Source organism: Miscanthus floridulus, chromosome 17, assembly GCF_019320115.1.
Source record: "Miscanthus floridulus cultivar M001 chromosome 17, ASM1932011v1, whole genome shotgun sequence".
NCBI lineage: Eukaryota > Viridiplantae > Streptophyta > Magnoliopsida > Poales > Poaceae > Miscanthus > Miscanthus floridulus.
Genome location: NC_089596.1, coordinates 79,425,701 through 79,486,648, shown reverse-complemented (window position 1 = coordinate 79,486,648; position 60,948 = coordinate 79,425,701). Strand labels below are relative to the sequence as shown.

At 46.8% G+C, this 60,948-nt stretch overlaps 4 protein-coding genes across 5 annotated transcripts; 3 read left to right on the top strand and 1 right to left on the bottom strand.

Moving 5' to 3' along the window:
* Nucleotides 1–10,117: 10,117 nt before the first annotated feature.
* On the top strand, nt 10,118–17,078 carry LOC136516282 (protein root UVB sensitive 6-like). Its single transcript, XM_066509645.1, has 14 exons — nt 10,118–10,562; nt 11,472–11,570; nt 11,660–11,773; nt 14,266–14,337; nt 14,426–14,536; nt 14,664–14,783; nt 14,944–15,045; nt 15,138–15,210; nt 15,588–15,668; nt 15,751–15,815; nt 15,907–16,008; nt 16,102–16,284; nt 16,408–16,633; nt 16,720–17,078. Exons 1-13 carry the CDS (start codon nt 10,206–10,208, stop codon nt 16,474–16,476), a joined length of 1,548 nt encoding a protein of 515 aa, XP_066365742.1. The 5' UTR covers nt 10,118–10,205; the 3' UTR covers nt 16,477–16,633; nt 16,720–17,078.
* A 2,378-nt stretch (nt 17,079–19,456) lies between these two features.
* LOC136517650 (PHD finger protein ALFIN-LIKE 5) lies at nt 19,457–26,530 on the bottom strand. 2 transcript variants are annotated; one of them, XM_066511269.1, is made up of 5 exons: nt 25,587–26,515; nt 25,452–25,484; nt 24,466–24,694; nt 19,985–20,114; nt 19,457–19,920 (listed from the first exon to the last, which is right to left on the bottom strand). In XM_066511269.1, exons 1-5 carry the CDS (start codon nt 25,687–25,689, stop codon nt 19,645–19,647), a joined length of 771 nt encoding a protein of 256 aa, XP_066367366.1. In that variant the 5' UTR covers nt 25,690–26,515; the 3' UTR covers nt 19,457–19,644. The 2 variants fall into 2 exon arrangements, with proteins under 2 accessions (XP_066367366.1, XP_066367367.1); XM_066511270.1 differs by lacking the exons at nt 19,457–19,920; nt 19,985–20,114 and adding an exon at nt 22,213–24,385 and having other exon boundaries at nt 25,587–26,530.
* A 178-nt stretch (nt 26,531–26,708) lies between these two features.
* Nucleotides 26,709–29,167, top strand: LOC136517649 (uncharacterized). The gene is made up of 6 exons (XM_066511268.1): nt 26,709–27,481; nt 27,620–27,731; nt 27,861–27,954; nt 28,047–28,224; nt 28,304–28,373; nt 28,675–29,167. Exons 1-6 carry the CDS (start codon nt 27,147–27,149, stop codon nt 29,020–29,022), a joined length of 1,137 nt encoding a protein of 378 aa, XP_066367365.1. The 5' UTR covers nt 26,709–27,146; the 3' UTR covers nt 29,023–29,167.
* Nucleotides 29,168–46,406: 17,239 nt separating this feature from the next.
* On the top strand, nt 46,407–48,262 carry LOC136515837 (uncharacterized). Its single transcript, XM_066509320.1, has 6 exons — nt 46,407–46,489; nt 46,573–46,624; nt 46,667–47,005; nt 47,159–47,245; nt 47,749–47,884; nt 48,189–48,262. The coding sequence occupies exons 1-6, from the start codon at nt 46,407–46,409 to the stop codon at nt 48,260–48,262; spliced, it is 771 nt and encodes a 256-aa protein (XP_066365417.1).
* Nucleotides 48,263–60,948: the final 12,686 nt, after the last annotated feature.

The following is a 60,948-nucleotide window of genomic DNA, read 5'->3' as shown; positions in this document are numbered from 1 at the left end:
CCCCAGCCGATCATGCACTGATGCTCTACCTCTGATCGACTCATTGATAAATAAACCCTGATTGCCAGGTTGAAACCTCCTTTCTGACCGATTGACCCCATAATAACCATTGCACTTAGGGCAATTTTCAACAGTTGGTAATTTAATACCTTCTTCCCAGCAATAGATGAAAAATGGGCACCTCCAATGATTTTTATGCCGATACCATTCTTTCCGATGTCTCTCTTCTTGCTGTTGTCGATATCGGTCCTTATGCTGACGCCAACCCTCCTGCTGCCTTCGATGGGTAATCACAATGCCAGGTCGAGGAGGGTTTTTGGAACTACTGCTTTCTTCCAGCAAACCCTTACTTTTTGCATCATCGATAGTTATCCGATGTTGGGGATCCACTGATGCGTTTTTCTCAGCAGCCTCTGACGTCAATACCTTGGTCTTTCCTTTAGCCTCTAACATATTTGCTGGAAAAGGGTGTTGATCAATTTTCATCGGCTTCTGGGCCTTGGAAGTACCAAACTTAATTCTCCCAGATTCAATAGCCGATTGTAACTGTTGCCTGAACACCTTGCACTCATTTGTACTGTGTGAAGTTGCATTGTGCCATTTGCAGTACAAGATCTTCTTCAACTCTTCTGCCGATGGGATCACATAATTAGGTGATAGCTTAATTTGGCCCTCTTGAAGCAGAAGATCAAATATCTTGTCGGCCTTGGTGATATCAAAGGTAAACTTTTCTAGTTCTTTCTGACCAAAGGGACAAGATATCGGCTTTTTATTCTTAACCCACTCAGCTAAGCCGATAACTGGTTCTTCATCAGAATCAAAATCTCTTTTTTCAACAAATGATACTTTTTTATTCTAATTCTTTTTAGGTTCAAAAACCCTAGTATCTTGATTAGAGATCCTTTGCACAAGATGACTGAGGCTTTCAAACTTCTGAGAAGCATATATGTCTTTAAGATGTGGCAACAACCCTTGAAAAGCCAGATCGGCAAGCTGCCGATCATCCAGCACCAGACTGTAGCACTTATTTTTTACATCTCGTAGCCTTTGCACAAAGCTTTCTACCGATTCATTATTACGCTGTCTCAATTTTACTAAATCGGTAAGCTTCTTTTAATGGATTCCAGCAAAGAAATACTTATGAAATTGTTTTTCTAGATCAACCCAAGTAATAATAGAATTTGGCGGTAATGAAATGAACCATGTAAATGCCGATCCAGGCAAAGATGATGAAAATAATCGAACTCTTAATTCATCTCTGCTAGCTACCTCTCCACATTGAATAATGAAGCGATTGACGTGTTCCATTGTTGATGTATCATCTTGCCCACAGAATTTAGTAAAATCTGGTACCTTGTACCGATTTGGGAGAGGAATTAAATCATATGCAGGAGGGTATGGAGTCCGATAAGAATAAGTATTGACCTTGGGTTTTATCCCAAACCGATCCTTCATAATTTCTGCTATCTTATCGGCCCAAAAAGCATCAGCCTCCTGCTGACGAACTGGCTGAATTTCTACAGGAGGTGCCTGCTGATATCCCTCCACATATCTTTGTGGCCCACGATCTCCAGCAATCGACATATTTGCCGTTACTTGTGGTCCATTAACCTGCTGGAAAGGATTCATCGGCTGAGCTACCGATGCTTGATTCTAGAAACCAGCTTGCATATGACCTTGTTGAATCCCTGCAACCTGCTAATTTTGCTGAACAGGTAACTATCCTGACCAACCATTATTAGAACTCATCGGTACAAAACTTACCGATGACTGGTAATTTGCTGACATTGTTGGATAATTATAACCAGCTTGAGGCATGAACTGAACCCCAGTTTGACTCATAGCAGGGGCTTTCTGCTGCATCGGCAGTAAGCTTGCCGATGGACTTGAATTGGGTGTTTGAACCAAAGGCATCTGGAAACCTTCTGGAGTTGGTTGCACAGTAGTTACTATAGCATATTGAGGCACTTGAGCCATCGGCGAAACAGCCAATGATATAGGAGCTTTTCCTACTGCATCAAACACTTGAAGTAACCTAGGATTGAAAGTAGATGACTCCGGAGGCATACCATATCCCCACCAATTAGTAGGAATCTGGCTATTCTGAGACATAGGGCCTGACATAGCTGATGCCGATAGATCTGTATTAAGCTAAACTCGTTCTCCTGGTAGTACCGGATCTGATCGTATCGGTGTAGATTGAATATTAGGTAAGCCTACCAATACTGGAGGAGAAGTAACTTTTGTACCCACAACGGCCGAGGGAGCCGATGGAGTATTGACAGATGTCGGCTCTGGTTGGTGATAGGCAGGCCCAACGTAATGCGGTGACGCTTGTCCTTCTTTGAGAGTTCGAACCATAGCATTATGAACAGTATTGGACAGCACATTGGAATGATTAATCAAAGCATGATTTACTGCAGAATTAACCATCTCTTGAAGTTTACCAGGATTGGAGTCAAAGGTGACCTGCCGAGGCAACGACAAATCTTGCTTCTGGATGACTTGTCCACTCTTGTTCAGACTAAACGATTTCAGACAAAGCTGCATGTATTCTTCTACAGCATTTTCCATAGCCTGCCTCTGCTCTTCCTTAAGATCTTCTTCTGATACCGCAATAATATTCCCTGAATCGATCTCGGAATTGAACATATTGATCGGATTGATTGGTCCCACCGAGCGTGCCAAAAGATGTATTGATGCAAAAGTGGATCTACAAACACAAAGGACTAATACCCGAATCGATATCCAAAGCGTGCCAGTCGATTTGACCTATTAATCGATAAGGATGAAGATACGAGCACTTTGGTCCTGACAACAGCGATACGCCCGGAAGTCATGGCCAAGAGGTACTCACGCGGAACTCGAGAATTGTCAAAGGTCGCACTGAAGCGATGCAACTCGCCGAATCAATGAGAACTCGTAAAAAGGAAAAATATGCAAATTGACGAAGTCGCCGAAAAGTAAGTAGATGCAAATAGGAGTAAAAATTGGTTTTGATATTGATTCATTATTCATTACATTGCCCCTCAATCTATATTTATACCCTGATCTAAAGAGACATAACCAAATACAACTAGGACACCAAGTCCATATTTAAGGAAACACGTGACTCTTACATGAATCATACTCTAAATATAGAAAAGGAAATCAACTCCTATCTATTTCCCTGTCCGCCTTAATTACGATGGAATTCTCACCGACCTCCTTTCCATCGGCATACTTCATGTTTCATCGGCAGTAGTTTTCAAGCCTTCCTTCATCGGCATCGACAATAACATCTCCAACCTTATCGGCAACGCCCGAGTCTAAATCAACCTTTCCATCGATCACCATCATTCATCGGCAACCATCTTTACAAGCTGATTTTCATCGGCCGTCAGCGTATACAGTAACTTTTCTCCTGCCGATTAGCCCACTCTGATCATTTTGACACGTGCAAAAAACGGTGTCAACAACTTTGCTTCCTTGAGCCAGATCCACTCGCATTGGCGTTGTGTGCGAGCGCGGGACCTCCCGCATGGGTCGTCTCGTTCGACCCGATGTTGGAGGAGCTTGTCGCCTCGTTCGTCGTGAGCCGGCCAATGAGAGTAGCAATACCCGAGTGTCTGCCTGCTACGACAGCCCCTCAGGAGGTTGAAGCATCAGTGGTGGACACATGTTCCCCGACGACGGCTGCTTAGTAGACGACAGACTTGTCTCTGATGTCGCCAGTACAGAGGCCGCCATAGCTCACGCCACCACGACCGAGAGCACCCGACGTCACAGATGGTTGCACCACCCCAGCGACACGATGCCCACACCACATGAAGCTGCCCCGCGTCTCGCACGGGTTCACTGAGGAGGTGCAGCTCAAGCGAAAGTCGCCATTAATCGCTAGCCCACCAAGACAGAAGGTGGCAACCACAAGACAACCCCTGCCAAAACAGAGCAGACGGATTGCCGCTCAGCCGCTGGCGCACATTTCGACCTCCAAGCGGGGTGAGATGCTCCTCATGTAAAGGATGGGCTTTGCACTGTCGTCAGCTCCAATCTCATCCGCGTCCAAACGAGCATACGACGACTATTCAAAAGGAACTTGACGTCGAGCGAAGTCGAAGCCTTGGACGTGCTGTTCCTAGCGACCAATGTTAGGATCGGTAGAAAACTCTTCTCGGATGACGGAGCAGGGTCGCGCGGCCAGTAGCGCAGACGCCCAGCTCTGTAAGTTACTGCACTGCTCTTAGTTCGGTTGTTTACTTTTATGTAATATCGAAGTTCAAAACAGTCTGCTAAGAAGGTCCAGTCACAACTATAAGATCTTCTAGGGTGCTCATTAGAAGCATGTCGTGTATATGGTTAAACTCTTCTTCTTAATTATAACTAGTATATTGCCCGTGCTAACGCTACGGTGGCATCTAGAAAAAATAACATTGGTGTTCTAGCTATCAATATTTTATGTGTTTTTTAATCACTGCTTTAGATCAGGACTACTTAAGGCGAAAAAAGAAACCTAAAACTACAATTGCTGAAGATTTAATAATAAGAAAAAATAACTTATTGATGAAAGGATCACCATAATACTTGGCAGAGCCTCATCTACACCATATAAATTTGCTTCAGACTGACTACCTAAAATCAGAATCATTTATTTAATTAAGTAATTAAAATAATTGCAAGGTACATACAAAAAAGCACTAAAAAGATCACTTATACCTTTTAAATCCATTTACAAACAGTTCGAAAATCTGAAATCCACTTGAAAATTAACGCCGCCAACTCAGCGCGGTATTAACACCTGAGTCCAAAACAATTAGCAAACAGTTAGCAGTAACCAGGCCCCCCATTCGCTTCTCTTATAATCCATACTTTTCAGCTTCTTTTTTTCAGTCGGAACAGTTCCAAAATTTTTTGCTGGCAAGATCATGGATTCAATGAACAAGTCAGAACATGAGTAATCCCTATCTGATCACGTGGTTCATATGTGTCTACTTCTCAACAAGCTTGTGATCCTGGTATTCAGAAGTTCATATATGCATCTACAGGTATCCAAATATTCAGATTAATAGTAAGACAAATATTCAGGTTGTACCCTTTCTCTGCTATGCAAAATATTTGAATCAAGCATGGGAGATAATGGGACTTGGAATTGATGTCAGAAACTGCTAGCAATAGAAGTTCTTCCCAACTGTATGTGTAGTAACAGAATTAAGGAACTGAAGTCCACCAGCAGAAGGCGAGCAATGATGCATTCAAAGCTCGCAGATTCTGGTCACCTACAGTACAAAGTCTCCAACCATGCATCGTCAGTTGCCAAATTCCATTTCAGCGGAAGCAGCGCATCGCCTTTTCATAGCACGGCCACAGTCCGTAATTACAGACAACTAATAATTGTTAAATTCTACAAGTTTGATTCTTCTGAAAAAAAATCAATGCATTGGCCTGTACATGTCGATGCCTGCCTGCTCATGACATTTTCAAGTGCGTATATATCTGATAATCCAGATGCTTTTGCAGGCCAGCAACTCAAACTAAATCCAATGAATAATCATAAGATCGGCATTGCACCGACACAATTCAGATACGAGTTTCGGTTAATAATTAAACTGTCCTAATTAATCAGGAACCATTTTGAATTCAGACCAAACATAATCAGAAGTCGAGACTATGCACATTTGTTTGAATCAGTAATAGACTATTGCAGCTAAATCGTAGGCTCTGTTCCCTACTTCTTCGATGAAGGCAAGGAGGAGAGGATGGACAGCCTGTGGGAGGAACCGAACGACGATATCTCTGCGCGGATCTCTGTTGAGTTGGCGACGTTTTCGAACCCGGTCAGGAAGGCAACATCCGTGTCGTCTGGGTAACTCACGAAACGGAGGACGGCGTCTCCGTAGAGCTCGAAGGCCGGGAGCGCACCGCGTCGATGCTGGCATGGAACGCCTCGGCGGCGGATTCCGCGTCCTCCACGGGCGTGAAGGCGTTGCCCCGCCTCGTCCTCGGCGGGAGTGCCGCAACAGCAGCCATTGCCGCCGGCGACCAGAGCTAGGATTTCAAGCCCGCTCGTGGGGGCCGCGCTGCGCGCCCTCGATGTCGTCTTCGCGTCGCCGCTCGCCCGCCCTCGAGCGCGACGGGGGCGGAGCACTGGCACCGTTGCGCAACCGCCCCGCGCCATCGCGTCGCCGTTCCACGGTCACTGGAGTCGTGTTTTTTTCCGGAAAAAAAACAGAGAGAGAAGCAGGGATCGAACCGTGGCTGCCGAATTGGGGCGTGGAGTGTTGAGCGCCGGCGTGGAGGGCAGACACATTAAACGTGAGCCGTCAGATTTGGACGAGTAATAAGAGAGAATGGCTAAAAGATAATCTAGTGCATCTGTTTTGATGATGTTATATTTTTTGGGTGCATTTATGGGTATGGATGTAGCATAGGTTATGACTGTGGAACAGATATTTGTTGTGTGGCTGTAGATTTATTCTAACTGATGTATTATAGGGTAGGGTAGATGATACGTAAATCTTCTGTGTATTCGAGAAAAAAAAACGTTGAGCGCGCTCACCCTGAAGGATCCGCGCGCCCGGACAGCAACAGCGACAGGCGCAGAACGAACGTGCCCGTCTCGAGCAGTCGTGGTAGTGTGCTGGTACAGGGATCGATTTCCTTTCACGAAGGTTATCACGTGGATCCGCACGAGGTCGTTAGCGGACTGATTACTGTGAGATCACGCTGATTACTGTGAGATCACGCTGAAAAAAGAATCGTTTACTGGCTGCAGCACAGATGACAAAAGGACGGACTCGCGAGTCTCGCGTCGGCCTCGCCGATGGCGATGGGCACCGGGGCGCGCGTCCTCGTGGCCGGTGGTGGACGTCCCGTGGTCCGTGGACGGCGAGCCGACGACGGGGCGTCGGGCCCGGCGGCAAAAAATCTGCGTCCACACGAAAACAAAGGCGTGATTCGGTAGATTCCCCGTCTCGGGCCAGAAAAAATCAAGCGCCGCGCCGCGTTAATCCCGGCCGCGGCCGGCCGAGCGAAGCGAGCGCGAGGTCGTGGTCCGTGGCTGCCTCCCGCGGCGCGCCTGGCTGCTGGCAGGACGGGGCTGTTTGGATGGCAGCGTGGAAAAGCTGCCTGAGCCAGGCATCACTCCCAGGCGTTCGATTTTGAGCGCCTGGGGTCGGATGTGCATGCCTGGCCGGCGCTGCCCAGGCCAGGGCTGCATCCAAACAGGCCCGACATCCGCACATGCGGCGAGTCGGCGGTGGCGCCCACCCGTCCGTTGGATCTGTTCGGCGGGTTTATAAGCTGCTGGAGCTGATTTGTGCAGCTAATTTATTAGAAGAAAAAAATACTATACCCTAATTTATAATGGGAACCGAACAGGGCGGCTGCTTCTCGGCTGCTCGCTGTCATGACCCATGAATGATCGCGCGGAATCTGCACGAAAGGGAGGGGGCCGTCGCTGGGGAATTCCGATTTTTCGTGGTGCCGCGAGCTTTCCATCTCTCGCGTCATTTTTTTTTGTCCAAACAAGAGAGCCATAACATACACACTTCGTTTAAATAATTATTAAATTCATGGGTCGTGACAGTAACCGACGGCAGGGCCGCGCCTGTGGCCGCTCCAAGATTTCGATCTTTGGCTCCATTGCTCATGGTCCATGGCAGGATTCCGCGGGTTCTCGCCTTTGCTGGTGCGAGGGGGATGGATTCGGTCTACGGCGGCGGCGGCGGGCTCATAGCTGCAGGGTCTCGGATACCTGCACATCCTGAAGAATTCTGCTTTTGTTCAGTTCTTCAGCACCGGCAAACTCCATGTTCGAATTCTGCAGTCTATCTAAACCTGTGTTCGTTCTGTTTGATATGTTTGCAGGGTGATCGATTCCAAGAGCACTCAGCCCGTTCGCTCGTATTTGGCTTATAAGGCATGACTTATCAATCCACGAACGGTATTTTTCTCTCACACCAAACCCGCCAACAGTATTTTCAGCCATATCTTATAAGCCAAATCAGTCCAAACGAACAGAGCAATGCCGCTTGAGGCGTGTATTTAAATAGTGAATGTCCTTTTTGGCTGTTCTCTTCTTTGTATATAGTGACTGCCTAGGATCTTGCCACCGATGGTATATTGTGGCATTTATAAAAAAGATATATTGTGGCAATTTTTTTTCTTATTTAGTACCCTTCTGTTCTAAATTATAAGACGTTTTGATTTTTATAGATACATAACTTTTATTATGCACTTAGATATACACCATATCTAGATACATAACAAAATCAATGTATCCAGAAAAGTCAAAACGTCTTATAATTTGGAACAAAGGAAGTACAATAATATTGCTTGTTAAAGGGCTCTAAATTTAAGATTATATTTTGTTTCTGACTGGCATAAGCTGATGATACGTATCTGTACGATATCTATTAATGAGGAACCATTGTCTATGAAAATTAGCATATACTCCATCAATTCTAAATTATAAGACATTTTTGGCTTTGTTAGGTATGTTACTTTTATTATGCATCTAGATATAATGTATATATAAGTGCATAACAAAAGTTATGTATTTAAAAATTCCAAAATATTTTATAATTTGGAATGGAGGTAGTAACATGGAAGAGAGCAAAACAATCAATAAATAAATCAGCTAAATAAAATCAAAAGGGAGCAATAGTTTTGAAAAAAGATAAAGAATCTTGTGCAAGTTTTGTTGAATCCGAAGAAGTTTTTGAAAATCCTAGCATTGAAGAGACTATATCTAAGGAAGGAAATCCTTGTCTAAAAACAAAACAAGAAGTGCAAGACAACACACCTTAAACAAGGCAAGAGAAGATGAATGAAACAAAGTCAAGATAACATAGCATGACGCTCAAAAAACTTGTTATTCACTGTCCAACAATATCAAAATCCAAGAAATGGGAATACAAGTTTTAGGAAATCTTGCTGGATTAAAGGGAAAAACAAGGGAGGGTAAATGAACAAGTTCTTAATGAATTTGTGGGATAAAAATAAAAAGATCAAGGTGGAGTTTGAATAAGATTGGCACGTTTTTAATGTAATGGTGGGGATAAAAGGAATAAATCAAATACTTTGGTTCTATTCTAGAACTTGCTTATATGGAGATGTTCGCTTGAGCTGAATTTACGCTACAGCAGCGGTTTTCACCGCGAAGGACTACAGTAAAAAGCTATAGCCACAACACTTACTTTAGTGGTACCGAACACAACTGTTGTGTTTCAAAAATACAACAATTGCTTTCGATAAACACGTTCATCTCTACTAGTCAACTAAATATATCAAAACATATTTCATGGTATCTAAATCAATCTAGTTTGATGTTGTACATATTTATGCATTTTTAAAAAATGGTTGAAGTATAAGAGTTTCTCTTTGAAAAAAAATAACTACAATTTATCTTTTAACTTAAATAAAAACATAAAATACCTCTTAGGTAATGTACTAGGAGCCTGTTCGGTTGGCTGGTTTGTATCGTTGCTAGTTCGTGAAGAAATACTACTTGCTGGTTTATGTGAGACAAAAATACTGTTCCGGTTGAAAATTTACGATTATTTACGACATGCCACAGCCAAACGAATAGGCAGTAGACCCACGAGTCCATTCAAAAGGAGTCAAACATGACAAGCTCCACTCCAAAATGCTCTCTCCCATTTCTCTTTATTACTAGTAGTAGCCTACAAAGTGGAAACTATACGGTGATACGGTGACAAGGCAAGAGTTAAATAAAAAAAGTGTCAGCCAAATAAACCATCCACCTTTTCCCATGAAATTTTATCAAAGAAAAAACCCCTGTGAAACGTGGGCCCGAAATTCCACCTGGCCCCACCTGGCGGTCAAAGCGGGAGCCCGCTGCAGCGCACGGGAAGTTGGGGACCGTCCTCCAGCTGGCACCAGCAGCCGGCCACACGTCCGTCAACCTGTCAACCACTTCCCCCGCCTCCCAACCCCAGCCCATCACGCCGATACATGGGCCCACAGGATCCAGACCCCACTCTGCCAGTCATCAGAAGTACTAAAAAAATATCGTGTCCAGCCCACACGAGTACTCGTAGCTAGTCGCGCGATCTCTTGGCCGCGAGCCGGAGCCTCGGAGAGGTGAGCCGCGTATAAAAGCCTCGTCCATCTCCCCAAGCGGCCGCGCTGCTTCGCTGTCTTTCGGCAACGCCCTTCACCACATCTGAATCTCACTCACCCACCCCCGCGCCCCACCCCTCCGCATGGCGCCGGCGATGGGGCTGAAGCGGTCTGCGGCGGCGGCGGGAGCGGGGGCGGCGGCAGCAGCGCAGACCGTCACGCTGTCCGCGCCGGCCGTGCGGGACGCGGTGCGCGCCGCCGTGCGGGAGGCCGAGGCCACCGCGGCGAAGGCTACCGCCCCGGCCGCCAGGGTCCCGGCGACGGCGGCAGTGCCGGTGGAGATCGCCAGGGACGGGGTGCTGTGCCTGGAGGAGGTCGACGGCAGGAGGTGGAGCTACGTGGTCGACGCCGCCGGCGCCGCGGTCAAGGCCAAGGGAAGGGCGTCCGTCGGCGGCGCCTTCAAGGCCGTCCCGCTCCAGTCCCCGCTCCCACCCGTCGAGGTGAGGCCACCTCCTCCTACCGCCCTGGACCTGCGCTTTTTTTTTTTCTGTCGAATTGCTCTGTGTTTGTTTATACGGGATACTGTGGGTGATGGTTTGCGCTTTTTTCTGTCGAATTGCACTGTGTTTGTTTATACGGGTGAGATGGCGTGGTTTGACAAGGAGGTGATATGGTGTGATTTGACGAGGTTGAAGGATGATGTGTGGATTTATTGGTGTTTTGGTGGTGTTGTGCTGCTGTTTCCTTTGTCGAGAATTTGAGGTTTCGGCAGCAGCAGCAACGGATCAGAATTTACACTTGGATGTTGGATCCGATATGATGTGGATGGATATGCTTGAAACAATTATTTGGTCGGAATTTGGCTCAAGTTAATTGCACTTGTGTCTGGTTGTTTGAGGCGAAGTGTCGAAACTTCAATTATTTCTGTCCAGATTGGATCCGCAACTGCAGGCCTCGTTTTTTATTTCTCGAAAAGAAAAGTTGGGTCTTTTATTTGTTTTGTTGGTTGTCTCGGAGCAATTAATTCAACTTTTTCAGTAAATGTGGTTTGGTATTGAGTCGCCGGTTGGCTTTGAATTCGATTTCCTCAGTTAGGTTTATCATGCATGGCCTACTATGTGATTCAGGATCAACTTGTTCTGACCTCAGGTTATCTATTTAGGGACTTTGCTGCCTTGCTGGTGGAGCAAAGTTGCAATCTTTAGGCAAAGTGACCCTGGTGTCTCGTTGAAGCTAATTGTTTGTTGGATGCCGCTCAATAGCACACTGTTCCTTGTGATTGTGATCTTTTGGTGTTAATTACCTCCTTTGTTTTCAACTACAGAAATACTAGATAAAATGAATGGTCATGATTTAGGATGATGAACTAATATAATGATTCCAATTTCCACATATTTTTATTGCTGCAGGAAATAATGTCCTTTATAAGGTCATATGTTGTGCCCGAAGGCTTTCCAGAAAGTGTCACACCTTCATATGTTCCATACATGACATGGAGAGCAATGAAGGTATATTTTCATTACATTATATTTAGATTCCACGATCTACTGGATAGATGTATTTATTTAATTTTGCCCTTTCTTTTTTCTCTTGTCAGCATTTCTTTGGTGGAGCAATGGGTGTGTTTACAACAAGAACCTTGCTCAACTCTGTTGGAGTCTCCCAAAGCAGGGCTGCATCTGGTGCTGTGGCTATCAACTGGATACTCAAGGTAAAATACTTTTTTTTTTCTTTCTTTATTGAAAAACTGATCAATACAACAACAACAACAACAACAACAACAACAAAACCTTTAAGTCACAAACAAGTTGGGGTAGGCTAGAGTTGAAACCTAGTAGAAGCAAAAGGTTCAGACACGTGAATAGCTGTTTTCCAAGCACTCCTATCTAAGGCTAAGTCTTTGGGTATATTTCATCCTTCCAAGTTTCCTTTTATTACATCTACCCAAGTCAACTTCGGTCTTCCTCTGCCTCCTTTCAAGTCTCCTTTTATTGCCTCTACCCAAGTCAACTTCGGTCTTCCTCTGCCTCTCTTCACGTTACTATCCTGGCTTAGGATTCCACTACGCACTGGTGCCTCTGGAGGTCTCCGTTGGACCTGTCCAAACCATCTCAACTGGTGTTGGACAGGCTTTTCTTCAATTGGTGCTACCCCTAATCTATCATGTATATCATCGTTCCAAACTCGATCCCTTCGTGTATGACCGCAAATCCAACGCAACATATGCATTTCCGCGACACTTATTTGTTGAACATGTCGTCTTTTCGTAGGCCAACATTCTGCACCATACAACATAGCAGGTCTAATCGCCGTCCTATAAAACTTGCCTTTTAGCTTCTGTGATACCTTTTTGTCACATAGGACACCAGATGCTTGGCGCCACTTCATCCACCCTGCTTTGATTCTATGGCTAACATCTTCATCAATATCCCCGTCTCTCTGTAGCATTGATCCTAAATATCGAAAGGTATCCTTCCTAGGCACTACTTGACCTTTCAAACTAATATCTTCCTCCTCCCGAGTAGTAGTGCCGAAGTCACATCTCATATACTCAGTTTTAGTTCTACTGAGTTTAAAACCTTTGGACTCCAAAGTCTCCATCCATAACTCCAGTTTCTGATTCACTCCTGTCCATCACAAAGGCAAACAGATAAGGGCTCAAAGCTGACCCTTGATGTAGTCCTATCCTAATTGGGAAGTCATCCGTGTCTCCATCACTTGTTTGAACACTAATCACAACATTGTTGTATATGTCCTTAATGAGCCCAACGTACTTCGTTGGTACTTCATATTTGTTCAAAGCCCACCATATAACATTCCTTGGTATTTTATCATAAGTCTTTTCCAAGTCAATAAAAACCATGTGTAGGCCCTTCTTCTCCCTATACAGCTGTATAACTTGTCTTATTAAGAAAATGGCTTCTATGTTTGACCTTCCGGGTATGAAACCAAATTGGTTCATTGAGACCCGCGTTATTGCTCTCTCCATAGCTTCATAGTATGGCTCATCAACTTAATTCCCCGGTAATTAGTACAACTTTGAATATCCCCTTCATTCTTGTAGATCGGTACCAATATACTTCGTCTCCACTCGTCAGCCATCTTGTTCGATCGAAAAATATGGCTAAACAGCTTGGTTAGCCATACTATAGCTATGTCCCCGAGGCATCTCCACACCTTGATTGGGATACCATCCGGTCCCATCGCCTTACCTTCTTTCATCGTTTTCAACGTCTCTCTGACCTCAGATTCTTGGATTCTCCACATAAAGCGCCTATTGGTGTCATCAAAAGAGTCATCCAACTGAAAGGTTGTGTCCGTATTCTCACAATTGAACAATTTGTCAAAATACTCTTGCCATCGATGTCGGATCTCATCCTCCTTCATCAAGAGATGCTCTTTTTCATCCTTAATGCACTTAACTTGGTTGGAGTCACTTGTCTTTCTCTCACGAACCCTAGCCATCTTATAAATGTACTTATCTCCTTCCTTCGTACTCAAATGTTGGTAAAGATCCTCGTACGCTCTACCCTTTGCCACACTTACAACTCGCTTTGCAGTCTTCTTTGCCACCTTGTACTTCTCTATGTTGTCCACACTCCTGTCATGGTACAAGCGTCTATAACATTCTTTCTTCTCTTCTCCTTAATAGCCCTTTGGACTTCCTCGTTCCACCACCAAGTATCTTTAGCCTCGCCTCCACTTCCTTTGGCTACTCCACACACCTCTGAGGCCACCTTCCGAATGTTGGTTGCCATCTTCTCCCACATGTTGTTTATGTCCTCTTCTTCCTTTCAAGAGCCTTCTTTGATAACCCTTTCCCTGAATACCTCTGACATCTCCCCTTTTAGTTTCCACCACTTTATTCTTTCAATCTTAGCTTGTTTATCCCTACGGGCACACACCTGAAAACGAAAGTCTGCCACCAAAAGCTTATGTTGAGAAAAAAACTGATCAATAGAGTTTTCTTTTTGTGATATTTATCGAAGTCATGTTCAAAGAGAACAACAAAGCTTGCAATATAGTACCCAAAATAAAGAACACAATGTCTTTAAGATCTATCCAACTATATCTCTAGTACTGTTGATGTCCTTCTTACAGAAAATAGCACTTGTGAACGGTGACTTATTTTAACTAGATTCACCATGTGCAGTTAGCAAAAAAGTACTACTGTCTGATATCTGTATTGTTTTGCTACTACAGGATGGGGCTGGGCGTGTTGGAAAGATGCTTTTTGCCCGCCAAGGGAAGAAATTTGATTATGACCTGAAGCAGGTGCATTTATTAGGTTCAATGTGTGCCCTTCTGCAGTACTTAATTTTCTTTCATGCTAATGACTAGTTGAAATGAAAATTTCCTATAGCTTCGCTTTTCTGGTGATCTCTTGATGGAGTTAGGAGCTGGGATAGAATTAGCTACTGCAGCTTTCCCACAACTTTTCCTACCAATGGCATGCATAGCAAATGTTGTTAAGGTTTGTCCTAGTAATTTGTTGCAACAGGTTCTTGCTATAGTATGTTACTGATATTTTTAACTTGCCTTTACTTGCAAAATGAGTGATGAAATGTACTCTACTTGTTTGATGCATTTGCTCCAATCAGAATGTTGCTGCTGTCACTTCCACCTCTACTCGAACACCAATCTACAAGGCATATGCAAAAGGAGAAAATATCGGTGATGTCACTGCTAAAGGAGAAAGTGTTGGAAACATTGCTGATCTGGTAAGTGTTCATGTTTTTCATTGAACTTACAGCTTTCTTTGCTGCTGCCATTGTGTTATTATCATATTATTATATTATGCTTTCTCAATCGTTCTCATTTTTTTCCTTCTCCGATTTAGTTTTTAAGATTTCTTTTGTTTGTTATTTTTTGTTTGTGAAGTTGGGAACTGGAATGAGCATTCTAATCTCTAAAAGCAATCCATCACTGGTAACTTCATTTGCCGTCTTGTCGTGCGGATATCTTCTCAGTTCATATCATGAGGTACACTTGTAAATCCCTTTAGTGTGTTGCTCTTGTATTTTTTTTTTCTGATAAACTTCCAGGTAACAGCACTAATATTATTTTATAACCAGGTGAGATCTGTTGTACTGAATACCCTGAATAGAGCAAGGTTCACTGTGGCTGTGGATTCTTTCATCAGGACTGGTATGTCAACATATCTTTTTTAGTCTGCGCAAATCAAAATTTTGTACTAGTTCTGCAAAGAGAGATTTTTTTTGTGTGCAAATGCAAGTGTGTTTCAAAGCCAACATAGTAACTAATAAATCTTTAGCGACATTATTCTAAATACACCAGATGTGTTTATGAGAAGGAACTGAAATTGTATCCGTAAATAGTTTGTTAGTTTATGCAATTAAATTTAGAAGATTAGAATTTTAATAGTGAAATTAGCTGAATAATAACAAAGCCTAAAGACTAGTATCTGAAGTATGGAGTTTAAATGAAGGCTAAGTCTTCAGTCGCCAGTTTGCTATTTGCATGTCACCCAGTGCGATATTTATGTCTCCTGTTTTACTGTGCAGGCTATGTACCCTCACTGAAGGATGGAAACTCACAAGAGACAATATTTAATCCACCTTGGCGACATGAGCCAGTCGCAATAGGTTTGCACTCTTAATAATCTTATGCATTCCTGTATGCAGGTACAATGTAGAACCTCTACTAATCAGTTTTGTTCCCTTACAGGATCAAGATTTGGGGAGGCGTTTCAAGAACCTGCTTCGTTTATTGCTATAAAACCTTTGTTCGAGGTACCATCTTATTTTCTCCATCCAGTATGTTTTCCTTCCTTTGGTGTAATCAAAGATCAGTCTGTGAAGTTGCAATGTGGTTTGATTGCAGGATGAGAGGTATATTGTTACATATAACCCGACAAAGGACAAGGTATATGCTTTGCTCAAGGACCAAGCAAAGCCAGATGACATTCTCAAAGCTGCTTTTCATGTAAGTTTTGATTGTATTCTATTCTTTTGTAGGACTCCACTGCTAAAGTTCTTTGCATTTTCTTATCCTCTTCAATTATGTTTTGATTAACAGGCACACGTGTTACTGCATTTTATCAATGCTTCACATGCTAACCTGAATGCACAGAAGCGCATTAACTCCAATCGGTCATACCAGTATAACCCACTGAACATGGACTTCGTACCACACATCGAAGAGTCGTGCAAGATCGTCATGTCATCTTATGGAGTTTTCAAGAAGAAAGCAAGAGAACAGGTAAATATCACTTTGTATGATCACAACCCACCCCTGCACTCTGGCAAACAAAATAACAAATAACATGACAAGACACATGATTTATTCTTTTGTTGTTGTTAATAACCCCTTTTATCCTCACAGGGATGGATAATGTCTGAATCACTTCTTAACCCGGGACGAGCAAGATTGTGTGGAGTAGTACCACAATGATCCAAGTCTTTTTCGTTTTTCACGATGAAGAGGATGAGTTTTCATACAATTGGAGTCCAGCCTTATGTGAGTCAGTGAAACTAACTTAAATCAACAATCAGCTCAAGGACATAAAATGCACCAAATCGTCATGAGCCCAGAAGGAAACTTGAAGCTGGTTAGTTCTCCCACTAGAACACAACGTTTCTACTATTTTACTAAAAATGTGCAGTCACTCTTACCCGCATGATTTTCCATATGCAGGAGCATTAGAATTACTACAGACACCATGAACATGCACTGGGAGGGGGGCGCTGACTCATGAAGGACCAGTGTAGGGACTCCAAATTAATTGCGGAAGACTAACAAACTTTTTGTATATTCTTGCGGAAGACCAACTAACAAACTTTTGTATATTCTTTCGGTATTGTATAATGGAGACGGCTATCCTTCCTAATGTGACCGGACTAAGTGGCCATCGGCTGATTTGTTTTGACTATCAGACAACAATTTCCCTGCTAACCTTGCTGTATCGTGGTTCTCATTTCCCTAATTTGAGGGGCTGTACATGCCAGTTTTCGTAAAGAATAGCTGTGTTTTATGCACATTAAGTTGTTTATTTATGATTTGAGGGCCTGTTTGGAACAAGGGAAATGTTTTCTATTTATGTGTTTTTCTTGTGAAATTAAACTGTTTTTTACGAAATTTTTGCACTATTTCTGTGAAATTCTTGTGTTCCAATCAGGTCCTCAATGTGTAGGGCTAGTGCTCTGCTTTGTTCACGTGTCGTCCATGGTGCTTAGTTACCACGGCTGTTCATATTCAGCTACTTACGGATAGTTTGGCAAGGCTCTGGCTTTGTCTTATCTGAAAACGGCTTTGGCTTTGGCTCCAGTTTAGAAAACAGTTTTGGCTTTCGCTCCAGTGTAGCTGTAGCCCTGTGGCAAAGCGTTTCTTCTGTATTTCGAGAAAAAATAGTAGATATAAAATGTCCGTTGTGTCCCTACTTATCTGACTTGTGTATACGTAAGAGAAATTAAAATGTGTTGTGCTATAAAGGCTCAATTGACGGTGTTGTGTGGCCTGTAACTGGGCTGCCCATTTTTGTCAAACTATTGGCGTGTACATCTTGTTGTATGTTGGTTCTTTTCTCATCCCCTTGAGCAGAGCTTCAGGACAGTACACAATAAAAAAATGCAAGCATATCATAAGCAACACCACAGACCTTCATGAGCCGCACTAGCCATCTCCTCTCAGTCCGGCCACACACATGCAGCTCTTCTCCATGGCGTGCGGGCGTCAGTTCTTGACATTGACCTGCAGGAGAGAAGCTAACCTGGCTGCGGGGCTGTGCGCCCGCGCCGGCCACATCCTGGCCGCCGGGCTGCACGCCTGCGCCAGTCGCGTCCTGGACGCGGCTGCCTACCCGCACCGTCCATGTCCTCCGCGTCCTGCCTAACCGTTGTGCTCGCTCCCAGCGTCGCGCACTCGCGCGTGCAGCCGTGTACCAGCAAAGCATCGAGTTGAAAAGGGCTCTAGCTCCGGGAGCTGTTCTCTCGTTCGCCGTTTGTCTGGCTTCTGCAGAGGCCGGAGCTGAAGCACCGCCAAATGTGCCCTTAGAAATTCTAAGCTTTGATATTTTTTTGTTTGCAGAGCCTTGGAGAGCATACAGTGAGAAACCATAAATAGTGAACGGCTTCAACAACTTTAGTAAGAAACTAGAGATAGAGAACGGCTTCAGTACTCTGAAGAGCTAGCTCCGCTCCCTGTATCCTTTGAGAACATAGAGAGTGAGAAACCATAAACAGAGAATAGGGAATATTTAGATATCACTCCCTCCATTCTCTCTTTTATCATATCAAGATTTAAAATTTAAAATCTTTGCCAAATGATTTAACTAACAATTTTTAATTATTATAATATAAACTTAACACGATTAGATTTGCCATTAAACGGGTTATCTGATTTAAACATCGTGTCATGTTACAATGTGCCTCGTAAAAGAGATTAAAGAGAGGACTTGAAAGAAATTGCTAAAGGAGAGATATAATGTGCTTTGATGCCTAAGAAAGATACATTCCGTTATCTAGGATCAATGCTACAGAATGATGGAGATATCAATGCAGACGTTTGTCATAGGATCAAAGTAGGGTGGATGGAGTGGCGCCAAGCATCTGGCATTCTCTGTGACACGAGGGTACCATAAAAGCTTAAAGGCAAGTTTTATAGAACGGCGATTAGGCCTGCTATGTTGTATGGAGCAGAATGTTGGTCTACGAAAAGACGACGTCTAACAACTGAGTATCACGGAAATGCGTATGTTGCGTTGGATTTGTAGTTATACAAGGATGGACTGAGCTCGGAACGATGATATACGTGACCGTCTAGGAGCAGCACCAATTGAAAAAAAGCTTGTCCAACATCGATTGAGGTGGTTTGGCCATGTCCAAAGGAGACATTCAGAGACATCAGTGCATTGTAGAGTCATAAGTCGAGATATCAATGTGAGTAGAGGTATGAAGACCGGAACTGACATGGGGAGAACCAATAAAAAGAGATTTAAAAGATTGGGATATATCTAGAGATCTTTGTTTGGATAGAAGTGCTTGAAAAACAACTATCGACGTGCCTGAACCGTGACTAGGGGCTCATATTACACCAACTTGTTTGGGACTAAAATGCTTTATCGTTGTTGCAGAGATATAATGTGCTTTAAGAGAGATCGAAGAGAGTACTCTTATTCTTAGCTCAAATTCTTGAACATCCTGTCCTGTGAGTAAACAAAATTGCACAAGTATAATTTTGACATATATTGGTTTGGAACGAAGCAATCGATCATAGGTTCGAGGATCAGAACCAAACCATGGTCAGTCAAAATTTGAAACACCTAGCCCATTGCGAAAACTCGAGTTCAACTGGAACTAGACTAGCGATGTAGAAACGGTCAGTTAAGTCCTTAGTCCAAAAACGTCCATCACACGTCTGCAAGACTGCCTGGTACTACAACAACAACCGCTTATAAAACATTAAACACAATTAAGCCCGAGCAACAAGTGCTGCCAAGGGCAACCGAGTGAATCAACAGCGTTCATTCGAAATGAAAAGCAATTCTACAAGCTAGACAGCGGCATATATCTGTAGACATCAATGATTTGGTGCTTCACTCCAGGGTCACACCAGGGCTTGACGCTAGGCTCTTGCCCTCTTGTTGCTGCAATCTGGGCATTTGTAGTGCTTGATGTGCTCGGCACGTGCAGGCGTGATCTTGACACACTTCCCATGGTACCACCGCTCACAACTATCACAACAGATCCAGAATTCGTCCTTGCCGTCATTTGTTCCACAGGATCCACATAAGGTGTTATCACGCTCTTCCTCTTCTTCATATTCTTCACCACTCTCATCATCATCCTTGGGGGGCGCTGCCACTTTTGTCGCCTTCAAATGAGACTCAGGTCTTGATGTCTGAAACAGAAAACCATCAGTGATGAAAATACTGAAGGGCAGCACGATAAGTGTCTAAACTTACCATTTTTGAAATTGGTTTGTTGCTTTTGCTGGTACTATTGGGGCCCTTCTCCTTGTTTTGTTTCTTGGCAACCCCAGTCACTACTTCAAATATCGTGGGCAAGTTATTTATCATGTTGAAGAGTCGCCGCCTGTTAAAAGAGAACAGCAAACCACACATTTTCAAATATCCATAGAAGCATAAACCTGTTTATTCTATGCAAAAGTAATAATCTGAATACTCCGAACTGGTGAAGATAGCAGTATCAGAATCCACTAAACATAATGTTTTTGTTGTTCACTGAAGCCTTAGCTTGACCAAATCCTTGTAAGGCACCCCCGTAAGGAAAAACCTATCAGATCCCTTTTTCTATCAGTTGGTTACTTCTACCCCTTGTCCCTAGTGTATGTCCGCATCCATGTATTTTCCTGAAGTCATGTAATCACCAACACATACTCCATTGTAGTAGGGCAAAAAGGGAGACGTTCATTCTGGTCAGCCTACCAATCCACCCAGTTGATAACAACTAGCTACAGTTGTTCAAGTGGTCAATTATTAGCTTCTCTAACAAAAACAGATTTGTAGAATGAATGCCCTCACCGAATATACTCCATAACTAAAGCAAAGGGTTCATAAAAAGAATGGTCTAAGGTTATGACCAAAACCATAATACTTGGAGTTGAGCAGGGAACTTAAAAAATAATCAATAGTGAAAATGCATTGCATGAACAATGTAACAAGCATAACGAAGAATATTCCAATCATCTTTACATTTATTCTGTCTGTTTTCTATAGATGCGTAAAGTTTAAGTTACTTTCAGTCACTTGCTACTGAGTCTTCATCAAGATCTTGGCAAAAGCTGAAAATATGTGATGTTTAGTGTTTTCCGTCCAAATGAGACTCATCAAATATTCATCAAGCAGTTTGAGATACTTTCATTTTTCCAACTAGCATGTTGCTCAATTATAAAACCATCTGCAATAGTTCACAACCAAGTGAAGCTAAAGAACCAAGATGTTAAGGAGACATCACAAATATGATTCTAAAGTACAGCAACAACCAAAGAGCTGCAAACCTGGAAATACACACTTTCCACAGTACTTGTTACTTGTGAGATGTCAGAAAGGGAATAGCTTCATTTCAACCAAGAGTCTCCTCCTTTTCTTTACAAATGATAATTTTTAAATAAAATAAAGTCCGCTAGCAACAAACTTTTAGCTACAAGTTTTATGTCATTAAAGTGTCATGAAGAGTGTGCAGTGCCGCTATGAGTTATGCTAGACAATGAGTCAAACCCAGAACTCAATCCTTGTCTACATTGAGCTCCAACGGTGGAACTAATTTAGTGAGTCATTTCATCCCCCAGAATGCCACAAAATCAGTACCTTACCTCTCTGTATCAATTTAATAGCTAACTTAGAACTTTCCAATATGCAACTTTGAGTGTCAGATGTGCTTGATATATCCATCCCATATCCATATCAATTATCTAACTTTGAGTATTCGGATTCAGATACGGAATGGATATTGAATGTCTCGATTCAGATACAGATTAGCATCTGAACCCCTTTGGTCCGACGGTTCCATTTGCACCCCTACCTATGCCTACCACCTAAATGGTGATCAGGGCCTACGAACGCTAAATGGTTAGGCGGTATGGTGGTTACGCAAGTTTGATCAACTTTGGCTACTATTTGGTTGCCACCACAAAGTGTGGCAATATTCTCTTCTAGTAAATAGGTCCCACGCGTCCATGACCCAAAAAAATGTGACAAGATTCTCTAAGGCTTAAGGTGTGGCAATATTTTGAGCACCTAACATTGGGCAAGTGTGGCAACCTGTGGCAGGGAACCAAACATGCCCCTAGTAGGATTTAGGCAGGCTAGGTGGCTAAAAGGAAGAAATAAAAAATGGACTACATAGGAATATAATGAACTAATAATGGATGTAACCACAGAACTGTGGCAATCAAATGTATTCCTCCAGTCCCTGCCTTATTCTCTCCCCAAGTATGAGATCAGAACAGGCGTCCAACGTTCTTCCGATTTCAAAGAACAAAACCACATAAACATACATAAGGCTAAGTTTTGAAATTTATAAGAACTCGCAGCATTAGCAGATAACATGAAGTGATTCCACAAGAAGAGGATTGAAAGAGCTCCACCTTTTAGCCAAAGTGTGAGGCCTCCTGACCATCATGCTCCCGAGCCTCTGTGCCACTGCAGGTCAGTCGCTGCCCCACCTGCAATGTGGGCAGCAGCACTCAACTATCGTGGTTCCTAGCTCCAGAGACTTATGTGACACCATGTGCATTCGCCTAACCCGGCAGCCTGCTGGTGTGACTCTAGGAACTAATCCAAAGCCAGATCTACCATGCCTGTTTTTAGATGTACACGACTGGATTTAGGAAGAGGAAAAGGGGTCAGATTGATTCTAGGCTTTGGCTTGACTGCTTGAGTGAAGGTGACTTCAGGAAGAGTGAAAGTTTGCGAGGGGAAGACAGTGACGCTTTGTTCTAGAGCGCTTCAACCGATTTGATGGGTCCAGCCCGTCTTGACGCATTCCATGTAAAAATATTTCTAGTGGTTTGGCTAGGCTGGGCCTAGGATGGATGGACTGAGTGGGTTGCATGGCCCTACCAAGACTCCAGTACAAGATATTTTAAGCAAAAGAGATGTGTTGGGAGACTAAGGAGAGGCCACTGAAACAAGGAGATCACTTAAGGCGGTCTACTAAGAGCATCTCCAAGAGTACCCAAGATTTTCTTCCCAAAAACATGGAGTTTTGCAACTCCCAAAAAGGTATTGGGAGGAATAAAGAAGCCCATCTCCAAGAGTACCCCTCGGAGATTCCCTTTCGTCATGATCAGACCCCTCGGGGGTATAGCCGTGAGATTTGATGGGTCGGAAAAGGTCTTTTCCTGATTTCAACCCCTACGGGGGTCTGTCGTTCTGCGACCGTGCGTTCGGTCTCCGTGCGAGTCCAACTTTCCTCGAGCCCTCACCCGTGGCAGGGGTCCGGTCGAGGGTCGGCTCGTCTTTGTGATCGTCTTCCCTCAAGCGTTTTTTCTGATAAAAACGGAGGGGCTGAGCCGTGCCATGATTTTCCTCTATGGACGAATCATGGTGCTTGGTGAGCTGTTAACGGGCTGGTCCGAGTGGGGCCCCGACATCCTGTTCGCGGGGATCCGGCTTGGGTCAGCTGGTGACCGACTCCAGATTCTCAGCGGTCAATCCATATAGTTCTCGGGTCTGTTCGACCGGCCCCGAGGGCTCTCTACCTTTCTTCGAGAAAAAACCATGGATTGTATCCGGCCGAGACTCGAATGTGGGCCAGGATGCCCGCAGCGCTCGTGCGCCTAGGTACTGGCCGCTAGCGAGCCTATCCCTTTCCACCCCTCACTCTAAAAGTGTCCGGGGCGGTTGTCGAACCCATCGGTGGGCCAACCTTCGAACTCCCTTAAGTCTAGATGGGCCGTAGGAGTGTTTTCAGTTCCGTATCCCTCTTACCTGTGATGGGTCGTGGCCCGTTTGGGGAGGCGAAACGTCCGGCGAGTTTTCCGAGGGGACGGCCATGGGTTGCGTGCGTGCGCCCCGCGGTCAGACGTGGTGACAGGTCGTGGCAGGCGCGGAGATCTAGACGGGCAGTTGATTTCCTCTCACCCGTCGCCCCTATAAAACCAAAGGGTTAGCCCTCCGGGTTCCATACGTTGCATCCTTGCCTCCGCAGCCACGCCGCCGCCGCCATCGCTTAGGTTTCCTGCCTCCGCTTCTCCGCCGTCGTTGAGCTCGCATCCATCCGCCCCCACCTCCAATGGATCCGTGGTGCCGTTCCAACATCACCTTCCAGTGCATGGAGGGCATTGATGGGATAAGTCTCTGTGGTCATTGTGGGGCTGCAGCAGTCCTTGTGGGGCTGGTCTTGCTGGCCAGCATCTTAACTGGACAGCAGCATGGGACTGGACAGCAGCACTGCCCAGCATCTTGACTGGAGACTGGACAGCAGCAGCGCTTGACTGGACAGCAGCTTCAGCAGCTTAGAGGCATCTTAGGACAGCATCTTAGAGGCATCTTAGGACAGCATCTTAGAGGACAGCATATTAGGATCTTAGACTAGCATCTTAGACTAGCATCCTGCTGATGACAGGGTCGGCATAGCCCTCATGTGGTATTCCACTGCTCCTTAACCCACATCCCGGCAGATGCCTGAGTCGTTTCGGGGACCAACTCAGGTGAGCCCGTGGCCCCGGGGTCGGGCGAGGCGGAGCATGGACCCAAGGGTCGGACGAGGCGGAGCCCGCGGCCTCGAGGTCGGGCGAGGCGGAGCTAGCGCGCCTGGGGATCGGTTGGAGCTGTAGTCGCGCTCTTGACTGCTCGGATGAATCAATGTTGATAGTCATTAGCTCCTCCTCTTCGGGTATCCTAGTATTGGTCCCCGACACATAGATATATAAATTTCTTTTTCAAGGAAACTGAAAAGTTCCAGAGCCTGGAATCGTTACCTGGCCTCTTTGTCAAACCCAAACCGGGCCGCAAAGTAGAATGCAACAGCTAGTAACCAGGAATCACTGTGGACTGCAACTAGCGCCAACCAATCCTTCTCATTCATGCCATCCCTAGCAAAGTTTATACCCAAAGCTGGTTCAGGGATCTCCGGAGGCACTTCCTCTGCTGGCAAAGTTACTTCCCATGTTTCGTTGGGGTAGCCATAAAGGCACAAGTTTTCCTTTTCTGAAAAAACCCCGAATTAGTATAGATACAAAGGACCGATGTTTTGTATTACTTGTAATTTACTCAGTGAAGTGCAAGGTGCAAGCAGAAAGTGCTAGGCTTAAAAAGAAAAGGCTACATGGTTGCAGTAAAATACAAGATAAATGAAACAAGCTCACACTCCTAAAAATACAAGATAAATGAAACAAGCTCACACTCCTAAACCAGTCCTATGGCACAATTGGCACAAAAAATTGGTTCGCTGGCTTCACTAAAACAAAGAGTAACTAACTCTAAGATAGGTCATGAGTCACATAACTCATGACCCTATGTTGCATTTATGGAATATGGTAGAAACAGAAAAAAAAAACAGCAAAGAGACAACAACCGTGGCTACTTTTGAGTATAGAATCCCAGCACCTAAACCTGGAACTTCCCATAAATTCCTACATTTTCCAGTGTAGCATCAATGGCAAACACGAGTCAAAAGTTGAGCTAACCAACGCATGAACAATAAAATCCTCACGAATTCGAGGATTCCATCCAACCTTTCGCCCAATCTACAATTGCAATCGCTCACTAGTCACCACACTCCAAACCATTACATCATCAACAACTGAAACCACAGCAGACCAGTACTAGGTTCCCATTTCCACACCAGCAAATGCCAAATTTAGCTTCGGGACACCAAGCAGGGGCGACGGAACGTCCGAACCCTAGCAACCAAGTGACTGTCGGCGGCCCCAACCCTACGACCGAGGAGATCGAGCGGACTCACCGGGGTCGCACAGCTGGTAGAACTTCTCCACATCTGCGCAAACCACCAAACCAAGCAACACGTCAGCACCGGCGAAGCCGCCCGCCAGATAGGCAGGCGAAATCCGGAACCAAGGAGCGAGCGACGGTAGCATACCGTTGGTGAGGGCCTTGATCATGCCCGCGCGGCGGCCGCGGAAGTCGCGGAAGACCTCCTCCGCGGTACGGGCGGAGTAGTGCGCGCCGGCGCCGGGGTCCATTTAGGGTTCCGGCGAGGAGGCGGCGGCGGCGGCGGAGACGAAGGCAGGAGGGGGCGCAGGCAAGGGGCGGGAGGAGACGACCGAGACAGGAGACACGGCCGCAGACCAAGGAGGGGTGAGGTTTTATTTTGAGAGAAAGTTGTGGTCATTTCCGGGAGATTTTCTCTCTCTTTTTTTATTTTCCCAAGTGACTGGCTATACCATCATACCTCTTTGTTTTACTTGTATTTCACGGAATAAAGTGGCCGTTTCACAAAAAGAACAACACAGCACAAAGAAAAACCGATAAAACATTTTTTTCTTACTTTAAAAACTACTACTATATGGGATCTAATAAAGTATTTAAGGTCTCAATCAACCTTACCGTTGTTCATAGGGGGGAAAAGGCACACAATTGTTAAGGTCTAGTAGCTTTTTACTGCGTTTGAGACTACAGACTACGGCTACGAATCATTGCCTCAAAAGATAGCTCTATCTTTTTTATATATAAAAAGAAGATAATTGACTTGAACTCCTAACGGTAGCAAGGGAGGCACGAGGTCATTGGCCAGTATATGGCTTTGTTCGTTGATTGGTTTTCGGCCTGATAACCCCGGTTGGTGCTGATTTGTTATGAGAGAAAAACAATATTTGTTGGTTGATAAGCTCTGACTGAAATCAACAAGCGAACAGATTGTATAGTTCTACGTGACACCAATAGCAATTGCCACATCCATAAAAAAATTAGTTTGTAAAAGAAAAAGCTTCTCCTGGCTAAGATCTCCATGAATTTAAGACCTGATGACTGGTCTATAAATATTACTCTACTCTCTAATCTCCACGAAGAATGTCATTTTCACTTCTCAAAAAATTAAACATTTACAATTTTAACCAAATATAAATAAAAATATATTAATATTTTTAGTGTATAATTAATATCATTAGACGAGTCATTGAATATATTTTCACAATAAATTTATTTAAAGATATAAATATTAATAATAGTTTATACAAATCTAGTCAAAATTTTAAAATTTGACCGTGAACCTCATAATGACACTCTTTTTAAGATGGAGTGAATAGATCTTTTGTTTTTTCAAAACACTAATGACGTGGCACTAGCAAATACTCAGTGGAATAAGTTTGAGATCAGCATTACAATGAATTCGATGTGTTTCGAGAAGCAAGCACCCTTTGAAAGCTAATTAACCTCACAGAGCCATGTAACAAAAAAATGGTGGTCAAGAAACTACAATTAACAAGGCGGAAGGGGAAGACGTTTTTCCCCTGTACTCTCGAAAGAAAGAAAATAAAGAAAAGGAAAATCTAAACCGTACAAAAAAACAGAAGCTCAACACAGTCGCCGCCGGACAACCACCGGACGCCGGTCGTGCCAAGGAAAGCAGACCGTAAAAAAAAAGAAAAAAAAGAAAGAAAAAGGCACACCCGCGACGACCACTGAGCCGAGCGGGGTGGATATGGCAGCACTTGCCGCCCACCACCACCGCCACTCCTTCTCCTCCGTCGCTGCTCCAACTCCAACACTTCGCCGACGCCACCGTTTCTCGTCGCTCCCTTTCTCCGCGCGGCCCTCTTCCCATGGCAGTTTCAGCTCCCGAGCCGCGACCCGCGTCCTCACGCGCGCCGGCCCACCCGCCGCGACAACGGCGTCGTCGTTGTCGCTGGAGGAGCTGCGCCGGGGCTGCTCCACCTGGACGTGGCGAGGGATGCGCGTGAACTACCTCGCCAGAGGGCAGGGCCCGCCCGTCCTGCTCGTCCACGGCTTCGGCGCCTCCGTCGCGCACTGGCGCAGGTGAGCCGGCCTTGTCCCCGTCCGCCCCTTGGTCTTAATTTTCCTGACGAAATCTGAGCTCATCGCGCGATCGGTGGTGCACGCGCGCCATGTGCTCGACCTTGGGCAGAGATCACTAATTGATCAACTCGTCGGTAGGAACATTGGGGTGTTGTCTGAATCCTACACCGTCTACGCGATCGATTTACTGGGGTTCGGTGCCTCGGACAAGCCTGCTGGATTTTCTTACACGATGGAGACATGGGCTGAGGCAAGTGTGCTTTCAATCTGATATATCTGAGATCTGACATTTGAACTGAGTTGCTCTCATAACATTTGCTCAAGAAAATCTAGATTGATGATTTCGAAAATACAATGGCGTATGCGTTGTCTCAAGCAGCTGATACTGGATTTCTTGGAGGAGGTGGTCAGGAGGCCCACGGTGCTCGTCGGCAACTCTGTTGGAAGCCTTGCATGCGTCATTGCTGCCTCAGGTTCCAATCAGCCAACGCCTGTAAATTCTCTTTCTGCAAACTACTAGCTCGGTAGTTATGATATTCAGTTTGCTCCTGCTAATGATGGGCAGAGTCCAGCAGAGAAGTCGTTCGGGGGCTTGTTCTGCTGAACTGCGCCGGCGGCATGAACAACAAGGCGATCGTCGACGACTGGAGGATCAAGCTGCTGCTGCCTCTGCTCTGGCTGATTGACTTCCTGCTGAAACAACGGCCGATAGCATCAGCACTCTTTAACCGCGTCAAAAACAGGCATGCCGGTCTGCAGACTTCTCTCTGATAGTCTGATCTGGCCTGTTGATGATGTTCTGTGACAATTTGTGTTGAACAGGGACAATCTGAAGGATATCTTGCTCTCTGTTTACGGGAACAAAGATGCTGTGGACGACGAATTAGTTGAGGTAAGGCACCTATCTCAAAATGTTTGGTCTGCTAGGTCTGTTTGTGCAAGAATTCCCCACTGAACCTGTGACAAGAAATTGACGCCGCTCCATTCACCCCTGCTGGTATCCCAATAAGGCTCCTTCTTAAAGCGCAAAGCTTTAGGGCTGTCTAGGCATCCGAGTGTTGAGTTTTTTTTTAATAAGGCTCACATGTCTTTGTAAAAAAAAATCCAGAGGTCAATGCAAAGTGACCACTGAACCGTTTATTTCTGAATCTTCCTTTTCTTTTCTAAAAAAAAATATGTACACGCACACGCAGATCATAAGCGGACCGGCTGACACGGAGGGCGCCCTGGACGCGTTCGTGTCGACGGTGACGGGCCCGCCGGGGCCGAGCCCGATAGCGCTGATGCCGCGGCTGGGCGACCTGCCCGTGCTGGTGCTGTGGGGCCAACGGGACCCCTTCACCCCGATCGACGGGCCCGTGGGGAAGTTCTTCTCGAAGCTGCCGTCGGAGCTCCCCAACGTGACGCTCTACATGCTGGAGGGCGTGGGCCACTGCCCGCACGACGACCGGCCGGACCTCGTCCACGACAGGCTGCTCCCGTGGCTGGAAGCCCTCCCGCCGCCCGCGGCCGGCGCGGTGACGACGTCAACGACGGTTTAGCCGCGCATCGGTCGGGTCGACCGAATGGGACATGGCCGATGGATCAATGGATGTACTGTAAATGTAAAATTGTAAATGCATGCAAGCATCTGTAGGAGTATTTGCCTATTCGGCTCTGAGACATGTAGTGAAACGAATTTCTGTATTTTCTCTTACTAAAACACCACACCACAGAGAGACAGCGAGACTGAGATCTGCCAGAGACAGCTTTGCTCAGACAGAGAAAGAGCGTGTTATGTCCAGAGTCCAGGCCGGTGCTCTTTGTAATCTGTAAGGAGTATTGGACAAACGGCCCAATGTGGATTCAGTCGATGGGCTCTTTTCCGCACGGGAGAACCCATGTTCGTCCCCCGCTTGGTCCATCCATGCTGGGAGTTGGGGTTTTGCTGATCGGAACTGCTAGCGCGGAAGTCACGCTCTGACGCCCGCCCGCACGCCTGCGTGCTTTATGTGACTATGTGAGGTCCATATCGCTCTGTTTCCCGCGTAGTTTTGATCTGCGCCGGCTCTCATTTCTCGTGCCCGTCGCTCGCGCTCCTCCGCTCCCACACGCATACCAGCAGCTGAAAAGCAGGTTTACAACATTCAAACACCAGATATACTTTTACAATATTCTGATAAAATATTTGTAGCATACATCTAAAACAGATGAAACATTTAGGACATACATCATTGTCCAGTTGTGCAACATCTCGATCTACTTTTCAAACGTCCAGATGCAACACTTGCAACATGCAAAACAAGACAGATGAAACACCTGAGACATGCGTTTGAAACACTTGCAAGATACGTGCACAAAAAGAACATATGAAACATTGGGGATAGACACTGACAACATACGTGTACAAATATTGCAACATATGCAACATCACGATCTAGTGTTGCAACATCCACATGAAACACTTGCAACATCCAGCTAAAACATCTGAAACACTTGAAACATACTCTTGCAACATATCTAAAAAAACGTCTATAAACACTCGAAACACAGTATCCCGTGTGGCCATGACCTACATGGTGGGAAACTGCGGTGACGCAGACCTCCCCTTCCTGCTGATGACACGGGGTGGATGAGGGCGCAAGCCTCCCCTGCTTCCCCTTTCGCGACGCATAAGGTGGATCAGCGCGGCGCTGGATGGTGCACGCCCACACGCCCCCGCCATGCCCGCTGTTGGAGGGAGAGGAGACGCTGCCAGATCTAGGGAGGGCATCGCCGGCTAGGGGAGGGGAGGGTCAGCGGCGTGCTGAGTGGGGGGAGGGGACGCCATGGAGGCCACCGGGCTTGAGGGAAGACACACGTGGAGGAGGGGTGCCGCTGGATCCATGTGGGGAGGGAAGGAGAGGAGAGGAGAGGAGGATGATATGGCAGTCGCATCGGTGATTTTTTTTTTTCGAAGAATGGAGACATCGGGCTGCGGTTAGGAATTTGTGGACGAGTGGTTACGAACCATATGTGGACGGGGCGGTGCGCCAGTGCAGGTAGGATCTGTTTGAGAGCGGATGACTCGGGCGGGGTCTGTCGGTCCAGCCTTGATGGGCCAAGGTAACAATATTGGCCTCGTTCAGCTGGTATGATATTTGACTGGTTCGGCTTATTTTTTCATCTAGAATAATATTTTTTTCTCACAACATTTTAGCCAGAACAGTATCTTGTTCTTTCGGTCAGTTTCAGCTCAGCTAACAGGGCCATTGACCCGTTGGCAGCTGCGAAGACCTAAGACCACCGATGAGAATCAGCAACCGATACTGACACCAAACACCAAAGAGACCGAGAGTTTTGTTCGATCCTCGGTTGTGGGGGAAAAGGTGCCCAGCCCAGTCTTCGATCTAGAGACTAGAGTAGACTCCTTTTTCCCTTGTTCAAAAAAGTAAGGATCTAGAGACGCTGACCACCACACCACACGGTCGCATTCACCGTTTTCAAACTAGCGAAAAGTAAAAGCATTTTATATATACTTAGGACTCAGCACCAGCACCAGCACCGTCCTCTGGATGCCGGCTTCCACTGCGTGCAGCTAATGGATGGCATCTTTCCACGGCCAGGAGCAATACGTGGAGGTCCACGCACGCCCCTCCACGCCGGCTGGGGAGGAAGAGTCAACCCCACAAGTCAGCTGATGGCCCACGTCAACCAACAAGGGCCATGCACGTATGGACGTCGTACGTCAAACGGGGAGACCACAGACGACACCATGCAATTTGTTATCAGATCAGTGGGGCAGTATCTAGTAAGTGGAGGACCGCCGGCGGTGGCGGTGGCGGCGAGAACGGCCTCACCGCCGGCATTAAGTGCCAGTTATGGGATCATCAGCACGGCCCTCCGGCCGGCCGGTTGATCCGTCGCCGATCATGCATGGAGACAGCTGGGGGAGCTAGTACTAGTACGTAGTAGTAACTGAAATAGAGGCAAATAGAAGCTATTTCACATTTATATGCAACGCATCATGTACCCACCTCACCGATGGAATTGAATGTATCCTCCTGTATATTATGGTTTTGCTGGAGCATACTACCTACGTTTTATTTTATCTGACGCACATACGTATCAAGATTTAAACTTTAAAAACTTTAACCAATAATTAGACTAATAATTTTTAATTTTTATAATACAAACTTTATATGATTAGATTTATAAAAAAATTATACTATCCAATGATTATAAGTTTATAAGCATAAATAATATAATATAATATAATATAATATAAAGCAAATGAATGATCAAAGTATAATCTAGGAGACTGTGTCATTCTAACTTGTACCAGATAAAATGGAACAGAGGGAGTGAAAGTGCAATCAAGCCTTAATTATGGGTTTTTGTGATAATGACCACGCAATTAGAGAACTAATAAAATTTATCGAGATAACAAACAGGGAATCTATATTTAAGGATGCTACACGAAACGGAGGAGCTCCCAATTATAAATATAGATGGTTTGAAACTCAAATGATGCTTAAATTCTTTTATATATTGAATTTGAGTATAGTAAAAGCCGTACTATAAAGGGGGCACATTGCTTAAAGCTAATATGTGCTACCAAGTACTCAAACAACCACATGCATCCATAGATTTACAGCCAAGACAGTCCACTTCACTATTACCCTTGCTGTCTTGCGTGGTGCGGCACTGCCGCACTTGAAGAGAGGCTCTCCTGACACCTTGGTCGCGGGCTTCGGCTCGCTCGACCCCAAGGTCGCGGGATCCGGCTCTCCCGACCCCTTGGTTGCGGGCTTCGGCTCGCTCGACCCCAAGGTCGCGGGATCCGGCTCTCCCGACCCCTTGGTTGCGGGCTCCGGCTCGCTCGACCCTAAGGTCGTAGGATCTGGCTGTAACAGAACTGACCAATTATACGAAATTAAGTAAGAAAATCATCCACGAGAGCAGACGATTTAGCAAACTTAAGCCCGTATAACCCGGTAGTCCGTGAAATCACGAAGGATTTCAAACCAACTTCCATTCCAACCAAGATCGTAATAAGTTTAGCGGTCACCATCACATAATACATAAAAGTTTGCATCTCAGATACATCAAAGTTTAAACATAGTTATTACAAAACGAGTTCAAATAAAAGTAGCGGAAGCCATTTGTTCAAACCACACACACTCACACGGAGTTCAAATACAGTGCCAGCTAGTGATCATCTCCAACAAAAGCATCAGACGAGACGTAAGGAATGACCATGCCCATGGTCCTAAGCATCATCCATCACAGGATAAAGGCAATTGATACAGTAGCCGTAATACATCTGCCCATCTGCAACAAGTGGGAATAAAACCCTGAGTACGAGAAGGTACTCAGCTAGACTTACCCGACATAACCGAAAATAAGTGACACCAAGGATTATGAAGAGCTTTATAGTAGGGTAGCTGACTCATATGCAAAAAGAAACATTTTTAGCATTTCAAGACCATTTTTAAAAGCATTATTGTCAAGTTAATTGTTATTAACCTGTCGACTAGATTTGCATCTATACTAGAGCAAACATGTGATTAAGCAGATAATGATAACCAATGATCATTAAACAACTTCCATAATGTCATATTCATTATAACTGTCCAAGTGTTCCATCAACATTACTACGATGAAGTCACTCAAGTCAAGTGCTCACTATCCAGGAGCGTTGGCGATTCGAATCAATTTCTAACCAGCTGGTGATTTATTCCTTACACAAACCTCACTCACCCGCTAAAGTGAGATATTGATCACCGAGTCAACTATCCAGGAATCTCGAGTTTGCCAGGAACCACATGTACCCGGGGGCCGACCGACTGCACTTTGGTCTTATCATCTCGCCCTCGTGTCCTACCACACCTGCTCCCGCACAGTGCGCTGCGGGCAATCTACTCGGCCCGAATAATCTCCCAGCTTCGCGGTCGGAAGGTACTTTATCCGGCCAGCTAAATGTAAGGCATGTGTTCAATATGACTCGAGGCCCAACAACGGCCGGTCCTTAATCGACACAGACGGAAAGCACTACAGTCCAAAACTCTGTAAGTCTCCGTCCGGTCTCAACTTCATTTAACACTTAGTTATACCATGACTTCATAGTCATCCAAGCAGATCCAGGTAACCACCTATAGCTCGCAGGTGACAGAAAATCACCCGACTTCTACCGGTCTAAGTCAGCTAAGCATTGACTCGACTGCGGATACCAGAGTAATAAGGATATAGTATAACAAAGGTAGACAAGGTATAATGCAGCAACGGTTGCAAACAACTCCTGAACGTAATGCATCAATTAAAGTAAATCATTTAATTAATAATTGCAAACCAGGAGAAAATGCTTCGAGGCTTGCCTCTCTCGAAGGAGCTCGGGTGGTGATCGGGGCACTCTGGAAGTTCCTCAACATCCTCCTCGTCGGCTTCGGGCACTTCTTGCGGCTGCACCTTGAGCTGCTCCTCAGGCTCCTCGGGTATGACGACTGGGTTCTCGGTTTGCGATCCTGTATGATGCAATGTGCGTAAGTGCTTATACAATCGGTGCATCGGATGAGATGAATACAATGGATATGCTTGAATGCAAGGTAGTTAACATCATCCAAGAACATATACTACAAGCACATGTCATCTACTATATTCTATTCTACTACTAATATGCTAAGTCAACACATCTTATTAAATGCTTCAAAGATACACCAAAGCTTTACTAATTCCTTAATCACACATAAAGTAACACTTGATTAAACCCTAATTAATAATAGGTTTGAATAGTAACATCTATTTTTATTGCTTAGAAAAATCTTAGAAAATTACCATAGCACAGTACTACCCTAAGTAGTCTTACATCAGATTTTTATGGTATTTGAATGAGTGGATTAGCCTACACAAAAATAACGAGCTATGGCATGATTATGAACATGAAAATACTTTGTACTGTGAAAAGTGTCAAACAACAGAGTTAGTATTTTTTCTATGTTCTACACAGCAATTAATCACTGTACAAAAATTATCACATGCATGTTTTATACAAATTTTGCTCTCTAGCAAAAATAACAAAAATCAACCATTAAAGGTACTTGAACTACACCTCAAAATTTTTCTACAACACATGCATGATACATATTTTTCCTAGGAAGTACATTACATAAGAAGATTAACAAACTTGGAAATCATATTTTTCTGAAGCTTATAGGTTTTTCTACACATTTTTCAAGTTATCAGCAATATCCATGATTAAATAAAGTTCTACAGAAAAGTATCTCAAAAATGACATGTAATAATTTTCCCAAGTAGATCTGGTGATAAGGAACCTAGCAAAATTTATTTCAACAGATTTGGAGTAAATTTGAGTATCCAAACATTTTCCAAATCATTTCTCTTTTCAAATAATAAAGAAAAACTAAAAATGAAACTTCCTATTGCTAATGGGCCGGCCCGTGGGAACCAGCTGGCCCACAGCCACACTCGGCCTGCTCAGACCGAGCGAAGGGGAGTGCGGCGGCCTGGCAGGGGCTTTGGCCCACGGCCACTTGGCCCAGCTCGGCCGAGGCAAAGAAGCCACGCCGGCGTCGAGACGTCGCGGCGGTGCGGCTCGGCCAGCGGGCGAGCGCATGGGGTTCGCAAGGAGTTGGCGAATGCGAGCAGGCAGCTAGGAAGGGTGGAGGAGGGGAAGAAGGGTGAGTTCCACGGCGGCCGAGCACGGCGGCGCCATGGCTGACGACGATGAAGCTTGGAAAATGCGCTACCTTGGCTCAAAAGACGTCACAACCGTGAGCACTAGGTGCCGGAGAGCGAGGCAGAGCTGCTAGCGCTTGATTGCTGGCCGTGGTGGAGCACCGTCGGTGAATTCGGCCAGCGGGGCTATGGTGGCGCTGTGCTCTGCCGCGGCGAGAGGAGGGGCGAGCACGGGAGAGCGAGAGAGCGGGCGGGAGTGAGTGGAGAGGAGCGCAGCGTCTTCGGCAGATGAAGGCGGGCGCATGGGAGCGGACGTAGGCTAGCTACGACGCGCGACAGGCGTCGACGGCGCATGGTCGCCACGCGGCGGGCGTGCTCTGCCGTGGTCGGAACGGCGAGCGGGAACGTGCGTGGCGCGGCGCGGAGGCAGGCTAGACGCGTGTGGGGCTAGGCTAGGCCGAGGCGAAGCGCGCGGTGCTGCGGGAGGCGGGCGCTGCTGCAGGCCGGGCCGGCTTTGGCCGTGGGCCGAGAAGCGAGGCGGCGGCCCATGAAAAGAGAAAAGCCTTTTTCAATTTATGTTTTCAAGAGATTTTCAAATACCAGTTTTCAAATATCATTTTGAGCAAGAAAATAACATCTTTTGAAAATGTCCCAAAAATGAAAGTTGCTTAGAATTTAATTCTCTACAAATTTGCTTTTATGACCAAAGTCCAATTCTTGATAGATTTTGAATTGTAAAATTAAAGTCAATTTTAACTCAAAACCCTAATTTTGGAGAATTATTTTTAAAGCAGAATTTGGCAATAATTGCAATACAAACTTTGCTCCAAAAATTGCGCTAAATAATTCTAGATAATTACAATCATAACCAAACAAGTTCTACTAACCTAACAAGCATGATTAGGGCAAAAACAACCCTAAACAAGTGTATACAATATTTACGTTTCACAAGCATGTTTCGTATGTTTCAAAGCAGGGTTTCAATTATTATTTACATGATTAGGTATGTATGATTAGGATGCTTAATGATGCATAATATGCATGATCTACAGTGCCTAAATGCTGGCATAACACTGGGGTGTTACACTGGCTCTCCCAACCCCTTGGTCGCGGGCTCCGACTCTTCCGACCCCTTGGTCGCAGGCTCCGGCTCGACCGACCCCTTGGTCGTGGGATCCGGCTCGCCTGACTCCTTGGTCGTGGCTCCGGCTCGCCTAACCCTTGGGTGTAGGCTTTGTCTCGCCCGACCCCTTGATCACGGGCTTCATCTCGCCCGACCTCGAGGCCGTGGGCTACACCTCACCTGACCTTGAGGCCATGGGATTCGTCTCGCCCGACCCCTTTGGGTGCGGTGTTCGTTGTGGGATGGGGGTATATATACCTTTTCCTTTCCTCCTCAACAGCTATCTACGATTTAAGTGATCGTTGGGGGCTGGGGGTATATATACATTTCCTCTTCCTCCCCAATGGAAACCAACTCTCTTCTTCCTCACTTCAGCATGCCCAAAAATAGAGCTGGAGCTCTCTCTCTCTCTCTCACTCCATTGTTGACCTCAAGCCCCCAAGAAAATCCATTGATTTTCCTATCAATCCTTTAGGGAAAAGGGTCCAAAACTTGATTTGAGAGCAACTCCATTGATTCCCAAACTCTAAAGAGCACTTGGTTCACGTTTTAGCATCGCCTGTGGAGCTTGCCAACTTGTGCGGTAGCCCTGAGAGGTTTGTAACCATATCTTGCAGCGAGTAAAATCAACCATTATCTCAAGAGTTCACTCTCTTGACTTGGGAACGAGGTAGAGTTACAAAGCCCTAAAGCCTTAGTGGTATACCTCAACAACGTGGACTTAGACAAGCCTTGGTGGCGAGCTAAACCACAGGATAAATCCTTGTGTCATCTTGTGCTCATGTTGCTACACTTGTGTTCTTGTTGTTGTTGAGGTGAATTCTAGAGTTTAAGGCTAATCTATTTGTGTGCGGTGTTCCCACCACTTTCAGTTATCGATCTATGATCTACTACCCTGTAGGAAGCTAAGAAATTTGTCCGATCTAAATTTTGTTAGGTAGATTTTGAACTATGAACTAATCTCTTTCTGCAGGTACGGTAGTGCCGCTGTGCAGCAGTGCTAAGCTCATAGAGTGGCAATGCCGTGGGTGAATTTGACTTTGGTTTGAGTTGAATTTTTATAGACCTATTCACCTTCCCTTCTAGGCGTACCACAGATCCTACAAGTGGTATCAGAGCCAGGTTACCTCATGTGTGCTTCACCGCGTGAGGCATGGAGCCCAAAGGAGGATCCAGTGTTGTGAAGCCCATCAATGTCGATCCGAAGGACGTTGGGTTGTATGACACTGACAGCAGTGAGCTTAGCGCCTCTACAGTGAGCAACTCTACGCTCCTGCAGCTCGAGGCAACTGATGCCGAAAAATCTCAAAATAAAGAAGAAAGAAGAAGAAGGGGGGCTAGAAAAGATAAAAAGAAGCAAGAGAGAAGAAGAGGAAGGAGCAACAACAGTTAGAAGTGAAGAAAGTAAGAAAAGAAGAAAGAAGACTCAAGAGAGAAGCTAGAAGAAAAAGGAAAAAAGCAAGAAAGAAGGAACAAGAAGTAAAAGCCTCCAATACATCTTCAAGTGAGCTATCTAGCAGCTCCGAAGATGGTGATGATGATGAGTCCTACCAAGTGCATAGCAAGAAGGACAAGAAAGAAAAGGGCAAGAAGAATGACAACAACAAATATGCCGCCGTATCCTTTAACTATTCTTCTATGTCTATGACTAACCATGATCGCAAGTCTTTTATCAATGTGCCCACAGGCAAGTTACCTCATTTCGATGAGACTAACTTTGCTAGGTGGAAGCACTTGATGAGAGCCTATCTTATAGGTCTTCATCCTAGCATTTGGGAGGTTGTTTGCAATGGATTTTAGCCACCTGTTGATCCTAAGAATCCAACCATGGAAGAAATGTGAATCATCCACCTCAACGGTCAAGCTACTAGTGTGCTACTTAGTGCATTGGATGGTGATGAGTACAATAGAGTAATTGGTGTGGATGTTGCCAAGCAAATTTGGGATACTTTGCATCTTGCACATGAAGGGGTTGACAAAGTGAGAAAGGCAAGAATTGATTTGTTGATGTCTAAGCTCAACCGATTTGTTATCTTGGATGGAGAAGGGCCACAAGAGATGTTTGATAGGTTGATGACAATGGTGGGCAAGATTAGAGGCTATGGTTGTGATGAGCTAAATGATCATAAAGTTGTCAAGATTATATTGGAAGCTTATTCTCCTAGAAATGAGACCATAGTAACTCTAATTAGAGAAAAAAAGAAGTTTGAGTACTTTACACCAAATGATGTACTTTGAAGGATCTTGACCTTTGACATGCAAAGAGAAGAAGCAAATGAGAGGAAGAAGCTTGGAGAATTGCAAGCAAAGCTAGAAGGCATCAAGATCAATAAGGATGTAGCTCTCAAAGCCAATAAATCAAGCAAGCAAGGCTCTACTAGCAAATCCAAGACCAACAAGCAAGCTTCAATTAGCAAGCCCAAAGCAATCAAGCAAGTTCAAGAAAGAGTAGAGACCACCTCATCCTCTAGTTAGAGTGAACATGATGATGACAAATATGAGAAAGCGGATGATGTTGCTCTCTTTATGAGGAGGTTTCACAAAGGGCTGAAGAAGCAAGGGTACAAGGTAGTAAAGAGGAAGTTTCCAAACAAGAAGAAGAGGACATGCTACAATTGTGGGAGCACTGATCACTTCATTGCCAAGTGCCCACATGAGATCAAGGAGAACAAGTATAAGAAAGAGAAGAAGGAGGACAAGGCCGATCAGAGAAAGAGCAAGAAAAATATGAGAGAAGCTCACATTGGGCATGAATGAGATTTATCTATTGAAAGCTCAAGTGAAGAATATGAGAAAGTTGCAACCATTGCTATCCATGAGCCATTTTCTTCACCAAGACTCTTCACCAACATGTCCGATGATGACTACTACTCCTCTCACATGTCTTATGGCAAAGGGTGAGAAGGTAAAATCTAAGTCCAAGTCAAAGCTCCTCCACCTCCTAATGATATCTCTAGTAGTGATATTAGTGATAGCTCTAGTGATGATGAATCTAGTGATGAAGAAATTGATAAATTAACTAAGAACTTAGATGGAAAGACCAAACTATTCATCACTAAACTAATGGAGGACTTAGAGAGTGTCCAAGCCGAGCTAAAATCTAGAGAGGAAACTCTTATCCAACAAGATGATCTCTACATTGCTAGCAAGGAAGCTCTTGCATTAGAGAGAAGTGAGGTGGAATCCTTGCGCAATGCCTTGGCCAAAGAACAAGGGGACCACGCTATCACAAAGAAAGAAAATATTGCTCTCAAAAAAGTATTGTGACTTAGATGAAAAGCACAAAGAACTTGAGCTACAATATAACACTCTTTGGGATAGCAACTCACATCCCTCTAAGGCAAAGGATGCCTCTACTACCTCCATTAGTCAAGGTTGTGGAAAATATTATAATATTGATTTGAATGCTTATTCCACTAACCTTGCAAATATGGAGGCAATGAGAAAAGAAATTGCTAGACTCAATGAGATTATTGGCAAGGGCTACTTGAGTGGTAAGGCTCAAGTAAGTGACAAGAAGGCAAATGATTCAAAAGTGCCTCAATTCAAGTAAGGGAAACACCCCTCAATCAAGTATGGGCTTGGGCACACTGCAGGAGCCAAGACAAATGGAAGAAAGATCATAAATGGCTATGAGTGTGTCAAGTTTGAGAGGAAGGAAAGAATTGGTATAGATTAGCCTACACAGACAGCGGCAGTGTCGTAGTCTAGAGCGGCAGTGCTGTAGTGAAGGCCGGCTGTGTCACTCCCTGCCAAAATGAGAAGGCTATCAATTCTACTCCTGATCAAACTAAGCACAAGAAGGTGTCCCAGCAGAAATAGGTTCAGCAGAAGCCAAAGGATTTAGTGTGGGGTACTATGAACAAGTATGCCTACCAACCAAAGTTTCAACCACCTCGACAAAGCTTAATGTCGGTGTTTTGGTCCGGCGGGTCCTCAACCGACTAGTGAAAGTGTACTGCGTGCCCCTAATCCTGGATGGTGATGCAAAGAGACATAAGGTTTATACTGGTTTAGGCAATAGGTGCCCTACGTCTAGTCTGAGAGAGCGATCTTGTATTCTTTGCACCGAGGTGCTTGTAGTAGGGGCTTACAAGCTGAGCGAGAGAGGGAGCTAGTCCCAGGTCTCTGCGTAGAGTGGCGTGGGTTGCTTGAGATGTTGATCTCTTGCAGTGAGGGAGCGTGTGTGTTACAGAGCGTTGTGCATTGCTTGCATGTGTGAGTCTCATCCCCCCTTAGAAGCGGCCATGGTCACTCCCTTTTATAGTCGAAGGGAGGCATAGGGGCGGTACATGTATTTGGTACATGGTGTTTTATGAGCAGAGGCGGTATGTCCGAGCCCTATAGCTCATCACTATGGCGACATGGTCGGTGGAGCGGTCTTGTCCTCGGTGCATTGGAGCGATGCGCTGGTCACGCCTAATCCTGTACGACATGGGAGCTCCTGTGGTGGCATGCGCACCTTCTTCTGTTGGAGGCGTGCTGGTCACTGTATGTTTGACCGGCGCGAAGAGCCAAGGCTGGGTAGATGCAACGGCGTGGGTGTGCTGATTCCGAGGCTACAGGAGCTTGGCCCTGTGCACGACGTGGGAGCTCCTGTAGTTTGACGCAGGGCATGGCGCGTACTACGGATGACGTGTTGGTCCCAGAGTGCTGACAACATAGAGAGCCGAGGCCTAGTCGGTGCAGAGGCTGAACCATTGTGGGGGCTGGGCGGGCGCGAGTCCCGAGGCTATAGGAGCCTAGAAGCGGATAGACGAGGCTCAGAGGGTGCAGTTGGTCTTATACGTCGATTTCGAGGCTACAGGGACCCGGACTTGACTTTCCACGCCGTGCTATCCTTGGAGCAGGGGTTAGGCAGCACAATGCAGCATGGGTGTCAGCCGTGGGCACAGTGCCGAGCACAATGGCCTGTAACCCCTGCCCCGTCCTGTCTCGGACGACATGGCGTCAATGTGACTCCCGTCTCGTCGGCCACTCCACTGTATCATGCTGTCGTTCGACTGATGTCGTGGGAGTGGTTGGACGCGTTAGTTGGATGTGACATCCCGTTAGAGAAGTCGGTCAAGGCGGCGATGACGGGGTTGATGCCGAGCCGGCCTTGAGCGAGTCGGTAACTGGGTGCTCGTCCAAGGCCTCGTGGCGCAGGGCCTTGGGCGAGTCAGAGAATTGGTACCTCGTCCGAGGCCTTGTTGCGCGGGGCCTCGGGCGAGTCGGAAAACTGGTACCTCGTCCGAGGCCTCGTGGTTTTGTTCTAGGCCAAGCCCGCTTCGGGTGAGCCCGGATATTGTTCGAGGTGGGCTGGGTGGTCCAGCCGGGCCTCGGATTAGGTGGGGTTTGCCAGTGGTTGTCTCTTGGCTTCGATATTTACAAGGTCTAAGCAATTTTTTTGGTTCTTGCTTAGGGGACCCCTTTTTATGGTACTCGACAGTAGCCCCCAAGCATCGGGGAGAGTATGAGCGTTCTCCATGAGGTTTTGACGAGACTTGGCTTGCGGTAGCTCTTGGTAGGATGGTGTTTTGTACTCGAGGCTTCGGTGGGTGCGCGCGAGCGCACCCAGTGGGTGTAGCCCTCGAGGCCTTGGAGGAGTAGATTTATTCCTCCAGGGGCTTTTTTCATGTTGAGTGAGGGGTTTTATCGCGTTTGTCGAGCCCCTGAGTGCGAGTTCAGGTCACTGGGCCTCAACTTGGTTGTAGGAAGAGCCCCCGAGCCTCTGCTCGGAGCAAGAGGGCGATCAAGAGTTTTCCTGTCTTTTTTGTGTAGCCCTCACGCATCTTTTTCATTTAGAAGGAGGGGTGGAGTATGCCAGGCTACCCTCGGTGGGCGAGCAGTGACACCTTCGGTGAGCTGTTACTGGGTAAGTCTGAGTGGAGGCCCGTGCCCCATTCGATAGGGGTCAGCTAGCGGTCCAGAGACACACTCCAAAAGTACAAGAGGGCTTCTCTAGTGGGTCCTAGGGCTGTTCAATTGGCCCTGGGGGCTCAGTGCCTCCCTACAGTGGGATCCCATTCAGAGACCTCCCTGCTGGTCTCGGACATGACTTAGGGCATCCCAAGCAATTGCTTGCTTGGGCCTCGGCCATGTACGGTCTCGCCCATAGTCATCCTTGACTCTATTTGTCCTGGGGCGGCTGTCGAGACCCTCGGGGGCCCAGCCTTCGAACCCTTGGACCGTAACAGGCTCGGTGCCCAGTTCCTTAGTCTAAAAGGAATCGGGTGGGGTGAAAGGTCCTAATATGGCTAGAGGGGGGTGAATAGCCTATTTAAAAATCTACAAATCAACTAGAGCAATTTAATTAGTATGACAAATAGCGTAATGCAAACTTGCTCTAGCTCTACAAGGGTTGCAAGCCACCTACCCAACAATTCTAGTTGCAATGGATACTTAGGCACACCAACTAGCTACGTAATTACTCACTAAGAGCTCTCAACCTTGCTACTCTAAAGAGCTCAACTAGATGAATATAAATAATAAAGCAAGCTCTCAATTCTAATTACACTAAAGAGCTTGTATCAACTAGTTTGCAAGAATGTAAATGAGTGAGTAGAGTGATTATACCGACGTGTAGGGGATGAACCAATCACAAGATGAATATGTAGCCAATCACCGGGAGAATGACAAAGAAGAGAGACAATCGATTTTCTCCCGAGGTTCACGTGCTTGCCAACACGCTACGTCCCCGTTGTGTCGACCAACACTTGGTGGTTCGGCGGCTAAGAGGTGTTTCACAAACCTCGTCCACACGATTGGACACCGCAAGAACCGACCCACAAGTGAGGTAACTCAATGACACGAGCAATTTACTAGAGTTACCTTTTGGCGCTCCGCCGGGGAAGGTACAACTCCCCTCACAATCACCGGAGACGGCCATGAACAATCACCAACTCGTGCCGATCCTCCACCGCTGCTCCAACCGTCTAGGTGGTGGCAACCACCAAGAGAAACAAGCGAAATCCACAGCACAACACGAATACCAAGTGCCACTAGATGCAAGCACTCAAGCAATGCACTTGGATTCTCTCCCGATCTCACAATGATGATGGATCAATGATGGAGATGAGTGGGAGGGCTTTGGCTAAGCTCACAAGGATGCTATGTCAATGAAAATGTGCAAGAGTTGTCCCTTGAGCCGGCCATGGGGCTATAAATAGAGCCCCCATCAAATGGAGCCGTTGTACCCCTTCACTGGGCAAAACACGCTCTGACCGGACGCTCCGGTCATACCGACCGGACGCTGGCCCTCAGCGTCCGGTCGCCCGATGGACGCCACGCGTCACCAGCTTCAAACGCTGTTCGTCAGATTTCAACGGCTACAAAGCTGACCGGACGCTCTGGTCAAAACTGACCGGACACTGAAGCCCCAGCATCCGGTCATTTCTAGTAAGCTCCCCGAGGCATGTTTTTTTGACCAGACGCGTCCGGTCCACCTTGACCGGACGCAGACCAGCATCCAGTGCTCAACCCTAGCGACTGTGCCATCTGACAGCTCGACCGGACGCAGCCTTTCAGCGTCCGGTCGCTGAGTGACCCAGCGTCCGGTCAGTAGACTGACGCCAGCATCATTTCGACCAACTCCATTTCAACTCTAACTTCTTCACCCTTGCTCAAATGTGCCAACCACCAAGAATTTTGCATCCGACGCAATAGAAAATAGACATTTCATTTTCCCAAAAGCGCCGAATCCCGCCGAGCAAGCTCGGTGGGAGGGAGAGAGGGACCCAAACCCATCTCAACCCTACAAACACCTTGTGCACATGTGTTAGCATATTTTCACAAATATTATCAAGGGTGTTAGCACTCCACTAGATCCTAAATGCATATGAAATGAGTTAGAGCATCTAGTGGCACTTTGATAACCGCATTCCGATATGAGTTTCACTCCTCTTAATAGTACGGCTATCTATTCTAAATGTGATCACACTCACTAAGTGTCTTGATCACTAAAACAAAATGGCTCCTACATTTTATACCTTTGCCTTGAGCCTTTTGTTTTTCTCTTTCTTCTTTTCCAAGTTCAAGCATTTGATCATCACCATGCTATCACCATTGTCATGATCTTCGTCATTGCTTCATCACTTGGAGTAGTGCTACCTATCTCATAATCACTTTGATAAACTAGGTTAGCACTTAGGGTTTCATCAATTAACCAAAACCAAACTAGAGCTTTCATGGGGGATATTCCCTTCCCATCGACTGACGACGGCAGGTGCGCCTTTTGAGGCGGTTCCTCGGGGAGATGGAACAGCGCCTGCCGTCACTGTGGTCGGATGTGACACGACATCTACAGATGGGATGTTACTGTGTGCGTGCGGTTAATAAGAAAAAGGTGGACACGTGGGCGGTTTGGTCGGATCCGGATTAACTGCGCTAGATCTGAGGGAAACTTTCCTGGTTTTGTCGCCCACCCATTTTGCCCTCTTTCCTCCCTCATAAATACGTGACGAGCCACGCCCTGCCCCTCCTTACCTTTTCCGCCTACGTTCACCCTTTCTGCCCTCGAGCGGTTGCTAAGAACAAAGGAAGAGAGCACTGGGGAGAAGAAGGGAGAAGGGGGAGGAAAGGGGGGAGAGAGAGATAGCAAGAGCACGCCTTACCGCCATAGCCACATTCTCCACCGCACCCATGGCTAGTGGCGCTATTGTCCTCTAGGCAGATCCTTGGGGTCTGTCCGACATGTCCGCGGCGATGCTGTAGTCGCTCATCAACAACGGTCTCCTCCGCCCGGTCACCGACCCCAACAGACCAGAGTGGATTGCTCTAGGGGATGAGCCGAAGCCGAGGCCACGCGATGGCTACATCATGAGCTTCATGGCCTTCCACGAGTGCGGCCTCGGCTTGCTGGCGGATCGGTTCATGTGGGCGCTCCCGCATTACTACAGTGTGGAGCTCCACAACTTCAACCCCAACTCCATCATGTAGGTGGCCATCTTCGTCACCGTCTACGAGGGGTACCTAGGCATTGCCCCCCACTAGGAGGTGTGGCTCCACTTCTTTTGGGCAGGGCTCACCACCAAGCCAGCGGGCACACGGAAGGCATTTAGGGCAGGCGGCTGCACTCTCCAAGTGCGCTAAGACCGGCAGCCCTTCTACATCCTAGCCTAGCTCACGTCGTCCAACCACCGCTGGTACAATAGCTGGTTCTACCTCTGCAATGATGATGGCGGGCTTCCCCCTATATCGGGTGGGTCATGGAGAGCCAGCTGGAGAGGTGAAGGTACAGCATCCCATTGGCTGATCAGTCCAAGCTGTAGCCGCTCCTAAGGGCGCTAGAGAGGCTGTGCAGCCATGGCCTTACGGCAGCTGTGGTCATGGCAGCCTTCCACTGCTGGAGGGTGCTACCGCAGATGGCTTGGCGGCAACGCCTGTTTGAGATGACACCGGGTGAGCTGATCGATGGCATCCGGTTGTCCGTCGTCGCCCTTTCCAACGAGGAGATTCTGTGTTGAGTGAGAGAGGCGGTGGAGGGGTGGTAGAGGAGCAGTGATTTGACCCTGTTCCCGATGCGTCCATCGTGGGGGTACATCTCTCTGGTGAGTCAAGCGTCGCTGCGGCCCCCAAGGCCTCCTTGCTCCTTACGTTTTCAATCTGTTCCCTTATTTGCGTTTGCCATTCCTATAGGGAATGAGGGATGTGTGAGCCTCCCCACCACCCATTCCCGAGGACGCAGAGCGGCAAGCAAAGAACAGGGCGCACGTCGAGGCATACAAGGAGCGAAAGGACACCGAGGAGGCAAGGCACAAGAGGAAGAGCCTTGAGCGTGACGAGCTGGAGAAACATCACCGGCAACAGAGGCGCGATGATCTCCCGGAGGAGCCATCTCCGTCATCATCGTCGATGGATTTTTTGAGCGATGATGATGAGAGCAAGGTGGGGCGGGGTCCCCTGGACCACCTCCCTAACGTCAGGGAGACGACACTCGAGGCGTCGGCAAGCGGCCTGGCATCTCCAAGAGGAGGAGGAGAGGGCGCCTTGGGGCTGGCGATCACCTGCCCTAGGGCTGAGGCCGACACGCCCGAGACACGGGCATCGGGGAAGCGCACCATCAGCCCGATGGGCTTGATGGTGGAGGTGGAGAGGGCGACTCAACCACCTCCGTAGAGGGCCGAGGGGGCATTTGAGTCCGACAAGGGCTGGCCGATATCGGTGGACATGGGGGTCGTGCCACTATCGCCGCCACTACCATTGCCGAGGATGAGGGACGCGGTGCAGAAGCTATTGCTTCCCCGTTTGAGGTAAGTGTTTTGTCAGTGGAGTTTGCAGCATCTCCCACTCGTTCTTTGGTCATATGCTGACCTCGTGAGTATTTTGTCTTTAGCCAGAAGCATCAGGCGGAAGCACCCGCCCTGGCGCCACTTAAGGCACTCAAGGTGAGCACTAGCTCCACTGCCTAATGGGTGGTGGACGCACAGGCCACCATGCAGCGTGGTGTGGCATCGGCTAGGGCTGACCCGAAGGAGCTGGTCGCCCAAGGAGAGGCTATCGAGGTGGCCACAAAGCAGGTGAGGGAGGAGGCGCCTACGCCCTGCGAGGCCGGGGCCCTCGAGTCAGGTGAAGCCGAGGCGCCTTCAATCGCTGAGGCCACCAAGGGTGAGGCCGAGGCCCCTAGGACCTCTGAGGCAGAGGTGGCGAAGGCTGGGGCTTCTAGGGCTTCTGAAGCCGAGGTGGCGGACGCCGGGGCTCCTAGAACCACCGAGGTTGAGGTGGCAGAGGCTGGAGCTCCTGGGATCACCGAGGCCGAGGTGGTGGAGGCCAGCTTGGGCACGGCAGAGCTAGTGGCCTAGGGTGCAGAGACGGAGGTGGGGCAAGCTTCGGTACCGCCCCCGGTCCAAGACCCACCGCCGTCGTAGGAGAGCGCCTGGGAGGTGAAGGTTCATTCAATCTCCTCTAATGATACTTCTCAGGGGAAGGAGGTGGCGGACGTCGAGGCGGCCAGCACCATGGAGCAGCCAGCTCTAACTTCTAGCGAGGGGAGCTTGGCCCTTGTCCAGGTACGACCCGAGCCCCATGGGTGGGATAGCCCATGTGTCTTGTGGTGGAGCCAGGACAACCCTGAGGGGGAGCCTCTGTTCGCCCTCAGGGATGCGAACGAGGGGGGCACTAGGGCTCCCTCGAGTAATTCTACCGTCTAGTGGAGCGGTCGCTATGGACAGCGTTGTCCATCATGGTTGACAACCTGCTCGGTGTTGCCTAGGTACGCGCTTTCTTTTCTTGTGTTGTGTCGTCTTTTTCTTGAGTTTTCTCGTAGTGCTTGACGTTTGTTCTGCCTATCTAGGAGCTCGAGGCCTGGTCCCTTGAGAATTCGATGTTCCTTCGATGGGAGAGGGATGTCTAGGACCAGCTCCGGCAGCAGAAGGACCTGCTCACCAATGCTAATGAGCTTCTGTCAGCGCGGAGCGCGGAGGTGGAGGACCTCCACCTTCGCTGTGCTAACATGAAGGCTGAGGCGGCCATGGCTCAGGAGTAGGCCGCCCCTTTTGTGGCATGGATCTAGGAGCTAGAGGAGGAGCTGACCCGGGTGGCCGGCGAGCGGGACACCTTCAGGTCCTGGGCCAAACAAGAGGCAGCCTCTGCCAAGGCCATCGCCAAGCAGCTGGAGGTGGAGCAGGGTGCACACTTGCTGACGAAAGGTGCCCTAGCGGAGGCTGTCAAGGTGGCCGAGGCCTCCCGGGTCGAGGCCTTAGCCTAGAAGGAAAAGGCCGAGGGTGAGTCCTATTGAGCCACGCCCCTTGTTTTATTTGTTTTTCTTGCGTTCGATCCCTAACTCCCCGATGTGACACAGAGCTGGAGAGGGAGGCTTCCAGGGTGGCCGAGGCCTCTCGGGTCGAGGTCCAAAACTGGAGGGAGAAAGCCGAGGGTGAGTCTCATAGGCTTGCGCCCCTATTCAGCTTGTTTTCTTTCGTGCTTAACCCCATCCCGCTTGTCTTGGCGCAGGGTTGAAGAAGGAGGCCTCCCAGGTAGCTGAGGCCTCCATCGCAGTGCAGGCGGTGCTCGAGGCTAAGATCTAGGAGCACAACACGCTACGGAGCGCCGCCCATACCGCTTGTGAGGCCCTGGAGGTCGGGGGGGGGGGAGTCGGGTAGCTCCCTCGGGAGCCGCTTGATTGCATTGAGCGGCCGAGTCCACGAGCGGCTCCGGGGGGCGCTGCATACGGGCGTCAAGCACGCCCTGGCCGTCGTCTCCTCGCACTACACCAGCATTGACCTCGAGGCCGTTAGCAATGGTTACGTCATGGCTGAGGATGGCGAGAAGGCTGAGGAGGAGGTCATGAAGCTGGTGGAGGCGGCTGAGGCCCCTGGCATGACACTGGCCAGATTGTTCGAAGAGGAGGTGGTTCCTCCTACGCCGACCGCCGACGCCAGCGGCCCTAAGTTTTGACCTGGGCCAAAGGGGCCATGTAAATAGATTAGGACTTACATCATTGTACCATGATGCTTGTGGCCATCGAGGCCTTTTAAAGTACTTGTGTGTATATGCTTTTTAATCATTTTATTGTATTTCCGAGCCTCTGCCCTCTGTCTCATCTTTGAACATATCTCTTGCAAAAAACTTCCTCGGTGCCTAAGCTGCCCTTCGGGCAAAAGGTGGTGAGGGAGTTGCCGTAGCCTAGAGGCATAGGCCGTCTCGTGGCTTGGCCGACCTTTGGGCCCTGAGACAGACTTTCGGTCCTTAGGTTTTTTATAATCAATTTGTCAGAGTACACGAGAGAGTTTGGCGTAGAATTTTTTTCAAAAAACAACTAAAAAATAGTGTCTGGGATTTAGGGGGGGTCCCCCTTCTAGCCCCTGAGGGAGGCTCGGTTCTGTAGAGGCAGAGCCGAGTCTCCCTTATAGCGTTATCGTAACGCCAATCCCCCATCGATGGGCTCGGGGGGTTTCTCGAAAAATTAGAATAACTAAAGAACACTTCTTTATTGTATTTCGAGAAACAATGTATACAATGCTTGAGAATTTAAGAGTTGAAGCGATGTAGCTGTTCTATGTTGGGGAGCTCAAGCTTGGCGTAGTAACGCCGGAGCATGGTGCACTCTTCAAGGGTGTGCTTCACCGGGCCCTGGTGGTAAGGGCAGGGCTTCTCAAGCATGTCGTCGAAGAGCCCAGGGCCTCTGGCGGGGCCTCGGGGATTCTTGCGATCTGCGGCCGTGACTAGATCGGCCTCGAGGACCTCCTGCTTTCCCTAGCGACCCTTTTTCTTTTTCTTGGGGAGGTGGAGGGCTGAGGCCCTAGGGGTCTTGTCCCTCCGCTTCCCCTTGGCGTCGTTGTCGGGGAAGATGGCCCCGACAGCCTCTTCACCTAAGGCAAAGTTGGTGGCGATGTCGAGGAGCGCGGTCACCTTGGTCGGTACATTCCGGCCTAACTCTCGGACCAGGTATCGGCAGGAGGTGCCAGAGAGGAACGCCTAGACAATTTTTGAGTCGCCGACGCTGGGCAACTTGGTGCATTGCTTGGAGAAGCATTGGATGAAGTCTCAGAAAGACTTGTCCAGCCTCTAACAACAACTCTTAAGGTCCTAGGAGTTCTCGAGGTGCACATATGTGCTCTAGAAATTCCCGACGAAGACCTTTACCAAGTCGCGCCAGTTGTTGATCTGCAAGGGAGGGAGGTGTTCAAGCCAGGCTCGCGCCGAGTCTAACAGGAACAAGGGGAGGTTGCGGATGATGAGCAGGTCATCATCCACGCCGCCTAGCTAATAAGCCAGGCGGTATTCGGCTAGCCATAGCTCAGGGTTGGTCTCGCCGCTGTACTTTAAGAGGTTGGCCGGTTACCGAAATCGGGCTAGGAAGTGGGCGCCATGGATGGCCTTGCTAAAGACTCGAGGGCCTGGTGGCCTAGGAGAAGGACTATGGTCCTCCCCACTGTTGTAGCGACCACCTCGGTGCGGGTGGTAGCCTCGGGCGGGCCTATCATTGTCGTGGCACCATCGCCTGCTGACCACATCATGGTCACCTTGTGCCTCGCATCGGTCACTGAGGCAGTTGTGCACCGTGGGGGCCTTGTTGGCTTTCGGTGCCTGAGTAGGCTCGAGATGAACTGAGGCCTCCCTATCCTGCCGAGGCAGTGCCACTTGTAGTTCTGAGGCGCCCCCACGTCGTCAAGAGGTGGAACTTTTGGCCTGCTATATCCTGGCGGTCTCGAGAAGGTCTCGGAGCTCACCGTGGACCCGTCGCCCCTCTGAGGTAGAGGGCTCGGGCATTGTCTAGAGTAGCATCGCTGCTGCCGTGACGTTCTGGCTAGCGCAATTGAAGATAGCGGGTTGCTCGCCCCCTTCATTGTTGTTGATGTGGTGGTTGATGTCGTGAGCCCTCCACTAGGCTGCTCCACCATCACCGTAACTCCGCTGCTCTTGCTCGAGAGTGTCTCGGAGCTGCTGCAGAAGGAGTTGGTCTTGTTCAACCTTGGCCTGAAGCTCACGGAGCTGCTCCAGGTCTAGGCGTCGAAGTTCCTTGGGGGCAGGGTTCTCGTTCCGCGCTGCCAGGGGCTCAATGTGTGGAGGTGTGGCGTCGCCTGCCCCCTCATGGGGCAGGGAGCGATTGCCTACCCCTTCATCCTCATCGCTCGCGCTCGGCACCCCGAGCTCAACGTTGAAGCACTCATGAGTGGGATCATAAGTGTCTTTGTCATCGGAGTCGAAGTAGCCGAAGCAGTAGTCGCTCGCGACCATGAAGCAGCGCATGGCTTTAGGGCCACGAAGCCCGAAGAAGTCCGCTCCGGCCCATGCCTTGTCCTCCTCTGAGGAGTCAGCGTGGGTGTGGGTCAGGGTTATGGCGATGAGGTCGAGGGCAAAACTTTGGTGGCATCCTAGGGGCTCTACATGAGCGAAAGCATAGGCGGCGGCGGCATTGCCCAACCCAAAGGGGTACGAGGATGGTGTCGTCGCCGGGCTCCGCTCCGCTGGAGTCAACTCCTCAGGAGGTGGTAGGGCAGAGCTTGATAATGGGGCATTGCTACACGCCACCAGCATCTTTCCCTTACCTAGGCTTAAGCTAGACAGGTCCCCAGCCAGGGACTCTGTACCAACAGCTGGGTATGGGATACTGGTGGAGCGCGGTGCATCGCCCTGAGCTTGTGCGGTGTCGGGGTGGTCCCACCCGTGTCGTGCCTAGCGAGCACGATGAGAGCGGCGGCCCGGGTGCCACTTGCGCCTAGGCTGCTGGTGCGTGATGTCGTCATCGATCGATGGGGCTCTAGGTGGGAGGAGTACCATATCATACTCATATCCTAGAGACATGAACTCTAAGCTCCTGAACCAGATCATCGTGCTGAGACGCAGTGGTCGCACGGGGTCTGCCATCCAAAACTTGTTGGGATGACTAAGCTGACACGCAGTATGGCCCCTACCTGGCGTGCCAACTGTCGGTGTTTTGGTCCGGTGGGTCATCAACCGACTAGTAAAAGTGTACTGCGTGCCCCTAATCTCGGATGGTGATGCAAAGAGACACAAGGTTTATACTAGTTCAGGCAATAGGTGCCCTACGTCCAGTCTGAGAGAGCGATCTTGTATTCCTTGCACCGAGGTGCTTATAGTAGGGGCTTACAAGCTGAGCGAGAGAGGGAGCTAGTCCCAGGTCTCTACGTAGAGTGGTGTGGGTTGCTTGAGATGTTGATCTCTTGCAGTGAGGGAGCATGTGTGTTATAGAGCGTTGTGCGTTGCTTGCACGTGTGAGTCTCATCCCCCCTTAGAAGCGGCCCTGGTCACTCCCTTTTATAGTCGAAGGGAGGCACAGGGGCGGTACATGTATTTTCTACGTGGCATTTTGTGAGCAGAGGCGGTATGTCCGAGCCCTATAGCTCGTCACTGTGGCGACATGGTCGGTGGAGTAGTCTTGTCCTCGGTGCACTGGTGCGACGCGCCGGTCACGCCTAATCCTGTGCGATGTGGGAGCTCCTATGGTGGCATGCGTGCCTTGTTCTATTGGAGGCATGCTGGTCACTATATGTTTGACCGGCGCGGAGAGCCGAGGCTGGGTAGATGCGACGGCACGGGTGCGCTGATTCCGAGGCTATAGGAGCTTGGCCCTGTGCACGACGTGGGAGCTCCTGCAGCTTGACGCAGGGCATGGCGCGTATTGTGGACGACGTGTCGGTCCCAGAGCACTAACAACATAGAGAGCCGAGGCCCAGTCGGTGCAGAGGCTAAACCATTATGGGGGGCTGGGCGGGCGCGAGTCCCAAGGCTACAGGTGCTCAAAAGCTGATAGCCGAGGCTTGGAGGGTGCAGTTGGTCTTGTACATCGATTCTGAGGCTACAGGGACCTGGACTTGACTTTCCACACCACGCTGTCCTTGGAGCAGGGGTTAGGCAGCACAGTGCAGCATGGGTGTTAGCCATGGGCACAGTGCCGAGCACAGCGGCCTATAACCCCTGCCCCGTCCTGTCTCGGACGGCATGGCGTCGATGTGACTCCCATCTCGTCGGCTACTCCGCTGTATCGTGCCGTTGTTCAGCTAACGTCGTAGGAGTGGTTGGACGCGTTAGTTGGATGTGACGTCCCATCAGAGAAGTCGGTCAAGGCGGCGGTGACGGGGTTGATGCCGAGCCAGCCTCGAGCGTGTCGGTAACTGGGTGCTCATCCGAGGCCTCGTGGCGCGGGGCCTCGGGCGAGTCGGAGAATCGGTACCTCGTCCGAGGCCTTGTGACGCGGGGCCTCGGGTGAGTCAGAAAACCGGTACCTCGTCCGAGGCCTCATGGTTTTGTTCTGGGCCGAGCCCGCTTCGGATGAGCCCGGATATTGTTCGAGGTGGGCCGGGTGGTCCAGTCGGGCCTCAGATAAGGTGGGGGTTTGCCGGTGGTTGTCTCTTGGCTTCGATATTTACAAGGTCTAAGTGATTTTTTGGGTTCTTGCTTAGGAGACCCCTTTTTATGGTACCCGACACTTAACTTCGTGTTTTGTTTTAAGGAACAACAACAGTGGAAAAGTGGCTGCCAAATATGTTGGAAAGGAGGCCAACACATATAGGAATACTTCTATTTGGGTTCCTAAATTTCTTGTGACTAACATGCATGGCCGACCTAAATCAAGCAACTAAATCTGTTTTGCAGGCATACTCCTCCGGTGGGTCAAGTTGGGTACTTGATAGTGAATGTACAAATCATATGACCAGAGAAAAGAGTATGTTCTCATCATATACCCCAAAGATGGACTCAAATGAAAATATTCTCTTTGGAGACAACTCTAAGGGGGATGTGATTGGTCTTGGTAAAGTTGCTGTAACCCTTGAGAATTCAATTACAAATGTTTTACATGTTGATTCGTTAGGTTATAATTTGTTGTCCGTCTCTCAATTATGTGAGATGGGCTTTAATTATCTCTTTACGGATAAGGGTGTGGAAGTCTTTAGAAGAGAGGATTCCTCTATTGTCTTTATGGGTCATTTAAAGAACAAGCTTTACCTAGTTGTTTTCAACAAAAGTAAAGCTAATCTTGAGACTTGTTTAGTGGCAAAATCTAGCATGTGGTGGCTTTGGCATTGTCAACTAGCCCATGTTGGGATGAGGAACTTGGCCATACTTCAATAGGACGAACACATCCTTGGACTAATAAATGTTCACTTTGAGAAAGATAGGATATGTAGCGCTTGTCAAGCCGGAAAGCAAGTTGGCGTATCTCACCCACCAAAGAGCATCATGACCATGATGCAACCATTGGAGCTCATACACATAGATCTCTTTGGATCGGTCGCCTACCTAAGTATCGGGTGTAACAAATATGGTCTTGTTATTGTTGATGATTATTCCCATTTCACATGGCTATTTTTCTTGTTTGATAAGTGTCAAGTTAGAGACAAAGTGAAGACTTTTGTTAGAAGAGCTCAAAAGGAGTTCAGTCTCCCCATCAAGAAAATGAGGAGCGACAATGAGACTGAATTTAAGAACACCCAAGTTGAGGAGTTTCTTGATGAAGAAGGCATTAAGCATGAGTTCTCAACTCCATACACCCCACAACAAAATGGTGTAGTAGAGAGAAAGAATCGTACAATAATTAACATGGCAAGGACAATGCTAGATGAGTATAAGATGCCGGACCTCTTTTGTTATAAATATAATTTCATAATTAATCTAATTTATTATAAATATAATTTTATAATTAATCTAATGATATTTATTTGATATTATAAATATTGATTATTATTTATCTATAATTGGTCAAACTTAAAATACTAAAACATGACGTTGCGCTAGAATTGCTTTCTTTCTGGTCAAAGAATCGCATTCTTTCTGGGATGGAGGAAGTATTCTGAATTTGCTTTTATTCACTCCCCCTCTGGTTGCTTGTTCGATCATTGAGCCATATAAAAAAAGACAACCCCTAGGGTATTTATCTCCCCCGAGCTATATCACAAAAAGAATAAATTTTCTTAGACCGGAGGGTCAAGAAAAGTCCTCAAAAGCTAGCTATCTAGGATGTGTCTGCAACACATATATCTTGTAGACATTACATAGCAAGAAACCTTTTTTTTTTCTACAACCGAGGAATTGAATCCTTGTCGGCAGCATCACAAACACATCTCCAGCGCATTCTAGCGTCTCTCGATAGCACCGGCACAGGCACAGCTCGATCGTTCTGCTCTCCCCCACATAACACAGTCACGTGATAGTTAGATCTCGAATGTACAGACCACAGACTTGCACTAAATGCACTGTTGTCGTCATGCATTACACGATTCACGAATGCGTCCAAGCGTGCGTGCATGGGTTGACCTGTCAGGGACACGTACGTAGGAGTACGTAGCCGAGTAGGTAGTCGTACGTACGCAATGCACATTGACGTGTTGCTCAGCCCAACTTCCGCCTTCCGGTATGCTGTCAGCGTTGCACGCGCACGCTTGTGCGTAAGTGTAACGCACTGCTCGCCTGCAATGTGTCGTCCGTGTGCGACTCCTATATGCGCATATATAGCACCTTCGTACGCACAAAGACAAACGGAGAGTACTGCATGTGTACCACGAGTCCACAACCTTAGCAGCAGGGTCAGATCAGATCAGGCGTCGTCGTCTTTCACGTATACTCCTACGGTCCTACCCATGATGCTGTCGCGGGTTGTTGCATTGCGAATGTGTGTTGTCTCTGCTGACACATGCCTTTGGCAACATGTTACACCCACACCCACACAAGATATTCATCTTTTTCAATAGTTACAGTCAGTGATAAACCGCATAGTGTAGAGTGTTTAGTAACATGTAACTGACCGGGGGCTGTCCACCCAAGACCCCGCTACTTTGGGTCTCCTTCTATTATCCGAGTTTGTGAGAAAACTGTGGATGCATGCTATTTTTTCTTTAGAAAAAAATGGTTTATTTTTAGGAGATTAACGCTTGAATCAAATGAATTTATTTCTTTTCTAGATATACAGTATTTAACACCCAATCAAATTGTTCATACCCAAAGTTTTGTTTGCACCATAGTTACTACAAAATTACATAAAAACGATGAAAAAATCAAAATACTTCCCCAAGTAAGGTCATGTTTTAGGATAACCCTCAAAACTAATTTCGGGTTTGATTTACTCCCTCCAACTATTTTTGTTGGTAAAATCTATCTTCTGATAAGATTTTTTTTTTGTTTCTCCATGTATAATTTGAATTTAAAGTTAAATTTAATTTGTGTTGTCATATAGGGCACCAAACTTGTGTTAAAAATACATTATAAACATTTCATCATTGATAGGTTATAGCATATAATAATATATTGAACCCTAGAGATACACAATTGTATGAAAAATAATGATGAAACTACTTCATAGTATATTTTAACATAAGTTATAATGTCTAGTATCACCCAAAAAAATCATAACTAAAAAGTCAACTTATACACAGAGGAACATAAGGACAAATGTTATTAGAGGTAGATTGGACCAATTGAAATAGTGCTAGGGGTAAGGAGAGTAAATTGGGAAAAATAGTTTAGGGGTTTATCCGAACACATGCTAAATTTGTAGGGCGTAATTTGTTTTTTCATAAAATTAACACTATAACTCTAAGGGAAAGTACATTGATACACTCTCGCAGTGTCATAAGTTATCTCATGCAGTCTCACAGATTTTTTTATGATGTTGAAGAGAGAGAGAGAGAGAGAGAGAGAGAGAGAGAGAGAGAGAGAGAGAGAGAGAGTTGTTTCGTGAAGTAACCACCTAATTAAGATTTCTAGGATTATAAGACAATCGGTGCGTCATTGTACAAGTTATTGCCATGCAACTCACGAACCCTACTTTGTGTGTTGTATTAAGGATATTGGATTACCACATAACTCAAAAGGCAACAATTGTAGGTGTTGCCTATGAAGTTGTCGCCAAATTACATGACATGTATGAGACCATCTATAAGTCAACACTAATTTACATGTTATAATATAACTTAACTGTAAACCCAAAACATAAACGGTCTAATTTTGTTGTAAAATATGAAAAAAAAATCAAGTGCTTGAGGCCTTAAAAGCACTTCAGTTTTGTTTCCCTCTCTCCATGCATGTATATTAGGAAAATGAAAGGGGAAGACCAAAATTCAGAAGCAAGACATCACCAATGTACTATTATATAACAGCAAACATTTTATTTAATTTTTATATTAGTAATTATTGTATTATGAATTCTTGGTTGTCGGTAATGTTTATATTGGTGTTTTTTTGTTTCCACCCTTAGAAAATATTCAAATGACACTACAAATCTCCTCTATAATTTTTGGAGAAAAATCCAAATATAAATAATAACCATGGGCCACATGCAAATGGCATTTGAAAAATATTAGAAATTTTATGCTGATTTATATGGATCGTAAGAAAAAAAAAGTAAATTTCTGGTCATAGAGCTATTGATGTTCTTTGGTTGATTATTGTCCGGAGTAAGCACGATGTCAGACAACGAGCAATATAATGCGTTATGTGCATGCTTGTAGGGCTAATAAGCCTTGATCTACCTCCTATAAATGCACACCACATCCAGTTATTGCATCATAAATATTGGTGGCATGTTAGTTGGGGCATCACCAAAGTGAACCTTTTTCATGGGACATAGTATATGTGAGCATTTTTTTGGAAGGTGTGATCATTATCAACTATAATTTGCACTACTAAAATTAACGAACTACTCCGTAATTAGTTATAAACATATATATGGACCCATTGGTGAAGAAGAGGTAGATTTACATGCAAGAATAATTCATATTAATTAAAATGAGTGTAATAGCCGTGAAAGGGCCTATAGCGTAGTGGTTACAAAGTGCCTAAGATCCTGAGTTTGATTTTCCGTAGAGGCGAATAGTGAGGCGCCTATGATAGCTCGGTCAATCTTTGAAGTTGTTCTAGGGTCTTAAAGGTGCTCATTGTCTATGATGTCTTACCGTGGATGCTTTTTTCTGAACTGAAGATTATTAATCAATTCATCACTGTGATGTGCATGTGAGTTGTGATGAGGTCAGACACGGGCTTCACCTGGGCCCTAGTCAGTAGTCATGGTACAGTCTATGCAATGCAAACGCATCAGAGTACAGGATCTCCTGCGCCACTTGTGAGAAGCCGTCGTCTCGTATGCCTCTCTTTCTCCGTGCTCATTGTCTATGATGTCTTACCGTGGATGCTTTTTTCTGAACTGAAGATTATTAATCAATTCATCACTGTGATGTGCATGTGAGTTGTGATGAGGTCAGACACGGGCTTCACCTGGGCCCTAGTCAGTAGTCACGGTACAGTCTATGCAATGCAAACGCATCAGAGTACAGGATCTCCTGCGCCACTTGTGAGAAGCCGTCGTCTCATATGCCTCTCTTTCTCCGCTCTATAGCCTATACAGATATACTACCCTCCTTGTAGTTTAGATCGACGACGGAGCTATATATATAGCAGTATATATATTGTTGTTGTTTATTCTGTCTGCTATATATATAGCTAGCTACGTATATGTGCGCTTAGTTTTTCTTAATTATTAGTTCATAAAATGACAGTGTTGTCTCATGCTTTGTCAGTTGTCACCAGAAGCTTTTATAATGTGTCACTACGCCAGATTTGCATATCACGGCCAGTCTCATCACTGCTGGATTTGTGAGAACTGGCGGTACATCCCTTCACTGTCGGTTATGAGCTTGAAAATAAAAAAATAATTGGGGCTGGGCTAAAACCGACAGTGAAAGACCACTTCACTGCCGGTTTGTGGCTTGAACCGGTAGTATTTTGACGGGCACTCATCACTGCCGGTTTAAGCCAAGAGACGACAGTGATAGGGCTCTATCACTGTCGGTTCTACCCAAAAACCGACGGTGATAAGCCTACAACACAAAAAGGTTGCAGCCGTCCTCTCCTTTCTCCTCTTCCATCCCGAGAATAGAGACGCGCGTTTGGACCCTTCCCTCTATTGTTGCGGCTGCTCTTCACCATGAAGCTAGTGCTTGGATTTTGAAGAATGGCTTGATCTTTTTGCTTTAAAGTTAGTAACAAACATCGACTTCTTTGATTTTGTTGCTTAATTAGCTTCATTTTGATGGCTACATTGCTTGACTCTCATTCTAATTCTTTCTCTATTCTAGAGAGCACTTTTCTAATTAGATATTTGTGCCAGGCTCAAATTATGGTGAATCCATCATCCAAAAGATTAGTGTCTATGAACACATTTAAATTCCTAGCTAATTATTCCATGGTGGTCAAGATCATCATTGTTAGTATGTGATGCTATAATTAGTTCTTAGAAGTAGAGTAGAATAGTTGTTCTTCAATATTGTGCAATAATTGTTTTTTACTACGATTTTCAATTTACAGGGCCGGGGCTACCAATTTCAATTTTTCAATAATTAGTGTACAATAATGTTTTCCAAAAAATGGTACTTTCGAGCTACAATTGTTGTTCATGAAGCTCAATTTCTTATTAATTCTTTGTAATTACTGTCTTAGTATTTTTTTGTGCAGAGATGGATCGAGAGTGGATGCATCTGTCCTGAACAGACAAGCGGTATATGCATGGCTCGAGAGTGGATGCGTCAGCCAGTTTATCACCGATGCCAAAGCACATGCTGGGAATGAGAACCCTGTCTTCTGCCCATGCAAAGATTGCAAGAATCATAGGAACTTTCGTTAAATTAAATCTATACGATCGCACTTGATTACCAAGGGGTTCATGCCAAACTATATAATATGGACTATGCATGGCGAGATTGGTGTGAATGTTCTACGAGAAAACGATGATGATATGGACATGCCTGACATAGCCATCCACGATGCTGACAAGGAACCCAGTGTCAACACGGAACCTATGGACATAGTTAATATTGTGTTTAGGAACACGCTAGCTGACGACACCGAGGATAACGATGGCATTTCTCAGCTGCTACGTAATATAGAGACCGAATGTCTTAGTGAAAGACAGCTGAGAAAGGTAGAGAAAATAAGACAAGATGGCAAAACACCATTGTATAAGAATTGTTCAATGAGCAAACTAGAAGCCGATATCACGCTGTTAGAGTTCAAATCGACAAACGGATTGAGCGATAAAGGCTTCGATCAGTTGTTAGGTATAATAAGGAAAATGCTCCCAGAAAAAAATGAGTTACCAGAGAAGACATACTTGGCCAAGCAAATGATCTGCCCCATCGGCCTCGAGGTTGAAAAAATCCACGCGTGTTCCAATGATTACATATTGTACCGTAGAGAAAAATACAAAGACTTGGACAAGTGCCCCAAGTGTGAAGCTCTATGGTACAAGGAAGGGCTGTCAGATGAGGGTACCAAGACCAGAGGAGGTCTCGTAAAGGTCGTTTGGTATTTTCCTATAGCTCCTTGGGTACATAGGCTGTTTACATGTGCAAAGTCAGCCAATCTGTTACGCTGGCATGGCGAAGAGCGTAAGAAAGATAAAATGATGAGGCACCCCACCGAAGGGTATGACTGGAGGACTGTCAATACTATGGTCTATAAGGACATCGGTGGAGAGGTAAGGCACATTTGGTTTGCTTTGAGCACAGACGGCATGAATCCTTTCAACCAGGTTAGAAGCAATCATAGCACCTGGCCAGTGACGCTCTGTATATACAACCTTCCACTTTGGGTCTGTATGAAGCGGTCGTACATCCAGATGCCACTACTGATCCAAGGGCCAAGACAGCCTGGGAATGACATTGATGTGTTTCTGGAACCAGTGATCGATGAACCAGTGGAGATGTTTGAAAAAGGGTATGCTGGATGTTTAGGACGAGTACAAAAAGGAACATGTCACTATCAAGGGAGTACTTATCGCTACAATCACCGACCTGCCAGATCGAGGTTCGCTGTCCAGAGAGAAGACAAAAGGCTATACTGGATGTGTCGAGTGCTTGGACGACACCAATGCGGTAAATCTACCAAATAACTCAAAGATAATTTATATGGGACACCGTAGGTTCCTACCTAAGGATCACCCTTACCGTAGAAACAAAAAAGATTTCAATGGTACTATTGAGAAACGCTTAGCTCCAAAATATCGAGACGGGCCTGCGATACTTCAAGAACTCAACAAACTGAAGGTTGTCCTTAGGAAGGGGGACAATGCAGTAGCAGCGCCTGATGGGAGCATTTGGAAGAAAAAATCAGTTTTCTGGAAACTACCTTACTGGCCATTTCTGAGTGTACGCCACTGTCTTGATCCCATACACATTAGTAAAAATGTGTGCGCTAACACTCTTAACACCTTGATGGACACCAGGGGGACATCGAAGGATTCACTAGCCACACGCCTGGACAT

Bases quoted from the DNA above. Each gene is read 5' to 3' on its own strand.
- LOC136516282 (XM_066509645.1), top strand. From the start codon at position 10,206: ATGGCGCCGGCGATGGGGCTGAAGCGGTCTGCGGCGGCGGCGGGAGCG. The intron at 14,338-14,425 runs GTGCATTTATTA...AATTTCCTATAG, and splicing joins TTGATTATGACCTGAAGCAG to CTTCGCTTTTCTGGTGATCT. The intron at 16,285-16,407 runs GTAAATATCACT...TTATCCTCACAG, and splicing joins AGAAGAAAGCAAGAGAACAG to GGATGGATAATGTCTGAATC.
- LOC136517650 (XM_066511269.1), bottom strand. From the start codon at position 25,689: ATGGACCCCGGCGCCGGCGCGCACTACTCCGCCCGTACCGCGGAGGAG. The intron at 20,115-24,465 runs GTAACGATTCCA...CTCTTTTAACAG, and splicing joins GGGTTTGACAAAGAGGCCAG to GCGGCGACTCTTCAACATGA. The intron at 19,921-19,984 runs GTAAGTTTAGAC...TTTCTGTTTCAG, and splicing joins ACAAACCAATTTCAAAAATG to ACATCAAGACCTGAGTCTCA.
- LOC136517649 (XM_066511268.1), top strand. From the start codon at position 27,147: ATGGCAGCACTTGCCGCCCACCACCACCGCCACTCCTTCTCCTCCGTC. The intron at 27,482-27,619 runs GTGAGCCGGCCT...ACTCGTCGGTAG, and splicing joins TCCGTCGCGCACTGGCGCAG to GAACATTGGGGTGTTGTCTG. The intron at 27,732-27,860 runs GCAAGTGTGCTT...TGTCTCAAGCAG, and splicing joins CGATGGAGACATGGGCTGAG to CTGATACTGGATTTCTTGGA.
- LOC136515837 (XM_066509320.1), top strand. From the start codon at position 46,407: ATGGGGGTCGTGCCACTATCGCCGCCACTACCATTGCCGAGGATGAGG. The intron at 46,490-46,572 runs GTAAGTGTTTTG...TTTTGTCTTTAG, and splicing joins CTATTGCTTCCCCGTTTGAG to CCAGAAGCATCAGGCGGAAG. The intron at 46,625-46,666 runs GTGAGCACTAGC...GTGGACGCACAG, and splicing joins CGCCACTTAAGGCACTCAAG to GCCACCATGCAGCGTGGTGT.